The sequence below is a fragment of the Callorhinchus milii genome, unplaced genomic scaffold (assembly GCF_018977255.1).
Source record: "Callorhinchus milii isolate IMCB2004 unplaced genomic scaffold, IMCB_Cmil_1.0 Scaffold3, whole genome shotgun sequence".
NCBI lineage: Eukaryota > Metazoa > Chordata > Chondrichthyes > Chimaeriformes > Callorhinchidae > Callorhinchus > Callorhinchus milii.
The window spans coordinates 84,204,498-84,271,678 of NW_024704744.1; the positions used below are offsets into that span (position 1 = coordinate 84,204,498).

A 67,181-nucleotide genomic window follows, 5' to 3' on the forward strand; every position below is an offset into this window, starting at 1 on the left:
CTAGAAGAGCACTGCATTTTCAAGGTGCTGTCCTTCAGCTGAGATGTTAAACTGAGATGCTGTCAGTATAGCCTCAGAAAGACATTAGAGATCCCAAGGCACTATTTCAAAAGAGAAGGGAGATAGATGCTTCTCATGTCTTGACCATCTTCACTCGAAATTAATTTACTCTTATTTATTGCATGGCTGTTGATGGGATTTTGTGTGCACAAAATAGCCATCAGATTTGCCTTCCACTACACTTGTCCATGATACCAGCAAAATGTTTTGTGATGTTTTGATATTAAATAGTCTTGATATCAAATGGAAGAACTATTATTTTAAGTGAAGAACAGGTTTGCAATAGTCAACAACACTACCTGCTCAATGCACTGCATAAATACAGAGAATAGTCAATGAAAGGGTCAGGTTGGCTCAGGAATCCAGCCTCCAGTGATGTTCTGTTTAATACATGATAAATCCAGTGAAACATCTATTCTCTTGTCCAATCTCACGGTTTCTTATTGGAGTCATTCCCCCTCAGCATCCAGCAGACTCCCATTACACAGTTCTGCAGTCCAGTTCTAGCCCCATTACCCAAACAACAGAACCCTCTACACAGAACAGCACACGGAGTAGCTGCAATTTAGAATGATTAATCCAACCAAGCATTCCTGCTCTATACTCCTCTCACTTGCACCATGTTTTCGTCTAACAGTCCTGAAGCCTGAAATCACATTGTGTCTTAGCCTACAAGGCCATTTTGTCTGAAATTTAAGATCACGAAAATTTGTGGGGAATCGTTGGAAGCACAATATATCATAGCCTTAGCCTTAAATGTTTGCTGGGCAGATTTTTTTTTAATTCTTAAATTGAGTCTAAATTTGGAAACGGATTTCCATGGCTCTTTTTAAGCTTCCTACGGCTAAAATTGTGAGAAATGTTGGCTCTGGGGAGTAAATATCAGTTTACGTCATACAACCAAAGCCCTGCCTCCCTGTTTGATTTTGGAATTTACACAAGGAGATGATCATATCAAGTAATCATACTAATCTTTGCATTTGGTACATGACTGTATCTTGTGAAAACTCTTCATAAAATGTTTTCTTTTTCTGTGAAGTGCAGTGACTGTAGTTCTAGGCAAACATGGCATTCAATTGCTATTGTCCCACCACCAGCCATGAAATGGATGAACAATTTCTTATCTAAGAGGACTGTCGGCAGGATAGCAGGAGACACTCCCTCCTCTTTTTGAGAAGTGCTGTGGGATGTTCAACATCCACTGGAACAAGTAGATTGGACCTCAGTTTTAACCTCTCATCTGAAGGATGGCACCTCTGACAGTGCAGTGTCACTTCCAGCACTTTTCTGGAGTGTCAGCCTATGAGCTCAACCTTCTGACATGGGTCTTGAATCCACAAACTACTAACTCAGAAACTAGAAACTGAGCCAGGCTGACACCTGCCTGCATTTTATCTTCAGATGAGTCTTAACTTAAGCACTGGGCAGATGCAAATAGGATAAACCAGTGCTGAGCTGTACCTTTATGTGAAAGCGAGTATGAATAGTAGTACTCCTATGCATACAAGAAATGTCAGGACACTTCTTGTTAGTTGCAATATAACTGTTGCCAGTGAATGCGGAGACTCTGTTGAGCTGTTAATTATAGATGCTGGGTTCTGTTTGCTTTAAAGTTCCATCAACACTTGCAGAACCTTCCATGGCTGACACCAGATAACATTCCTGGCAGCCTGTGCTGCTGTACATTCTTTGTAAATGTTTGCAACCACTTTCTGGAGAGGAGGGGATATAACTGGAGGAAAAATTGGAGAAGGGGAATAGAAAGATATTGTTTTGCCATCGGCTTTTGTGTAAAGATCAGTATGTCTAATGCTTTGTGCAATCTCTTGCTAGGGCCCACTTTATGTATAGCTTCCAAGGCAAGCATCCGTAAAGCTAAAACTCACCAGATGAAATAGTGTTCAGAAAGCAAAAGAATTGGGATTGGAGCAGTGGGAGTTCACTTGACGTGAACATTTAGTTAATTGAGTTACTTGTATTTTGCACAAGGGAACTTTGCTGCAGTATAAATGTTTCCAGAATTTTAAGAAAAATGATGAATGGATGCAGGGCTGATATGCATTTCTCAATGCATACTGATTTCTGATGCTTTCTAATTTTTGATTCCGTGAAAGGAATGAAGAAGCCAAATAATCCTCTTAATCTTTCAGATGTCACCAAATCTGACTCAGTATACTCCTTATGAATGTTGGAACATCCTCAAAAACGGCATAAGACAAAAATAGGTCAGCCGTACCTCATCAAAATGAGCTTCGATAGACCACACAAATTGGACTATGACCCAGAAGGTTCGAAGTTCAAACCTAGGATTTGACTGAAGTTGAATTTTGCCTTTGCTCATGGGGTGGTTTTATAATTGCAGGCTGAGTTACTACATGATGCACTAGGTAGTAACAAACTCCGGAAAGTAACGTACAGCACTCTGAAATGTTATCCTATCTGAAGGACACTATATAAATACAAGTTACTGTTATTGTTGCAATTGGTTGTCTTTCAAACAAGATCTGGCAAGAAGCATTTTAAATAGTTTTTAATGACATGAGCAAAGGGTTTAAACATATAAATTGTGAGAATGCAATTTTGTTTGCGGAAATGAATAAACATGTAAGACAGACTCTTTTCATGTTCCTGAAGCACTGAGCAAGCCATTTATTTGACCTTTTTTTCGGTAACTTTTCAAATAGAAATTTTCAAATGAGTGGAATAAACTGAACAGAGTTATTGAGACACAATTCCAAGATATAATAATAATATTAATAATAATTCTTAATGGAATCTTGTTGTTGTTGTTGTTCTTGCACTTGTTATATAGTAAGTTATCACATACCCAAACATCTCAAATGCATCACAGGATTCTGCTGTAAAATACATTGACTATGTATTTGTAGACAAACCAAGGCAGCCAATTTATACAGAGCAATCTCCCACAAACAGCCACGCAGTGAATAATCAGTTTTATATGGGGATTGTTAGCCAGAGCACCAGGATAAACTATCCTTTCTTTTCAACAAAAGCTTGTATTTATATACCACCCTTCATGCTCGGCAGTGTCTCAGAGCACTTCAAATAATGCCAAGAGATCTTTAATATCCACCTCAACAGGCAGACAGAATCTCAGTTTAATATCAGTTTTTCTCTCTCAGGAAAGCTGTAACATATGAAGCTGTAAAATTGTAAGAGAAAATGCAGATGTATCAATGGATTAAAATGTAGTTTAAATCAGTATTTAAATGAACTTCTTATTGTGTTGAAAAGTAAAAGTTTATTTGTGAAGGCTTATTTTATTGAGGGAACATTTCCAACTCCAAATGCAATGGAAGCCAATTTTTTTTAATGCAATTTTTCAACTTCCTTTTAGGTCAGCCCAATGTCAGGCACCAATCCCTGGCTTGCAGGCATCTGGTATTACTATTGTGTAGCTACACATTTGGAGCTCTGTGGGAGTGGGTCAGATTGACCTACCCTCTACTTTCTCTCACTCACTGTGCATTCATTACCTAGACATTCCCTTGTCACCTTTTCTTGTGTGATTGAGATCAAGAATTGTAAGGTGTTCATTCTGCCATTCTAATGCCACAACAGGAGGAGATAAGCATTGGGCTTCATGCCTGGCAATTTCAAACTGGATCTTCAACTCAGGTATACAGAAGTACCGTACTGCATGCTAACTTGTGTGAACCGAGCTGTGTACTAAGCCCTAAGCCTCTCGGTCAGTCACTTAAAGTTAATGTATTAACAACAACAAATTACATTTGCATAGCGACTTTCACGTTGGGAGAATGTCCCAAGGCGCTGGACAGTCAGGGATGTGGACCTAAGCTGGGGGTTGGGATCAGGAGGGGTGGAGGGCAGGCAGGATAAAGGAAGGAGGTTGGCTGAAGACGCGGTCGAAGAGGAAGGAGGCGAGGGAGGGAGCAAGGCAAAGGGACTGTGGGATGGAGTTCCAAAGGGTGAGGCAGGGAGGCTGAAAGCTCGACCATCGATGATAGGGGACATGGAGCAGGCAGACCAGAGTAGGCAGGCAGGTTGATATGGAGTTTGCAGGTCACAGAGGCAGGAAGGAGCAAGACTGCTGAGGGCCTTGAAAGCGAGCACGAGGATTTTGAACTCTATCATCTGGGGAATGGGGAGCCAATGGCGCCAGGTGAGCTGCAGAGTTCTGATTGATCTGTAGCTTGTGAAGGGAAGAGTTGGGAAGGCCGATAAGCAGGGAGTTGGTGTAATTGAGCCTGGTTGTAATAAAGGCATGTATGAGGTTTTCTGCAGCTTGAGGGGAGAGGCAGTGGCAGAGCCAGATGATGTTGCGGAAGTGGGGAAAGGCAGAGTGGGTCAGGGTATGGATGTGAGGGAGAAAGGATAGTTGAGGGTCAAAGAAGACCCCAAGGCTCCAGACTGATTCAATGAGATTGAGTGTGCTTCCTTGGATCGTGAAGCTGTCAGTGTCTGAGGTGTGGAGGCGCTGATGGGAGCCATTCATGAGGCCCTTAGTCTTATTGACGTTCAACTGGAGAAAGTTGGCTCTCATCCAGTACTTGATGTCTGGCAGACATTCTGTCAGGACAGCAGTGGCACTGGAGTCCAGGCTGGAGGCAGAGAGATAGAGTTGTGTGTCATGCACATTTATGTGGAAGTTGACCTGATGTCTGCGGATGATGTCACCAAGAGGGAACATATAGATGTTGAAGAGGATTAGTTTCTATAAGATCAGGAATCTAAGGATTTGAATCTTCTTCAACTCTGGGAACGAAAATGACCCTAAAGACTTGCGTAGGTCTTAAAATAAAAGAGTTTGATTCAGGGTCACACATACTGGCCTAGGACCCTGAGAGAAAACTAGTGAAGGTCACCACCTGCTGGTATGTCTTGAGGTGTTCTTTAAATAGGTTCAGGAATACTTTAAGAAATACTGCAAATTTTACCTTATTGTTTCTATATTTCAGTATTTTTTATAGCAGTGAGTTTTCAGCTTTGACCACTGGATTTCATATGTTCCATCAATGCTTTCAATATTGTTTTTCCACCTCAAACTATTTTGTATGTGCTGTTCTGCATTCTGCAGCAGGAAATTGAGAAAGATTTCTGAGATTGGAGCTGGGCTTATTGAAATCAAGCCTCCTGGTCTTCTCACATAACAGCCAAAGCTTTTTATTTTAAACAAAAACAGGATATGGAATGCAAATCTGGCCTTCGTCAGGATTCCCGTTCAGCTTTAGGAGCATTCACAATGCTTGAGATTTACTTCTGTCCCTGTGAGTGAGCCCATGAGACTGCACGAGACTTGTTTATACTTTCAGGTACATTAGGTTCTCTCTGATATCTGTACTGCCAGGGATCAGATGCAGCCCCAACAACACCAATAGGAAAAACAGAAGCTTGCTCCTACTCTAGACATACCCATTTTTCCAAGCATTTAAGCCACTTGTTTGGGCTTTGATATTAGGATTGGCTTTCTTCCCTGAGCTGCATACTCTAAGTAGCTTAGGCACTTTGGTATACTGTGTGTGTGTGTGTGTGTGTCAGTGTGACTTTGAACTAATAGTCTAAGCTGACACTTCAGTGCAGAGTTGGGGTGGGGGGTTGCATTGTCAGATGTGCTGTTCTTCAGATGAGATGTTCAACCAAGGTCCAGCTTGTCTATATAGGTGGACATTATAGATCCCGCGGCGCTATTCGAAAAGAGAAGGGAGTTTCTTATGGGGTCCTGGCCAACAATCCAATAAAATTGATCATTCATTTCATGGCTGTTTGTGGGACATTGCAGTGTGCAGTTGTGCTGCCAAGTTCACCTTCAAATACACATCACTCCATTTCACAGTCAATCTTGTGAAGCGCTGAACTGTTCTTCCAATGTGATAAGGTGCTATACCAAATGCAAGGATTATTAGCATGTAGGTTATACAACTTAGAAGAAAAAGGGTTTTCTCTCTAAATATGGTTTTAGATTAAATACCCACTTTTTCCATGATGGTCCTGATGCGTAACATTCAAAGTACATTCTCCACCAATTCAGAAACACTCATTATCTTTAGCTATTGCTGAGTTTCAGAAATAGCAGATACAGATGGCGATTAAATATATGAGTGGCAGATATTGTATATTGAATATCTGAGTGACAGACAGACTGACTATATGAGTTCGAAGTCCCGAAGAGGGGCTTGAATCCGCAACCTTCTGTCTCAGAACCGAGAGTGCTACCACTGAGCCAGGCTGACACACACACACACACACACACTGTGTACCAAAGTGCTTAAGTTACCAGAGTGTGTTGCTCAGGGAAAGCTGCCTTTGAGAGTTGAAGACTGAGCAGGCAGATTACAAAGCATGCTTGGATTAGCACAAGGCAATCAATGGTGCAATGTAGAAAACATCTGCCCAAGAGATTGCACTCTGCTTTCCCAGCTCAATTTTGTTCTTAGAAAAAAAGGAGACCGGACAAGTGCAAGGAACATTGAGAGTTTGGTAAACTACAGACTTTGTTACAATAACTGGTATTTAGTAAACTGATATTCTGGCTGTCACACACTCTGCCACCACCACCAACACCACCCACCCCCCCACTGAAAATGTACAGTTTGACATTTTCATTTCCAACACCAGTTATCCTAGTGACCTCTCTGAATAAGAGCACCAATTTAGCACTGTAGTGAGACAAATTGCTTCCTGGTTTCATGTCTGCTAGAAATAATGCTAAATAGTACCTCTGACCATACAGTGCTTCTCCACATCCCTGTGCCCCCAGCACTGCACTGAAGGGTCAGCCTAGGCTATAATAATAATAATAATAATCCTTGCATTTGATATAGCGCTTTTCACGTCGGGAGGACGTCCCAAAGCGCTTCACAGAACACACTGTAAAGTGAATTGACTGTTTATTTGTGGGCGAACGCGGCAGCCAATTGCGCACAGCAATGTCCCACAAACATTGAAAATTGAAAATGACCAATTTAATTATTGTTTTTAGTTTTGGAGGGATTATTCTTAAGTCCCACTTTTTGGCTTAAACCCACAACCTTCTGATTTGCACACAAGAGTGCTACCAGCTCAATCATTGCTCTGTGCAAATTGGCTGCTGTGTTTGTCTATAAAATACGCAGTCAATACACTTTGGAGTAAATCCTGTGAAATGCTTTGAGATGTCCTCCTGATGTGAAAGTATTTTATTAAATGCAAGGATTATTGTTATTATTAATAATAAAAATCAAGATTTAATATATAGCGTGATCATGAGGGGTAATAGCATCTTCAAGTTACTCTTCAATTGTTCACCATCCCAACTTGAACATGAGCCACGATTATTTAAGCGACTAAAACCTTGGAACTCCCTACTTCACACCACAAACAGGCAGATTAGCTTCTCAAAAACAACCAGTGAATGGGCAATAAACACTGGCAGTGCCAGCGTCAATCAGCTCCCAAGATATAGCAAAACCAAATGTTAATATTTTGGGGTCTAATATGAATTTTCTCCTGTGGCTTGGTACCATTGATAATGTAATTATGTGTTGCTTGCTGAGGAAGCTCTCTGTTTGAACCTTGAGTGAGCAGCTTGAGAAACAAAATTCTCTTGAGTACCAGAAGATCCCTCAAAGAATGCTACACAATTTTAATAACTTAGCTCCTTGCAGGAAATATGAAATCCTTGTCTCATCGGCTTAGTGATTAAAAATGTATTAATGCCAATCTTCTTCTGAACAAAAACAGAATTACTGCAAAAGGCATCAGTGACCGATTTCAAACTGACCCTAAGTAGCTGTCTGTTGCCCAGCAACAAGAACATGTACCTAATAGTACTGTGCATTCGGATTCAAATACAGCAAATAAAATAATAACATAATAATAATCCTTGGATTTGATAAAATGGTTTTAGAATTATTTTTATACAGCACAGAAGGAGGCCATTCATGTCAATTTACAGTTTGGGTAGCGCTAACAACCTGTGTGCAAAGTTTGTAGGTTGGGTTAACTGTGTACAAATGTATATGGTTGTCCTAGTGCTTTTGGTACAATTTGTTTTATCCCATTTTATCCCAATACTCCCTTAAACTGTGTTTTGAAGCATTAATCTATATCCTTTTTTGAATAATTGATAGACTTCAGGGTTGAAATTTTAATTTTCACATCCTTAAAACACTTGGGGATTCTCCCTCCTGCACAGAAAATCTTTTGTATTATTAAAAGTGCCTATTCTCCAATTGATATCTTCCATTTTATTTTGTTGTTGCTTCAGCTATCTGGTGATCATATACGACTCAAATAAACAATTTCTCCGCTTGCTCCATTTGCGCATAAAATCACAGTCAATCCATTTTACAGCAGTGCTTTGAGATGACTTGACAACGTGATAAAGTGCTATATCAAATGCAAGGATTATTATGATTGTGATTATTTTCATATTCCTCACTCAACTCTAACGGTTGGGTGGTCCTTTCATTATGTTTAGTTAGTTGATTCCTTTTGTGAAACAGGATTGAAAGTTGAAGGAATTGATGGAAAGAGTGGTGATCAAAGTCTCTGTAATGTTTGATTCTTTTGCTGCTGGGCCTCATGGATGAGTCATCCATGATCCATGGTATGTAACTGTGTGGGCTGTGCCTTAAGACCCTGGAATTTTGCCTGATTAGCCTCTAGAGTCAGTCCCAAAAGTTCACAGAGCTTAGCTTCTCAGAAATGTTTATCAGCGATTGGTTGGCTCCCTTACGAGACTGCGTGGGTTTGCAATCCATCCATGATGGGGCAAATTGTATACGGCCTTTGTTTCAATACCTTCTTAATGGTCCCACCCACCAACTGGAAGTAACGTAAGATTTACACTGGATTTGGAGTCATCATCATTCTTGCATTTGATATAGTGCCTTACACGTTGGGTCGTAGTTTAAAAACTCATTCGAAGATCTGCACCTCCCACAATGTAGTCCAGCACAATAGATAGATTATTCGTCATCTTGGACTGTTACCTCAAAGTCCTGAAATAGGACTTGAACCTACAGCTTAGTGGAGTCTTGTCATTTAGTGGTTGGAGCACTCACCTCGAAAGCGAGAGGACCTGGGTTTGATTCCCAGGAAGCGTGAAACATTAGGCAAATTTCCTTACTCCACACACCTCTGTTCACCTAACAGTAAGTAGCTGTTTGGTTATTAATCGATTGGCGGATCGCTTTTCCGTTCAAAAACAAAGAAATAAATAATAGTCTGGTCATTCAATCCATGACTGTTTGTGGGACACTGCTGTGCGTAATTGGCTGCCATGTTTCGCCCACAAAATATATAGTCAATTCACTTTATAGTATATTCTGTGAAACTCTTTGAGACATTTCGAACACGTGGTAAGGCGCAATATCAGATAAGAGCATAAGAATTAGGAGCAGGAGTAGGCCATTCGGCCCCTCGAGCCTGCCCCGCCATTTGATAAGACCATAGCTGATCTTCAGATCTAACTCTAATTACCTGCCCTATCCCCATATCCCCTAATCCCTCTATTTTTAAAAAATCTTTCAGTCTCAGCCTTGAAGATGTTCAAGATGCAAGGATTATTATTTATTATGTATACAATCTTCTGATCAAGAGATGAGTCCTACTAGTTGAGCTAAACTAGCACCTACAGAAAACAAAGATAAAGACAGATTTCAGACAAAAGAAAAAAAAATCTTGCGTTTTTTCCCTTTAAATAGTTTCCCATAAATTTTCAACAGTATTTAAGTATGCCAAGTATTTAAGATTGTCAATCAATCAGTCCAGGGTTGATGTTAGGCTACGAATGCCAAAGAACCACCAACCAGGGAGGAGTAAATTAGCCCATTATTTTTTGGGACAATGAATTAGTTTACATTAGAATTTAAAACTCCAGAAAAATGAGCATCTCATTCCAGCTTGCCTTGAAACGTTCCAGATATTTTTCATTTGTTTATTCAGTAGGAACAAACATAAAATTCATCCCTCTCTAAATTTTAATCTGCACACCAACAGTTTCAAAGATTTAAAGGCTATTATCCTAGCCCAATGTGCTAACTTGGCAGCTGGCAGATAGCCTTTTCATCTGTTTCTTTTGCATAAAGATTTGTAAATTGCAGAAGCGAATTGAGAACGAAAAACATAAAGGGATCTTGTGTATGGAGTGCTGCAATCTTTGGCTGCACATCAACACACTGAAACAGTAATATGGATAACAGCACATTCTTTCGAGGCAAAAGAAAGCCTGTAAAAGTATGGCCAATGCAAAATATCACTCCTGGGATTTGAACTTTAAGCAGCCTGCACTAAAAGCTTTCCAACCTTCTCTTTCTTTAATCTTCTGCTCCCCCTTCCCCTGCACTTGCCGAGTTTTCTGTTGTATTATAATTTTTAATCTGGCTAAAAGAGACAAACACAAGAAAAAGGCAGAAGGAAAGGCACATCTTTCCAAAGATTATCTGAGGGAATGGGAGAGGGGGGGCATTGAGGAGAGAGGGCTGAACTTTCTTCTTCTTTGGCCTGTGCTCTCTGGATTTAATCACATTTTTAAAAATCTGGTTGAAAGCACGGTGTAAATTTTTTTAAAAATGCCATTCCACCCGGGAACAGTCCTTTCATCTACCACCCACCTGCAACCTGGAGTTTCCAACAGAATACTTAATTGAAGTCAAACAGAAAAGAGATCCTATTCTAAGGATGTGAGCCAAACTGAATTCCGAAACACCAAAGGAGCCAAATTGTACCGTTTCAGGTGAAGCTCTTCATTACCAATTGTTTGTGAAATTACTCTCAGTTCAAGTTGGGACTGGCCTCTTTTCCTCCAAAAAACTTTAGACAAAATGCTCACTTGTGCCAATATCATTGAGGAAGGAGACATGATCCCGTAGGTGCATCAAACCAGGGACTTTGATAATAATAACCTTGCATTTGATAGGACCATTCTTGACCTTATCACATTGTCAAGACATCTCAAAATGCTTCACAGCATTTTACTGTGTACTGTATTCACTGTGTATCTGTAGTCGAATGCAGCAGCCAATTTACACACAGCAATGTCACTCAAACAGCCGTGAAATTAGTGGCCAATTTAATCTGGGGGGATTGCTGGCCAGGACACTGGGAGAAATTTCTTTCTCTTTTTGAATAGTGCCATGGAATCTTTAATGTCCACTTGAAAAGACACAGACAAAGCCTTAATTTAAAGTCTCATCCAAAGCTTGGCACCTCCAACAATGCGGCACCCTCCCAGCATCGCGTTGGAATGTCAGCCTAGACTGTGAGTTCAAAATCTTGACATGGGGCTTGATCCCAGAACCTTGTCACTCAGAGGTGAGTGCTTCCAATTAAGTCCGACTGACAGCTGGTTGATAAGGTGAACAGGGAGCTAGAGGGCATAATTTTAAGATGAATATCAAATGAAGTTATGAATTTTTTACACCATAGACGTTGGCTAAAGCAAAATCCATAATTGTGTTCCTAAGGGAATTGGTTAATACTACTAATAATATTAGTAATAATCCTTGCATTTGATATTGCATCATGGTCGAGAAGTCTCAAAGTGCTTCACAGGATTTTACTCTGAAGTGTGGTGACTGTATTTTTAGGTAAACGGCTAGATAACTGTACAAAAAATAAGAAATGATATGGCAAATGTGCAAGAAAATGGGATTAAATGGATAGTTCTTTCAGATAGACACTCCTTGCTGTAAAAATCTCTGATTCTATACATAAGTGAAGCTGAGAAAATACTGAAATACTGAAGGGGTTATATAGTGTGCCTTGTTTTCACAGAACAATAATATAGGCTGCCACGGCAGAAATATGGTACTTCCGATTCTGAGGTGGTGGGGGGGAGCAAATAACAAGACAGGTAATTGCAACTTAAAGGGACTATGGGAAAATGTTTGGTAAATCATTTTCTTCCATTTGCTTTTCTACAGAAATCTCACTTTGGAAATTACATTGCAATGAATACATCCGGCATGAATCCTCGCATTCTTATTTCTCACTCACAAAAAACATTTGGCACACATCAACAAAAAGTGTGCGATGCAGCCAAACAGGCTGAAGGCTGATGTGCTTGGAGTTTACACTTATGATTTCAGTGTCAATACCTGTGTATATATGCCAATAGGTCAACATTCCTTTGGGGCAGCTGAGAAAATACTCAAAATACAACACTAGATGTATAGTGTACCTTGCTTCAATAGAAGAGCAATAGGCTCAAAACAAAATTATAGTACTGGCAAAAGACTGAATTATGAGAGGGATGTGATTGTCAAGCTGGATAATAGCAGATAGGAATCAGGGTATGAGTTCCTTCTATTCCTCCCTCACCTCCACACACACACCTCCGCCACCATAACTACCCTTTATTGGACAATTCTGTTTCTACTTGGGAAATCGAAAAGAATTGAAAAGAAATACGGATGAATCTGAGGAAATGCTGTAGGTGGGAAAAACCACAAAGGCTTCTGTTCCGAGGTTCACTTGAAAGAAAAAGGCTGAATTGCACTAATTTCTACAAAGCCTCCTCTTATAATTTCCCTCGTCACATCCCACACTCTGATGAATAGGACAGAGAGTTCTTACATGGTAAGCCTGCCTTCAATAGATGCCAGGGCACACATTGAGAGCTGATGTGGGCGAGGACGATACTTAAAATCTTAGCAAGCTTACAGCACAGAAAAAAAAATCATTCATTGCATTATGTATGCAAGATACAAAAGCTCCTCAACTGGAGTTATCGATTCTAATCCTATTCCCCTGCTCTTTCTTCATACCCTTTACAGTAATTACTTTTCCTCAAGGAATTATCCAATTTCCTATTAAGTGCTTTTATGGAATCATCTTCAAAAGTCATTGGTGATAAAATATTCCACAATGTAACAACTCTGTGCAAAAAAAAAACCTTCTCCCTCTCTTTTTTTTCTGGTGTTAATTCTCACTTTAAGCCCTTTTTCTGCCGATCCACCGATAAGTGGAAGTAGTCTCTAATATGTGATATTTCTCAGTAAGGAAACCAAGTAACAAACATAGAGACTAGCTTCCTTGTAACTAGATGTACATCATTGCTAATCTACTCTCACATGATCCACTTCCAAAATGGAGTTCTTGGCGTATTGTTGGGTAATTCTAATGTGATCCCTTATTATGGAATCTCATAAGAAATATCATAAGCCAGATCCCATTGGTCACCCTTAGTTGGGGTGAATTGCCTGTTTCCATGCTGTATCGTGGTATGAGCCCATTAAAACCATTCATATGGGCTGCGTCGGCAACAACAACAACAACAACATTATACTTATAGAGCGTCTTTCATGTCGGGAGGACATCCCAAGGTACTGGACAGTCAGGGGTCAAGATCCAAGCTTGGGGGAGGTTTGGGGAAGGGACGAGGGAAGGCAGAGAGGTGGGAGGGCGACTGAAGGCACGATCGAAGAGGAGGGTCTGGAGACTGGCCTTGAAGGAGGCAAGGGAGGAAGCGAGGCGAAGGGACTGTGGGATGGAGTTCCGGGCTGTAGTGGTGGGCTACTATATGGGCTAAGGAAGCTAAACCTGGTTCTATTGGTTGTCATGCAGGAATCCCAACCCTTTTTGAGGCTAGCCTCTAAATGTAGTGTTTCTCACAAACGGAGAGAAGAGAGATTTTGTTTTAGCCTCTTCCCCCCTACCCCCCCACCCACTCACACACACACACACACACACTACAACTAATCCATTCAAGGTAGGAGCCATTACTGATCAGCATTGGGAAAGTACTCTTTCCACTTTGGAATAAAGGAATAATTTACAGAAATATTTCACGTAACTGATCTGCCTCATGCTTTCGAAATGGATTGCTTTTGGGAGATCTGCACATTTCACATGTTTTTGTGCTGGATGTGGCCTCTGGTTTCGCTTTCAACATTTCTGCAGTTCCCCATTCCCATGTGAGCTTTTGCAGTGCAGTGTGTTGCGACTCGAGCTGGTATTCTGCCAAGATAATTTCATCCCCTCAGATATGCGTAACTAATAGATCAGACAGATCGTTCCACTTGAACCAGTACTGGAAAAAAATGGAAGCGTATACTGAGGCAGTAAATGTGTGGGTGAAACAGTAAATGAAGCTACAATACCCCTATGTCTTTTGACCTTCATAAGCGCTCGTTTTATAATCATCAAAATTGTAGCATTCCAATGTGTAAAGGTAAAGAGTTGTAGCGATCCAAAAATAATTTCATTTATTTATATATAAAACAGCCAGAGGGATACCACGAGGGGAAACGACCTAAAGAAATATCTAAGGTGTGAATTTATCCTGTATTTGGGCACCCTGTGGTATAAGGATAGGGGTTACATTATAAAACGTTTAGCGACACTGACTGAGCGCAGCTGCATGACACCCACCTGCGCTGTTTGCCATCTCCACCACAGAATTAATGACAATAGGAAAATATGCCAATAATGCACAAACAACTAATGTTTCACATTCAAATTCCTCCTTGACCTCACCCCTGCCTACTTCTGTGATCTCCTGTGACCTCCTGCCCCAATTCTCACTTCCACCTTAGCAAACACCAGCCTGTTTTATATTCCCTGGCTCAATTGATGTGCACTCCTTCAATCACTTTGTTCCTAGAAGTGCCTCATCCTTCCCCCTTCCTTCTGCCTCTCTGCCTTCAAATTACACGTTTAAGACCTGTCTCTTCAACCATACTTTTAGCCACCTTTCCCCTTCCCGAACAACAACAACAAATTACATTTGTATAGCACCTTTCACGACAGGAGGATATCTCAAGGTTCTGGGATGCCTCTATAGCCCCCGACTCTCTCTATATGTAAATTGATGTTGTAAATACATTGATGGCTTTCAGCCCAACTATTGAGAGTGTGAAGCCATGACCTGGTAGTTAGCGGAAAAGTTTATTCACATTTATACGTTCCCACAAATTACACAAATTACTTCACAGTATATCCTGTGAAACGTCTCGATGACATGATAAGGTGCTATATCAAATGCAAGGATTATTCTTAACATGTTTAATACAAGAACCTATTGATTTACTCAAAACAAATCAGTGTGTCCTCTTCTGAGTCCATTGACTTACAACCCAGGCCGACACATTGCTTTCAAGTATCTGCCCAATCTGAAAGCGCCAAACATTTCTTGGAAAGTGAAGGAATTGTGCTTTAAATTCATGTGAGGCATTTAAATAGGTCAATTCTCTCATTCCTACATATTAATTTGAAAGTTGTAACCACTTAATTTCATATTTGCCTGATCAGACTCAACACGCTGTTATCTGATTGCCCCAATCTAACAGATGACTGAACCACAGAACTTCACCTGCAGATTGAGGTAATCCTACAGAAATAAGAACAGCAGGGATAGCTTGACACCCATGGAGTTATTTACTCTGTTACATGTAACATTTCACCACTGAATTTGACATTAATTGAACATTGAAGTGCTTTGCTGTGGTTGTTTCTGATGGTTATTCAACTCACTGTGAAAACATAAAAGCTATTGCATTTCCATCCATCCATTTAAACGTGCATTATGTGCAGCTTTATTTCAACTCAAGAGGCACAGTGTGCGATTTTACGTGGGTACCTGAAAACCTGTCCTCCCAACAACAGATTAAAAATCAAATCTCCAAATATCATGGAAAACTGACATGTCTTTAAAAATCCAAGACATTCTGAGCTCATGTCGCTGCCGTCTCCTAAGTGTTTTGTTCTGTTAAATCAAACTTGTATTGTATTTTTCCATTTCAGAGTTTAGGAGGTTTTCATTTTCGAGATCAAAGTCAGTTAGTGAGCATTTTTGTGCGAGGAGGGGGGAAGAATTTCTTTTGTTATGTTCCATATTGAGGGAGGAATACAGTAGAGTAGTGGTTACCGCGCTTGCCTTGCAAGCTAGAGGACCCGGATTCTATTCCCGGGCAGGGCAAAACCTAAGGCAAGTTTCCTTACGCTACACTTAGGGTTAGCAGTAAATAGGTACCTGGTTGCTAGTCAATTGGCGGATCACTTTGGGGGGGAATTACAACAACAGCAATAACAACAACAACTTGCATTTATATAGTGGCCTTCATGATGGGTAGTGTCCCTCTGCGCTTAAAATTATCCCTCTCCCTAAAAATTGGTCATTCAATAGCAATTGGCTGCTGCTTTTGGCCCACAAAATATACAGTCGATCCACTCTACAATATAACCTGTGAAGGGGTTTGAGACATCTCAATGACATGATAAGTCCCTATATCAATTGCAAGGATTATTATTATTATTACAGTATTGCAAATGCTTTTGCATATTCCTTAGAGCCAATTCCAGAAGAACATTGATAGAATCCTGGGATCAAGATTTGTTGTCTGCTGCCATAAAGATCAGCACTGGGAAAAGTTAAAACAAAGTGAATTAAATCAAATTAAAATAGGGGGCAACAAGAACACCCTAGAAAACCAAGAAAGGACAATTAGATTATCAATGAGACTGCAGTGCTCCGTGTCATGCTTTCCGGATGTTAATATTGAGGGTGATAATTGCACTGTGTGGTGGCACAATGAAGTACTGAATATTTTACAATCCAATCTGCAATTCAAATCATTTTACTGCTTTGTGTCATGTTGCCTCTCCTTTTGTGCTTCATCTGTCACATGTTCTAAGCAAGCCACAATGATGGGGGAGAAAATAACAAAGAAAGCAACCCTCTTAATGAACAAAGGACTTGAGCCTCAAAAAATTAAATCCAGCGACACAGCATTGCTGTAATTAAATGATAATTATAATCGGTTACTTTAATGCAGAAGAATACAAACTGTGTTAAAATCTCCTCTCTCGTAGAAAAGGTCTTTATTTTACTCCTATGTTTGAACAAATGTGGGGACTGTCCAAAGTAAATGAGAAACACCAGAAAACTTTTGAGAAGAATCTTGGTTTATATCAATCGACATCTGCTAGGCATTGCACTTGTTGTGGCACTGGAGTAATGGAATTACAAAAATCTGTCACATAGTAAAATATTTATTTATAACAGCCAAATCTTGCACTGATTGGAACATTTCTAAGCCATGAATACACTTAAAGGTTAAAGCAACTTGGCGGCTGCAGTGCAGAGTCTACCCATTAGCGCTTTGGCTTGAGGTCAGAGGACAAGCCTGTACCTCCAAATTTTGTCTTGGATTACTGCAGACTTGCCTGGTTTTGTCAGGAATGTCTCCTTAGAACCAGTTCAGACCCTGTTTACCACCTTCCAGTACTACTCTCAACGAAAATAGACACAGAAGGCCAACATTCCACCTAGACTTGCCTTGTCAGACCATCTTGTATTATAATTCAAGTTCACACAGAATTGTGAAACATTGTTAAATTCATTCTTGATTTGGAAGATGGTTTCAATCAATCGTAAAAAGAACTGGCTTCCAACTTGAGACCAAATTTAAAATTTTTCCACAATTTTGTAGGATCTTAAATTTTAAGAACAAATGGTCCTACAGTCTCTGATTAGATAGAAATTTACGTCTTAGAAGCTTCATTTAATGGTTCGCAGAATCATAAGAGAGGTTCGAATGAAGACCCTTCAGCCCATTTAATCTAATCCTTCTAGAATACCAACCTTATATTCTTTCCATTACTGTTTTGAATTGCTGCAAGCTGTTATAATAATAATAATCCTTGCATTTGATATAGCACCTTATCACATCTATAAGACATCTCAAAGCCCTTTACAGCATATACTGGAAAGTGAATTGACTATTCATTTTAATAGGTAAAACACGACAGCCAATTGTGCACAGCAGTGTCCCACAAATAGTCGTGGATTGAGCGACCAAATTATTATTATTATTTATTTATTTATTTAAAAGGATTATTACCCCCGGAAAAGTGATCCGCCAATAGACTAACAACTGGTTACTTCTTACTGCTAGGTAACCAGAGGCATGTGGAGAAGGAAACTTGCCTAACATTTCACCCTGCCAGGAATCTTGCTTATGAGGTGAATGCTCTAACCAATATGCTACAGGACTCCACATTTCACCTTGTAAGATCACTGGGGATCAATCTTCCTGCTATGTGGTACAATGACTCTGGGGCATTTGATATAGTGTCTACGATGCAACGTTGAAACACGTCAACGCCCTTTACAAGGATTTTTTGTCACTAATTGCCAAAGTGCAAGCCACACAAACTGTTGGCTTATGATGGGTGGTGACATGTGGCAGTGTTCCCTAGTCAACTGGTTGCCAAAAGAACACAATGTTAAATGACATATTGGTCCAAAAGTGCTCTGGAGTTGAATCAGTTGGAACTGGATCCATGAACTGGGGTTGGACAAGTGAGGAATTGCATGTTTACGTTCAAAAGTAGGTGCTGCAGTCTGGCTCAGTCAGGAATAGCAATGAGTTACTGCTTGAGGGTGGGTGGGGGAGGACACAGTACTGCAATGTGAATGTTCTGCCAGCACACTCCTAGTTCACGCCCTTGGATGAGAGAGGAATGTTGAAGATCTAGATGAAGTCATCTCAGCCGACAAGCAAAACGGAATTGAAACCAGCTACCAGCTAGGCCTGTGCAAGGTCAAACTAATAGGATCTCCTCTAGTTCATGCAGTACAAGGTTCCTGTTCTGTGCCTAATTTTTCTAAATCAGAACAATTATTGTACTGTGCGAGAAAAAAACGCTAAACAGGATGTTGATCTTAAATGAATCTCTCAAAGCCAGTCAGGAACCTCGGGTTCTGTTCGACCCTGAGCTGTCCTTTCTTCCTCATATCCGCGCCACAACTGGCACCGCCTTCCATCATCTCCGAAACATCGCCAGACTATGGCACTACCTCACCCCTCACGCTGCTGAAACTCTGGTCCATGCCTTTATCACCTCAAGGCTGGATTATGGGAACTCTCTCTTCGCCGGCCTTCCCGGCACCTCCCTCCACAAGCTGCAGGTCATTCAGAACTCTGCAGCTCGTGTACTGTCCCGCACAAGGCTTCGGGACCACATCACTCCCACCCTCGCTCGCCTCCACTGGCTCCCCATCCCCCAGAGGAACGAATTCAAGCCATTCACGGCCTTGCTCCCTCCTACCTCTCCGACCTACTATCCCCCTACCTACCTGCCCGTACCCTCCGTACCTCTGACTCCGGTCTGCTCCACAACCCCCACCCTAACCGCTCTACCATTGGTGGCCGGGCCTTCAGCCTCTCAGCCCATAGGCTCTGGAACTCTATCCCCCAGTGCCTTCGCCGCCTCCTCCCTTTCCTCCTTCAAGGCCGGTCTCAAGACCTGTCTCTTTGACCGTGCCTTCAGCTCCCCTCTCGACTCTCTACCCCCTCCTCGCTCCCTCCCTTCCCTCCCCTCACCCTGACCATTTCCCCCCTGCTCGGGTCCTGACCCAACTGTCCAGCGCCTTGGGACGTCCTCCCAACGTGAAAGGCGCTCTATAAATGAAATCCTGTTGTTGTTGTTGTTGATCGGGTGCTCCTATTCTGTGTTGAACGTTTTTTCGTAATCTGGTAATAATGAATCGTTGCAATAAAATGTTCTAGCAGACAGAATAGAAAAGATCTTTTGCAAAGATACTTTGTTTAGAAAAGTCTCAAGTGGGTGATTTTAGGGGAAGGAACACACAAAAACAATGGATGGAAGGAAGGAAACTCATTTATGAAAAGCCACAAATTTCAAATTGGACACAGGCAAAGCTCAGACTAGCAATTTGCAAGTGGAGAATGATATGGATTAGCCACCAAAGATTCATGAATTTATTGACAAAGTGGAAAATAATCCTCCGTGTGACATCATTTATATATTTGGGTGAAAATTGTGATGTTAATGGGCATCCAATGAAGGCTACTAATAACTAAAGTCATCCATTCGCCTTGTGTGTGAGCTTCCATCCCCATTCAACTCCATCATGGTTGGGCATTCAGCCAGATGATCTAATACTCTCCGGAATTAGATAAGTATGGGACATCCTTCTAAGAAGAGACTGCGCATTCCATTCCAGACATAGGGAAATTTCCATGCTCAGGTAGCATGCAAATGTGAAACTCTCAATCTGGTTTGGATACCCTTTGAGTGTGGTAATGGGTTTCTGCATGTGACAGACACCCAGCTCACCAAAAAGGAATAGCAGAAGCTGAGGACGGCTGGTGTTAATGGAGCCTCATTATCTCTGCAAGCAAAGCCTCAGCTCTCTGTGAAGATGTGATGCAATAATAATAATAAATAATCATTGCATTTGATATAGTGCCTTATCACATCTTCGAGACGTCTCAAAGCACTTCACAGAATATATTGTAAAGTGAATTGACTGTATATTTTGTGCAATGGCATCAAACCTGTGATACCTGGAAGTCTGATGTTTTTCTCACTCAGAGAGTTGATGGGATGTGGAATGCCCTGCATAGTAAGGTCTTAGAGCAAGAGTCCATTGTGAATTTCAAGAGGGAAGTAGATGGGTACATGAAAGTTAGAGGCTTGAAGGCATACGTGGATAAGGCAGGCAGTAAGTTTGCTCTGAGAGCTGGTGCAGACTCAATGGATCAAATGGCCTCCTTTTGTGCTACAAATTTCTATGATTTTAAGATCTCATTCACAGCAGAAGACCTCCCCCTTGTATCACTAGTATTTACAAATCCAGTTAACTAAACAAATAAATTCCTGGGAAATAAAGCATTTTAATAGTTCAAAGCAGTTCATTTTGAATAATTTTATGAAATATTTTGTAGGGAAGATAACAACCACAACAATTTGTATCATTCCTTTAATGTCGGGAGGACATCCCAAGGCGCTAGGCAATCAGTGTTCAAGACCCAAGCTGGGGGTTGGGATCGGGGAGGGTGGAGGACTGGGGTGAAGGAGGGTGACTGAAGGCACGGTTGAAGAGTATGGTCTTGAGACGGGTCTTATATGAGGCAAGGGAGGGGGCGAGGTAGAGGGAGTTCCAGAGGGTGGGGACAGAGTGGCTGCAATTGCGCACAGCAATGTCCCACAAACAGTCAATTTTTGAATGCCCACCCCTCACCAATTGTGGGGAAGGCAAGGCGGAGGTTGTGAAGCAGGCCGGCGTCCGCTGATCGGAAGGAGTGAGCAACAACAACAACAACAACAACAATCCATTTATAGAGCGCCTTTCACATCGGGAGGACGTCCCAAGGCGCTGTACAGTTGGGTCAGGACCCGAGCAGGGGGGAAATGGTCAGGGTGAGGGGAGGGAAGGGAGGGAGCGAGGAGGAGGTAGAGAGTCGAGAGGGGAGCTGAAGGCATGATCAAAGAGAAAGGTCTTGAGACCGGCCTTGAAGTAGGAAAGGGAGGAAGCGGCGAAGGCACTGGGGGATAGAGTTCCAGAGCCTAGGGGCTGAGAGGCTGAAGGCCCGGCCACCGATGGTAGGGCGGTTGGGGCGGGGGATGTGGAGCAGACCGGAGCCAGAGGAACGGAGGGTACGGGCAGGTAGGTAAGGGGATAGTAGGTCAGAGAGGTAGGAGGGAGCAAGGCCGTGAATGACCTTGTAGGTGAGGATGAGGATCTTGAATTCGAGCAGGTTGGTAGGGGGGAAGGAGGTCGCAGAGGTAGGGGGGAGGCAGGCCATGAAGGGTTTTGAAGGTGAGGACCAAAATCTTGAACTGTATCCTTTATGTGATTCGGGCGAGGATGGGGGTGATAGGGTCATGGAGCCTGGTGTGGGAGAGGACACAGGCTGCAGAGTTCTGATGATCTGCAGCCTATGGAGGGAGGAGTTGGGGAGGCCAACAAACAAGGAATTTGCACAGTTAAGCCTGGATGTTACGAATGCGTGTATGAGGGTTTGCGGCCTGCGGTGTGAGACAATGGCGGAGCTGGAGATGTTGCGGAGTTGGGGGAAGGCAGAGCGGGTCATGGCATGAATGTGGGGTAGAAAGGATAGTTGATGGTCAAACAAGTTGCGAAGGTTCTGGACTGGCTTGATAAGGTGGAGTGTGCATCCATGGATGGTGATGCTGTCAGCGTCTGAGGTGTGGAGGCACTGACGGGAGCCAATCAGGAGAGCCTCGGTCTTATCCAGGACTTGATGTCGAACCGACATTCAGTAAACTTTCCATAACAATTCCCCTGCGTTACCCGCCCCACCATTGGCGGGCAGGCCTTCTGCCACTCTGCCCCCACCCTCTGGAACTTTATTCCACAGTCCCTCTGCCTCGCCTCCTCCCTTGCCTCCATCTCAAGACCCTCCTCTTTGATCATGCTTTCGATCACCCTCCTTCCCCCACTTCCCTCCACCCTCCCCAGTCTCGACCCCCAGCTCAGGTCTGAAACACTGATTGTCCAGCGCCTTGGGACATCCTCCTGATGAGAAAGGCGCTGTAAAATGTAATTTTGTTGTTGTTAATGTTGGTCAATGAAATACACAAAATGCTAAAAAAAATTCCAGAAAAATCCAGTCACTAAACGTTACATCTTATTATATCAAAAGCAAGGATTATTATTGCAGTCAAGCTTGTGAAGCGCTTTGAGATATCTTGAAGACATGATGTGGCCCTATATCAAATGCAAGGATTGTTTCTCTTACTAAATTCTGAATAAATCTAAGGCTTGTGAGATTGGGAGGTGCAATGGGTTGGAACCCTCCACCTCTGGGACAAACACAACCCAGATTGATAAGATTAAAGTCACTGTTTTTCTGCTGACTGAAGGTGAAAAGATTATTATCAAATATAAGACTTATTATTATTATTATTAATAATAATGATTTGGTAGCCATTGTATTTTTAGCTTTGGTCTCTGGAGATCATTTTGAAGTCATTTGCAAGGAGTTCGTTCATTTCAAAGATGATAACACTTGGCATTTATCTCATACTGCTTGGCATTTATCTCATACTAAAAGTGCCACCAAGTCTGAGATCTGTGCAATGTCTGCAAATAATAGGTAGGGGAAAAGGTCCCTGCTGTTTCCTGTCTGCTTTGACCAAGGACTATACAGACCCTGTACAAGGCTATTATGGATTAAATCTTTTGAGAGGCATTAACCTAAATCATGTGCATTATCAGTAATGGAAATTCAGCAATTGAAGCTCAGGTTACATTTGTAATGTCAGCAAGTTTTCAAGTTGTCGCCAGACAGTTCACACATGGTTCAGGCCTTACAAATAGAACTGGTCCTTTCGTTAATTGGACACTTCATCAGATACCAGACATCCGTTAATTAACATATCACATTTTGTCAATGGAGCAGTAAGTTCAAAACATGCTTTTCACCGCAGGATTTGTGACCAACTGCAGTAAACTTTTGCATAAAATGTTTCAGAAAGCTCTTTGCAGTAAATCTTTCTAGAGAGGGTGTGCCTTGATCTGGGTTAAGAATTATCACCACGCTGATTACAAGAAGGGACATTCCATTAACAATCCTTTGGAGGCTAGCGTGGATTCTTAAAGACCCGGCAAGGCCGATATTAATATAAAGCAACACAGGCAGTGACAGATGGTAATCACATATCATTTCTAAAAACAGATGAACAAAATGTTCTCTATGAAGCTCCTCCTAGCACAACGTAAATATTTTAATGAACAACTGGGTGGATGCCTGCTCCCTACAAATGAATTCTAGGTGAAAATAAACCGGTGTAGTCTTGTGGTACTGTCAACACGTGAGCCCAAACTCATGAACACACGAGTGACTAATTTATTAATTTCTGTATCTTTTTTCAGTGGAATCATTAATTTAGGGTTGGTCTGGTCTGCCTTGATTCAGGGGGACATTTAGGGTTCTCCCCACTCAATTCTGTTTCAAAACTGGATGGAATGTTTCGTCTAGTTATGCTGGTTTATGTATCCAAGTTCACCTCCCAAAAATTCAAATTGATTTGTGGAATGTTGCTATTGCAAATCAGTTGTGGAGTTTGCCTCCACACCTTCACCTCTAATCTGTCTCATTCTCTAAAGTGTTTCGAGATGTTTCTTTTTCACAAAGGGTACGCTATATCAACATAAGTTGTTGTAGGGCAATTGGCGGCAGTGCAGGCGTCAGATTATATAAAACGCGAGTAACTTTAATAAGTGAACAAACTTTTATTTTAAAACTAACTCAGATCAAGTTAAGAGGAAGCACCCACTTTACAATGACGCATGTCATTGTGTAATGGTACACCAGTTGCGTGCAGACTCGGTTGCTACACTAGCAGCTAGGCGTGCCTCTCAAACTGTGAGGAATGCATTGCAGAGGCTGCTAAGGAGGGCGGGTCTGTAGCTTGCATCCAATTTCTTGGTAGAACAGTAACACTCGGTATTTGGTTCCCTAGCAGTCTGCAAGTCCTTTTCCTAATGGGAGCATTATCTGCTTCCCTGACAGTTTTCCCCATTTAGTTTGCAGACCAGTGCACATTCTTCTCTGGGCAAGGGGCAGCCTGGCATTACATGACAGCTGTTAATGCCACTCCAGAAAGAGGCAGGACGCAGGAGTGGCGGATGGGCAGGGAGGAGGCGGGGGAGAGAGTGATGGTGGAGCCCCTAATTCCTGCAGATGAGCTGTTTCCTCTTGACTTTACAGAACCGGAGGCCCTCCCTTGACTGTAGCTACAACAACAACTTGCAGGATAACGTCCCAGAGCACCTGACAGAGGCTGAGCACTGTGGCTGATAAAATCCGAATGGGAGGAGAGACTGGGGTGACGACATTCAGAAAGATTACACTTACAGAAATGGTATCTTAACGTACTGCTCCCAATTATTAAGTGTAATTGATGTTTCAGCACAGCAGTGTGAAAAATGTCACTGCATTGTTAAACCCGATGTCTCAAAATGCAAACCAGCCAAAGTAGCACTTAAACTGCTTTAACATTAGGACAGTCATTATGTAATTGACTATAAGTCAGCGTGAAAATGACCACCAAGAGGAATGTATTCCTTCAAAATAAGGCAGCTAAACACAAGGCACTTAAGCACTGTCCATACATCAGTGAAAAGTCAGCACCATTCCTCACAGTTAAGTCATGTCGAAAAGTCTTTTTCTTATCCTTGGATAATATTTGCTTAGTGTTGCATTAATAACACGGGGAGATTTCACAGACACATTGTTAAATTATTCCATTGACGTTCTGGGGTAAAACCGATGATTACATTAGCTTTTAAGGTACTTTTGAAGCAATCAAGGAGGTTTTTGGGTGAAAGTAAGTAAAAGCTATCATCATCAAGGTAAAGCACGTGTCCCATGCATAGGGATGGCCAATATACAGCGTGTGGGCCACATCCATGATGCAATATGAAAGTGTAGAATATGTGGCCTGTGGGCCACAAGTTGGCTATCCCTGTTCTAGGACACACTGCCTTTTGATAACATAGACTGAGTTTATTTGGTCTTGCAGAGTATGAGAGTATCTTAATAACTGTGCAATTTAGGAGTCAGGCTAGTCTCAGCATTGCTCCTTTCCTCTAATCCTCCTGCAATCCCCACAAGAAATGATTTGCCTTTGAACACATTTTAAATACTTCTTTCCCCCTCCCAAAGAAAAACATTAACCTAAAACTCGGAGAAACATATTTTTATATTTAATAGCCCTGTTTCTTTTTAAATCTAATGCAGATAACGGCAGGCCCATAAATTATTAGTAAATTCTACTCAAGCTTGGATAACTTTGACAGTCATTGGGGACTCAAGCAAAATTTCAAAGAGACTGATTTCTTTGATTAGTCTCTAGGTGGCTCAACTCACTGGCATTTAAAGGTTTCAGAATGTTTTTTATTGCTGGAAAATGCAAGGACCTATAATTATCCTGAAATGGAACATTGGAGAAAAAACAAACACACAGTCTTGGCTGACACTCCAGTGCCGTTCTTGGGGAGCGCTGCATTGGTGGAGGTTCTGTCCTTTGGGTGAGATGTTAAACCAAGATCCCAAATGCATGTTAGTGTGGATGACAAAGATCCTATTGCTCTATTCATCAAAAGAAGAGAGTTACTCCAAGTCTCCTAGCCAATAATCTTACAGGTAAATTAGTCATTCACCTCATGTCTGCTTGTAGGACAATGCACAAATTGGCTGCAATGTTTGTCAGGAAACACACAATCGCTTAACTTGACTTCAATTCCTTGGGAAGCACTTTGAGATGTTTTGACATTGCAAGCACTATATCAAATATTGGGACGTCCTCCCGACGTGAAAAGCGCTATATCAATGCAAGGATTATTATTATTATTATTATTACATGCAGGTGATGGTTCAACAGGGTTTAACTTGTGCTATTCTCAAAAGAATATGTGAACAGCAGATCCTGTAGGAACTTGGATGTGTCTCAAGCTGAACATCCTGAACTCCACTTGGAAACTTATCTCGCTGCTGGGAGCTTCCCCGCTGGTCAGAACCATAATTTTCAGAAATTTTACAAATGAATATTGCCATTTTATTATAATTGACGGGGTCTGCTTCAACAATTCCCCCATATCTGGATTGTGTAATGTCTCTCTCCCCTATCACAGGTCTGCCTCCTCTCTCCTCAATCACTGGTGGATATGTGAGGGCAGGATTGGCCTTAACTATAATTTCTTCCCTCCCTCCCAAGCCATAAAACTTACTTGACATTCACTGTTTGAGGTTCACACATGATGAATGGTTTGTCAGATAAAATGCTGGGGGGGTGGGGGGATCTAGGCTGGTGGCCAATAGCCACAGAATTGTACCTCAACAAGAGTCAGTAGAGGAGGAGGGGACAAAAAGTGAAAATTGCCAAAAATATACATATACATTTTTTTCAGCAGCAACACTGGCAAACGAACAAATCAACTGTGTGGTGAAATGAACTGGAAGATTTCATGTGTTGCCACTCAGGGATTTTAACTCCTTATTCTCTGGTCCCAACATTTGTGATGCATAAACTATGCATTGTATGGTCTCTATCCTGCATTTTTTCCTCTCTCCCCTTCTCCCCCCTCACATTAGGACTGTGGAGTCCTGTAGCTCAGTGGTTAGAGCACTCGCTTTGCAAGTGAAAGACCTGAGTTCAATTCCAGGCAGGGCTGAAACCTTGGGCAAGTTTCTTTACTCCACACGCCTAATAATAATCCCTTCAAAAACCAAAAACAATAATTAATTGGTCATTTTCAATCTACGACTGTTTGTGGGACATTGCTGTGCGCAATTGGCTGCCGCGTTCGCCCACAAATATACAGTCAATTCACTTTGCAGTATGTTCTGTGAAGCGCTTTGGGACGTCCTCCCGACGTGAAAAGCGCTATATCAAATGCAAGGATTATTATTATTATTATTATTATTAGTACCTCTGGCAAATGATCAAATCCGTACAGCTATGTAGGGGTGCAGACAGTGACAGAATTTGATATATTTTTAGATTGATTCAGTGGTCATTTTCTCACTCTCTATAAAACTCAAATCGTCCAAGACGGAAATATTTTCCCACATCAGGGGAGGTGGGTTCAACACCTCTCATAAATAATCCAAGTAATCACTTGCCTTCTGATAGACGATCTTTCTTTTTTTTTCCAGTGCCAAACCCTCTGTCTCTGTCGCAATCTTTCTTGACTTTATTTTTATCAATAATGTACCAGAAGAAACTCTTCTCTTGGCCCTCCAAAGCTTCAAATAAACCAACACTGTGTGGTCTTCCCTTTCTTTCCATCTCATGTGGAAACAATCACAAAGTCTTCATGAATAACTCATTCTTTCCCAGGACCTCAAGATTTATAAAAACGCCTTAACTCCATCAATCTTCCTTTACTTCAACAATATCCAGTTTATTCCTTAGCCCAGTTTAGCATCATGTAACCAAGTCTTGATGTTTCTGTAATCTTTCCTACTGGTTTTGATCCTTGGTCAAGGGCCGAGAGACAAAAACAGAAGGGACAGATTTGGTGCCCTGCTGATGGGGAGTTGTTAAGCCGAAGACAAATACATTATGCCAGTCGGGGGAATCTCAGCATTCTAGTAATTAACAAAAGATATGAGAACAGGTTGACTGCCTGACTGCCTTCTGAACTGCATAGCTTGGCTTTTTAAGCATTTTACGACATCCTCCCTACGTGAAAGGTGCCATATAAATTTGTATAACACTTCCTTACATATTCTTCTTCACAAACAGATATCAAATACTGTATTCAGTTCAGTTCATTTAGATTTTTTGTACGGTGCGATATTAGATGATTTACTCCCTTTCCATGTGTTATTCTGTTGCAAATGTTTTTTTAAAAATTAAATGAACTGGCTACTTTGAAACTGAGGCTTGCATTTCCAAATAGAACGGACTTTTTCACTGCGGTGCGGAGAATCACAATTTGTCTCAGTGTCTGGCACTAACACAAAGCACATAGAGAAAATATGGGTCCAGATCTAATTCCAGGAAACCAAATACTTGAGATGGCGTTTGGGGTTGCTTGTTTTCACAGAAAATAAGACAAGACCAAAACCTGAGGTAGCGATTCCATATTTCATTAAGTTGAATCGAATAATTTGAACTTCTGAAGTCTTCTACTGCAATGTTTGAGTTTCAAGGACAGTTTCTGGGTCTGTGGTAACTCCATGGCGAGTCCATACCAACAATCTCTTTAGATTAATGAATGTGACAGGTCACTGACTTCAAAAAGGGTTGAGAGAAACCGTTCTACAATGTGTGTGGGGTATAGAAGGGAGAGATGATAGAATGAAAGAGGTGCATTTGTTACACAATAAGCCTATAACAGTGAACTGTCTTACTTTGAATAATCTGTTACAGCTCTACTCTCAGTGTTGCGTTTTGAGACTGGTTTAGCACAAGCTGTTTTGGGTCTCAACCATGTGAGAGAGTCATTCAAGGTTACGTCATCACTGTTCAGTATGCTGTGGGCATTAGAATACAGTAAGTGTCTGTTTCGGTGACATAAAGGTCTTTAAGTGCCATGCTGTAATCCCATAGCTTTGACTAGCTCTTAATAGATTCATTTAATTTTCCTCCATATATAAATTGCATACTTTTAATCATGCACAACATATATTTTAGCATACAAGTGGCATAGATTCCTCTCTACTGGTTATGTTGGGTTGCCGGCTAGATGGAGATCAACTTAGTTGAATATGCCAATAAAAACACTATTGTAGAATTTTACTGTGAAGTGTAGCCACTGTGTATTTATAGCGAACATGGTAGCAGACATACGCCCAGCAATGTCCTACGAACAGTCCTAATGAGTGACCCAATTTTATTTGGGGAATTGTTGCCAGGACATTAAGTCCTGAAGAGCTGTTTCTTCCATTGGCGTTTTAATGCTCAGAATAATTGCTTCTAGAAAAGTACATCTTCATCTTCCCCATCCATTAGTCTGGCTTCAATGAATTCCAGTAGCATTCAAAGTTCTGTTCTGCATCAAGCCTTCCAGCCGAATAGTCACCAGCAGAAATATTGTTTCTATCTGTCTATTAGCAACAGACAGAAACCAGAAGTCCAGAGTCAGTTGCATAAGGGATAAAATTGACCCTTGAGAGCACAGAAAGCCTTAGAAAACTTTTCACCTAGGCACTGTGCAAGCTCTCCGGGACGCTACCCTGAGTGAATGGTGCTATAAATTGTTGTTGTGTTGTTGTTTTTACTTGGTCTGTCGGATGTCAAACAGATGCAGACTGAAACCCAACACCACGCTTAAGACTATCCTTGCATTTTTTTCCTTGCATTTTTTTTTATATAGCACTTTTCACGTCTTCTAGACGTCCCAAAGCGCTTCACAGAATATACTGTAAAGTGAATTGACTGTATATTTGTGGGCGAACGCGGCAGCCAATTGAGCACAGCAATGTCCCACAACAGTCATGCATACCAGATATGCATGCCACCTACGCATGTAAACTTCTCACTGCTTGGAATGGAATACACTATCCTGGTTATCTAATTCTGGAAAGTATGAGGCACGAGTTGGTGAGATCCAAGGATTAGCGACTCCAGAGTGTGCTTTGAGGTACTGCTGGAGTTCAACAAAAAAAACTATCTTCCCATTGAAAGCACCACCTTGCTTGCTGTTTGCCCAGCTAGAACCATCCTTCCTTTAAAGCTTTAAAAGCAGAAAACAAACTGCATGTTAATGTCCCTGTCATACCCGCAGTGGCAGAATAACTAAGAAGTGTATTAACTTGTAGATTGGCTTCTGCTTTTATTTTTAGCTTTTATACAAGTGTTTTTGCTTTAAACTTTTATTGGCCCTGGTGATACTCCATAGAATCAGTAACGGTGAACTGTGAGACGCATCAAATATCATGCAGCGAAAACACCAGCACAAACCTAGATCAACATTGTCGAAAGCACCAACACAGTACATCAGTCACAATTCCCTATACTTGGCTTAAGTTGCAATGGTACATGATCAGTGGAAACATACATTATGCCAGTCCCTTGAAGTAAAAGCTGTAATTATAGAAATAGATGGGAGACACATGTCACGGAAGATCAGATCAAAAGACTATAAAACAACGTTACTACATTTCACAAAGCCAGTTTGAACATGAGAGCCAACTGGATTGGTAATTGTTGGCTTGACTATACACAGACTCCCTTTCACTAATGGAAAAGGGGCTTTTTTTCATTTGACATTGGTATATCTGATATGTGTGTAGTACAGAGGGGGCTGCACATTCCTGTTGAACTCTTGACTTTATAGTCTTTCACTAACAAAACTATTAGCAAGGCAAACCCTAACATTTGTTATTGTCTAGTGGGGGGAGGAGGGGTGGTAGATAAGAAGTGTTAAAAAGATTTGATCTGCAGCTACAGAGAATCTCTTTCAAAAGAATGATTTGCTCTCTATGAGTACTGGTTGTGAGGAGGGAAGGCAGGAAATTGGATCTTAATTGGCTGTAAACATTTTGACTTGAAGTTGCAGAATTTAATTTTAAGTTGAGGGGAATCAAAGAAGTTGCAGAATTGAAATAATTTGTTCTCATTCAGGAATTAAACTTGTCAGAATTGCCCTCAACGTGAACTCCATAGTAATACATCTCATAACTGATGGACATCTTAGCATTTCAAAAGGTATTTTTTCCTAATTCTCTTATTAGACATATTCATATTCTGGGTACAATGAGTATATACCTTGCCAGGCAAACAGCGGGATTGGATTTGCGTTCGATTTTAAGAGATTCCTTGAGTATTGAATATAAATTATATGGTTGTTTAGGATTGTCTGCACCCTCAACGTCATTTTCAATACCAACATCTGACAGCCTGGTTGCACAGTCATCTTCTGGCTTATGACTCTGGAACTCTGCTTCAGTCCCTATACCTTGCCCTCTCCTTGACCATCTTCATTTCACACCTAACGACATTCCTCCTCGACTGTGCCTATGGCCATTTCCTCCCTTTCCCTGGTTCAGCGTCAAGTTCTGCCGCTGATCAGTGCTACGAGACACTACTTGTCCCACCAACTAGGATTCAGAGTCTGTGATCTGTGGGACAAAATGGGTGGCCTGGTACTGTGAATATTTTTCGGTGGTGGGAAGGAAAGGTATGTGTGTGTGGGGGTGAGGTGAGTCCATTTCTCACATATGCTGGTATATTTATATTCTATAAATAACACGATTGCAAGAGAGGTGCAGATGAAAAAAAACCTTCACTTCATTATAAAGCTGTTGGAATTTTGGACCCCAATTACTGTGTTATAATGGGGATCTATTGTATCTTTTTACCCGTATGGCAATTAATAACAACAACAACAAAATTGCATTTGTATAGCGCCTTTCACATCGGTAGGACTTCCCAAGGCGCTGGACAGTCAGAGTCCCTAATGACTGAAACCATTATCAGGAAGGGCATTTGAAATTTGGATTTTGAATAAACCAACACCCTAGTCTCAACCACCCTTCCTGGAACTTATTCCGGCTTTACTTTCTCAATCCTTTTTTAAAATCTAATATACCTCAATAATGCCCAGTGCAAGATCTTTCCTTGCAAGACTGAACAGTTTTAGATTGTTGAATCATTGATCATAACTCATTCCTATAACACTGGGGACCATCCTTGTTGCTCTCCTCTGCACTCCTCCTAGGGGAGTTTTCTTCAAAGGAATTACTTTATTTTGACTGCAAGTTAAATCCCAACACCAATGAAGTCTTGCTTTGCTCTATTCCCAATTGTGAGCCATGTTGAGGAGGAAGGTGCTAGATCCAAGAAATATTGATGTGAAAATCGGCTCCGTAACCACCTTCTCAGCTTCAACCACTGGCTACATTGTTTTATTTATTGTTCAACGTGGAAACATTTGACGTATCTTTCCAATTTACAACTTTGGGGTGTTCTTCATAAGTGCCAGTAACGGTTACACTTACTTAAAGCCAATTGGAAAATACTTGTAGTGCACTTGGCTTAGAAGTGTGTCTAGACACAGCTGACATCAAGTCATATTTTCTGATATGGGTTTAACTGAGAGTTCAACTCAGTAGGTGATTTTGTTGATGATTTCTACCAGGATAGTAAAGGCACGATTTGTGCCAATGTTAAGTTGTTAGATCCAATTTATTTGAGTAATTGTCTATTCTGGACTATTCCGAAAAGCTATGTGCACAATAATAATAATAATAATAATAATAATACCATGTCTATTTGAAGTAGGGTCTTGACAAATATTGACTTGCTGTAGCTTCATTGTTGCATAAATGGAGCTGTGACGGATGAAGGCAGAGAGAAAAAAGGGTGATGTGCCAATGGGAGAAGATGGGATCCCAGATGCAACCCAAGAAATCGTAAATAAATTGCTTGCATATGTCAGCAGAGCAGTACCTCAAGATACAGAAGATTAGCTAGGAGCAGATGGCTGAATTGTACCAGTTAATAGCACCTGCCTTTGAGAGAAGCTTGAGTGACTCCCAACTGTGTTGCCTCTGGCTGCAACTGAAAGCAGCCATAAATTTCCTTGCTACTGGATCAGACATCAAGCTATGATTTCACCCGCATTAGTCAAAGCACCTTGATCACAGCACTTGCATTCGAGAGGTGGTTGATGCACTGTTTCCAGAAGGCTGACAGCTCCCCCTCCAGCAGATACATTTGGTCAGCCAGCAAACATATCACGGCGAGCATTCCAGGTGTTCTCTAAGTGGCACTCATGTGGACATACAGGATCCACCGGTCAAACTCTTGGTAAATGACCCATTCACAATTTGTTCCTTGTGCTGTGCCTTCCCCAGATATTTGAGGATGATCATGGCATGAGAAAATTATGCACACTGAAATCTTCAGCCAGCTCTCAGTGACCATAAAAAATAGTGGCCCAAAATCTTGGTTTAGTCAAACACATTTTAATATCTCAAGGGTTCTGCCATATGAGGCAGAAACAGTAACAGCAGACAAAATACAGTCACTACAACAACAACAATTTTACATTTATATTGTGACTTTCATATTGTGATGACATGCCAAAGTATTTCACAAAGCCAGCTGGAAGCCCAATCTTGTGGGGGCAAGAGGAACAACTATACTTAATAGCAAACCTGTGAAGCTGTTTGTGATACTTTGACATGATAAGTCTTTGAGATCATTTTAAAACCGAGGTTTATTATTTATTGTTAACTTCAAAGAACTGAAATTTCTCAAGACCTTGGCATTAAAAAATAAATTAAAAAATTAAAATTATAAATCATTGTGTGAAAATGAAAAAAAGCATAACATTTTGGGGAAATTGTTATATTCAATCTTAATTTGCAAGCTGGATTTCCACTGTTCAAAATTATGAATTTTCCCAAATTCTGCATTATCTTAAAGTTTACAACAACAACAACAAGATTCCATTTATAGAGCACTTTTCACATCGGGAGGACGTCCCAAGGCGCTGGACAGTTGGATCAGGACCCGAGCAAGTTTAAAGCTAAGATCACAATAGATTTAGGTTGTCTAATCTCTATATCCTTATGTACTACAAAGAAAGTTAATACTGTAGATGGATCAAGCACACAAATACAATATGTTGTATGTATGTCAGATGCCCCCTTCCACTTCGTCAATCACCTTTTCTTGTTAGTCATTAAAACTCAGGCTTCAGCTAAGCCCGAGCTGATGATAGTACTTTCACATTTGGCTCAGAATGTTGTGGGTTCAAGCCTCACATCAGGACTTCAGTTTACAGTGCAGGCTGACACTCCAACCTACTACCAGATGAGACTTTTAACGGTAATTTTTAAATAACCTTATGATGTGATTCAAAAGAAAAGGGACTTTCTCCCAGTATCCTGGCCAACAATCTCACTGATTAAATTAATGATGCATCTCATCGCATCACAGACTTTGCTGGCTCCCATGTTTGCTATAGTCCCTACACTTGAAAGCAATGAAACCTGTGAAGTTCTTTGAGACTATTCAATATTATAAGCAGTATATTAAGTGTAATAATTATCATCATTAAATTCCTTTTGGGGAGGTGGGTCATTGAAAAAAATCTTGACTGATGCTCTAACTGGAGGAAAGAATTGATGAAAAGAGATGGGGTGGAAATGGGATATGATGATAAGAGACTTATTAGTGGCACCCTCTCTGACACCAGGACGCAAGTGGCTTGGGTCACTTCAAGGGCAGGCTTACTGTGTTGGAGAAAACCTTGCAACGAGGTGGTGCCCAGGCTCCTTGCCAGCATCTTATCTAAAGTGTTGGTGAGTTGGCTCACTATGGATTCACTGAAACTGAATGGTGTCATTAATCTGGCTGAAATGGAATCGAAGGACTGTTCACCTCTAGCAAGGCTTCCTTTACTGAGGGATGAAATCCCTGTCCAAGATCTGCAAGCCTTATCCCTGTTGCTACTTGGGAGAGTTGAGCCTATGTCAAGATTAAAAGACACAAATACATTCTGTACTATCAGTATCAAGTGCTATAAATTTTCATGTTCACAATCTGATGCTAACATTGCATTGAGAGATCAAAGCAATCTCTGGGGAGAACCTCTGATTTGCAAGTTGGTTTCTGAGTATAATTTTCCAAACCTTTCTGCACTCCCCGTAATCACCAGAAGCAAATATGTAAGAGCTTGTCCTCATTACATGCTTTCCACTGTACCTCAAAAAACTCTTACTCTCAACCAAGTTCCTTTGCCCATATGCTGTAGGAATGTTTTGAAGTGAAATCATTCTGTCAGAAGACTCACAATCTGGGTCATGGGTGTTTGCCAATGTGCATTCGCTATCAGTGTGCCATTGACAATTGGGTATATTCCTGTTAAATCAATGAGGATGAGAACTGGGAAGTTTCCTCACTGTTTCAATGTGATAATTGGCACGCTGAATGTGTTGTAAAACATTGTAATTTTTATCCCTATTTCTGTTTTACTGCCAAGTTACACACCAGTCATAATTATTCACTTAAGAACAATGGCTGTGAATTATCAGGTAAAAATAATAATAATAATAATAATAATCCTTGCATTTGGTAGCACAAAACATTATTTTTGGAGAGTCACTGACATATACAGTATTTATAATAATAGGTTTCCATGACACTGCACAGTGCCTAGAAGACATACAACAAGAAAAACATCTGTATTTGCCATGCTAACCTACAAATTTAATAAAATATTAGTTTTATATTTATCTGTAGAATAATTGCATTTGCTTTTAACATCCCCAAAGTCAAAGAAACCCATAGGTTTTGGGGCTAGATATTTCACCCAGTTTTAGATCATAAGATTGTATTTTTCATCCAGAATATCCATCTTACCACTACCATTATAGCGTCAAGCAGTTTCTTAAATAAGCCTAGCCTTTTAGATTCAACCACTCTTCCTGGTAACCCAGTCATGAACTATCATCTGTATAACTAAATACTTCCCATTGTTTGCACTGAAATTGCGCTTTGCAAACCTAAATTCTTGACCCTCTTAATCAGCCACCTTTGTGTATCTGAAAATATTGTTCTAGGTTTACTTTCTCAATTCCATTTAGAATTTCAGAGGTTCCATCTAAGATGCCTTTTTCAAGGGTGAAGAGCCCTGATTTATAATAATAATAATAATGATAATAATAATCCTTGCATTTGATATAGCGCTTTTCACATTTTCTAGATATTTCAAAGCACTTCACAGAATATACTCTAAAGTGAATTGACTGTATATTTGTGGGCGAAACACGGCAGCCAATTGTGCACAGCAGTGTCCCACAAACAGTCGTAGAGTCAGTGATCAAATTATTATTGTTTTTTTCTTGAGAGATTATTATCCCCAGAAAAGCGATCCACCAATCAACTAACGGTCAGGTTCCTACTTGGGTAAACAGAGGTGTGTGGAGTAAGGAAACTTGCCCAACATTTCGCCCTGCCGGGAATAGAACCCAGGTCTCTCGCTTGCAAGGCAAGTGCTCTAACCACTGAGCTATCTCATTGATTCTCACTGCTATGAGAATCAGAATCTGCCATCTGAGATCTGCCATCATATTCATGGAGGAGGAGGAGGAGGAAGCAGAAGAAGAAGAATCTCCTTTTTTCGGGCCTGTTCTTAGCTTGTATTTATTATGAGGACAATGGAAACACTTTGGCACGGTAATTAAAGACTGGTAGGATAAGTGGTGAATACTGGAGGTTTGTTTTGTTTTTCTGGCTGGGAACCATATATAGAGGGATCTTTCATCAAAGTGCCTGAAAGAACTAACAATCTGCTCATTCATTGCAAGCATCATAAAAGTCCAGTGTGGTCAGTCTTGAATTATGGACTTTGATCCTCCCAGCACTGGCAGCTTTCATCTGTATTCTGATCTTACAAGCGCTTATAGCGCATTGAGAAACGGTTTTTGAAACAGCGATGCATTGTGCTTGGTAACTAAATCCCTCAGTAAAAGTAATCCAGCATTTCAATAGTGTCATCAGTCGAAAGCCAGACTTTAATCTTTACCCCCAAGTTTTCATCTGTAGACGGGACGCATGGAACTTTCAGTTTGGTTTGGAAACTCTTAAACATGATGATGGGTTTCAGCAAGTGTCGGCTGACGACTCCCACCTCCCTGATGATACAGCATTTAAAAGCGGGCAGAATTTTCACGAGGCGAGTGCAGTGCATCAACAACAGTGGGTCAGCTGGCTCCAACACTTTCACAGTCAGGCCTCCAGCACAGGGACACAATAGATCTGACTCAAAGCCGGAGACAGGAAAAAAGAACGATTTTACAATACTAGTTGCCTCTAGAGACAGGCTTGACTCTGGAGACAAACTACAAGTATAATAGTGGCATATGAGTCATACTGTGACATTCTCCGCCACAGTCAGAGGCTACTCCAGGCACTGGTGACTCAGCAAGCAGGAAATGCACTAGACCTTTGGTTAATATGTGTCCTTAGTGATTGGTTGCAAACGCCCATTGATTTCTTTTTTCTTTGCTAAATTGTTTTCCTCTGATTTTTCTCCTCTGAGAGCATTTGACTCCTTTTTACCCAGAGAATAAAGTGGAAAAAGAACATGAACAAAAGTTGTTGGAATATATTACTGATGATGTGCTGTATGGACACTGGAGGGGGGCGGCGGTGGGTCTTGCCAGGTCTGGAGCCTGCCTTGTACAGCACAAGTTTTGTCTGGATGCAAACTCATGTAAAAGGGATATTAGTGGATGAAGTCAAGATTTCAGTAGTGGTCTCACCACTAGGTTATTGAGGGGGAAGAGAGCGAATGTACTTGTCATTGAGTGAGAACACAATCAATTTTATTGCAAATTCTTCCCTCCCTCCCCTCACCCAACTACCCACAATCAACTAGCCGGTCCACACTCACTGTTCAAAACTCACACACAAATAATATCCACTTGGGCAAGATACCCCAACAAAACATACTTAAATGCCTTCAGAAGATGGGAGAAAATTGGTGAGAGAGAAATTAAAATGTGTCCTTTCTCCTACTTAATAGAACTGCAAACATGAAGAGTGACGGGCGTGACATTACCATCAGGAAATTTGGCAATTCAGTCTCGGATTCAATGGTTTAACCCTTTTTTTAAACAAACACCTTGGCTGACTTTTTAATCTGCACTAGAACACTGAGGAGAGATTAGTGCTGGTGCACAGCTCATGCTATTTTGTCAGGCTGAGATTCTTATTATTTACAGTATTATACAGTGTGTTCAAGTGTTTCCCATAACACTTCAACTCCCAAATTGACAAATTCACGCTTTCCTTTGCTGATCCAACTTTATGACTGCTTTGTGACTATTCTGCTAACTTGTGAAGCCACGAAAGTTTGCAGTTTATTGAACATATAGCCTTCTTATTCAGTAGATTAAAAGGGTTAAAATCATTTGTTCATACGTCACCTACTGTTCATTAATAGAAGCCTTTTTCGCAGCAGATGAGAGATTTTACTCCAGTCAAACAAAGCTGTGCAAGTGAAACAAACAATTTGTCCAGAAACAAATCTTTCAAGTATTAGTGCTGTGTTAATTGTGCAGTGATTCATTGCAGCACCAGGATGCCTCTACTCTGCTTCATACACCTGATTATACAGCTGTATCCTCATCCAAAATTCCATCACCCGAATTCCCTCACTCCAAACTCCTTACTCACATTACTCTAGTCCTGGGCAAGCTCCATTCACTCCCTATCTTTCAGCGGAACTCACCCTCACCTATAAATCCGTCCTTGCATTAGAGCCTCCTTATCTCTACAGTCTTTTCCTAACCCATTCTTCTCCTTGACCCTAGACTCTGCAAATTCAGGTTGCTGCATGTTGCCCGCCCTCTTCGCACCAACGTCAGAGGTCAAGCTTTCAGATCATATGCCTTTAACCTGGAAATTCCTACCTCTACTCCTCTGTCTAACCTCCTTTCTATCTATCTTTAAATCCCGCCTTAAAATCCACCTCTTCAAATGAACCTACAGCCACCTACTTGTTCTCCCTCCCTCACCCCCCCTCACTGCCTCAGTGGCCAAACCTGTCCTCGGAAAGCTCTTTGAGACATTATCCTATGTGAAGGCCACTGTATAAATGCAACTTGTTGTTGCCTGTTAGTACAGCCATCTATATGCACCTCATCTGTTGGCACAGTGGTCATTATGTGCCCCAAATTCTGCTCCCCAGTCGTTTGGACCCAATGGAGGCTACTCCTGAGCACAAACAAACCTACATTCTTGGCAGATGACCCCATGCGGATCTAACAGTTGTGAAATAAATCATGCAGCATTAGTCTGGGCTATTTTTCTGTAAACATATGTATCTGCAGCCTTTGGAAAATTACAAATGGAATAAAGTAATCTTCTTGTCAGCTAGAATAGACACACTTCAGAATACTTTTTTTTAAATGAGCAATTTTTCTTCCTTGACTTTCACCTGAAGTCTTAGATTTGCCAAGGTTTCTCCTTAGAACATAACTTGCTACTGAACATCGTTATGGTTCAATGCGGAAATGAACCCTTGATACGAGCAGGAAAGAATTTGCCACAGAAGGGTATTTTTGTATAATTTCTGATGAGGGAAGTGTAATTGAAATAAAAATTTGTAAGACTTTCAAAGTAGTCAGTCGAGCTTCATACAGTCTAGCTGGGGAACAATGCATTGTTGCAGTTGCTGTCCGTTGGATGAGACATTGAACTAAGACTCTGCTCTTCTATTAAGATGGATGTTAAATATCCCATGATCATAAAGAATCCCAGCCAATGATCCATCAGAATAAATAGGTACTTCACTTCATGGCTATTTGTGGGACCAAGCAGTGCAGAAAATTGTCACCTTGTTTGTCAACAAAATAAAGTCACTACATTTCATAATAATAATAATCCTTGCATTTAATATGGCACTTTTCACGTCTTCTAGACATCTCAAAGCGCTTCACAGAATATACTGTAAAGTGAATTGATTGTATATTTGTAGGTGAAATGTTGATAATTTACAGCAATTATCCGAGGCATTTCGATGTAAAAGGTGATTGACATATTAAAGTTATTGTCAGATATCGATCACTAGCAATCTTTCATTACAACATGATTTCCTGTTAATATTTGTCATGAGGCACCCCAATGCATATATATGGATGTCAGCCTAGTTCAATTGGTAGCACACTTGTCTCTGAGTCAGAAAGAAGGTTGTGGGCTCAAGCCTCACAAGATTATGATAAGATGTTATATTAAATACAGGGATTATTAATACCAAGTAAGGATAATTATTACCATGTAAGGATAAAACATTTTAAAAAGGACACCATTGTAAAAAAACAAAATGCATTAATTTGAGAATTGACCCAGCAAATTCAAGAGCGGATTGGATAGCGCTTTGACAAAAATCAATATAAGAGTCTATAGCTCAGTGTAGCTCAGTGGTTAGAGCACTCGCTTTGCAAGCGAGTGACCTGAGTTCAATTCCAGGCAGGGCGAAACCTTGGGCAAGTTTCCTTACTCCACACAGAGCCTAATAATAATCCCTCCAAAACCAAAAAAAAAAAAAATTGGTCATTTTCAATCTACGACTGTTTGTGGGACATTGCTGTGTGCAATTGGCTGCCACGTTCCCCCCCAAATATATAGTCAATTCACTTTACAGTGTGTTCTGTGAAGCGCTTTGAGACGTCCTCCCGACGTGAAAAGCGCTATATCAAATGCAAGGATTATTATTATTTTTTTTAGCAAATGTTGGGACCAGCCAGCTACTGTTTTCTAGGCCTGCACATTTGTGTGGAAAAAGTCAGAAGAAAAGTTGCTGTATGCAGATTTGCTCCTTGCATTTGTGATTTGGCCTCAATAATTCCCCATGTCTCCCTGAATCAGTAAATGCAGAAAGACACATGAGCTCACAGTAGGCTCAGACTATAATGCAGCCTGGAAGGAACTTTGCATCATCATGTTGTCCTTCAGATGAGACATTATACCGAGTTTCTGTCCACCTCTTCAGGTGGATTTGAAAAAAACAAAGGGAGTTTTTCTCTGGGACTTTGTCAAACATTCTCCAGATTGATTCATTTCATGGAAGCTTGTGGGAGCTCTCTATGCACAATTAAGCAAAGGAATAAGGATGTGATGCATGTTTGTATCTGTGCACCTGTTAATGTACAGTTTCTACACTTGACATTAATAATCTGTAAAGCTTTGAAATACATTGACATTATATGTACTAAATCAAATGAAAGGATTACTTTATGTACAAACATACATTAACTCTAAATATAGTTCAATTTGTGGTTCCGCTGGTTGCTGTAACATTTTTAGCACTGCATTTCCCCCTTCAGGATTACTTGTGTCAGTTCACGTTGAGGTCCCTAAGAAAAGTAAGAGTAGGAACAACATCAAAAATGAATCTCAGGCTGTTCAGCAGGTTCCGTTGGCTTAGCTGACAACAGTAAGATCAGCTAAAGATTTTACTGCTCGTTCTGCCAGTGAGAGCAAGTCAGGCTACCAAGGCAGAAAATTAAATTAATTAAATTAATTAAAATGATTTGCCCACAAGAAAAGTGCCTGCTAAGCAATCAGCCTGAAGATTAGTTAATGCCAGCTCTAACATTTCTTCCCCACGCAAGAAAGGACTAAAGATATCTCATGTAATACAATATTTGTAATGTCATTATACAGCAAGCAAGAGAACCAAGAGATTTTACCTAATCTACCAGTATATACACAACTGCTCTTAATCTGGACATTGATGCTGTACAATATTACCATGAATACTAAATTGTGATCGGAGCCGGCTTGGATCAACACAAAGCTCATACTGAGCTTTTTTTCACATGTTTTACTTTGCACCAGCAGCACTATCACTGTTTTTCATTTAATACTAATGTTTTCTGGCCTCCTGCATTGTTCTCTTGTATACTGCCAACTCAAAACAGTTCACAACAGAGGCATAGCTGAAGAAAGCTCTCTGCTTTGTTATAATAATAATAAAAATATTAATCATACTTGCATTTGATATAGTACCTTATCATGTCATCGGGATGTCTCAAAGTGCTTCACAGGATTTTACTGGCCTGGCATCCTGATAACCTATTACAATTGTAATTACTCTCTATGTAAATAAATACAGTAGAACCTCACTGATCCAGTCACTCAAGTAACTGGGCAATAGTGACCTACTTTGTGAGGTGACCTGATTACTGAAACAGGTCAGGTGATTCAGGTCACTGAAGTAGTGTTTAGGGCATTGGTAATGGGTAGGGGGAGTGATGAGTATTCAACAACCATATAATATATAATAATTCTTGCATTTGTTATAGCGCTTTTCATGTCTTCTAGATGTCTAACACGCTTCACAGAATATACTGTAAAGTGAATTGACTGTATATTTGTGGGTGAAACGCGGCAGCCAATTGTGCACAGCAGTGTCCCACAAACAGTCGTGGATTGAGTGACCAAATTTTGATTTTTTTTGGTATGGTCCCTGATAGAAACTCCTCCACTGGATGCTCCTCCCGTCCCTCATTCAAGTCCTCAGTGGAGGGCACATCACTGTCGATGGCTGCGTACTCCTCAGCACTGAGGATAGAGATGTCCAGTGACAGGCACTGACTGGCCTGAGACAACAACTGGGCAAGTGGCACATCATCATCAGGGATTACGCGGTAGTATTGCTCTGTTAGTGAATTGATTGATTGTGCTTAATTGCCCACGCCCATTGGGAACTTGGACAGATCCTGGAGTTTAATACACACCACTCTGGTTGCAAACAGTGGCTGTGTTTGATTGGAACTCGAAAAGATTTTTTTTTCTTAACAGATTGGCTTAGTCGGCAGGATTCCCCAGTAAACAGACAAGGGAGGTACAATTAAGCCTTGCACCAGGTGTCTTAAGTGCACTGGTGCGTGTGAACGACATTCGAATATTTTGATATATTGTGTGTCGATGTGGAAATTGCGTAAGTGATGGAGTACCTTTCGGGCGTTCGAACAGTCAGTGGGAAATCCGCTATTACCTCTGAGTAAGGAGAGGGACCGGGACCGATAGTAATTGAATGTTGTTGTATTTCAATTGTGACTGTGGTCGCTGGAAATAACCTGTTGGTTATGACTGAGCTATGAAACTCGAGAGAAAGCTCATTAAGAGAGTTTGCCTCCTGGAAGTACCATCCTCCCTCCCAGGTTGTGTGACCTTGTACTATTATTCTGACTTTGTATTATCTGTCTTCTTGTACCATCAGGTTGTGTAACCTTGTATTATTTTTCTGATTTTGTATTATATTCTTCTTGTAGTTTTGTGATACCTCATGTTCATTCGGTATCAAGGTGGGGACTGTTAGAATTTACACTTTTTGTATAATGTTAGAATCATAATAGATGTTGCGAACGGGTTAACTTTTAAGTTAAGTGTGGGGGGCAACTGGACTGACACTCATGATTAACACTCAAGAGCAACAAAAGGCAACCCTCAAGAATAGCAGCTACCGAGCAAATTACTTAAACTAGAGGACCTTGGTACTATCCCGGAATACTGATAAGAAATAACCAGTCACTTAAAAGGAATGTACTAATGATCCAACCTAACAAAATAACAAGCATCAGATAACAGGACAATGGGCTTAAGGACAATGTGTATGTGTGCTGAGGCACGTACACCCCATGAGGTGTTCACGTGAACCCAGCTTGATTTCGACCAGGTAATCTAATGTCCGCACCATGATTGGACAAACATCAGTATAAGAGTTCCGCTAACTTTGTGTACGGGGCCGTCCCAGGTCGCGGAGACAAGGGTACGGGAGATGGGGCCGTCCTGGGTCGCGGAGACAAGTGTACGGGAGATGGGGCCATCCCGGGCTGCGGAGACAAGGGTACGGGAGATGGAAGACTGAGAGCTAGAAACACTAAGACTGAGGATATCAGATGGAAGATTGAAAGCTGTAAGCAAGAAGACTGAAAGCATGAAGAATCAAGCTTGTGTGCTGTAAAGGCACAGTATTGAACTTAAGATATCTACTGTGGTATTGTTCTGTTATAAGATCTGTTGATTGTACCGGCCTTTGGTCTGACCCATCGGGATATTGGGGAATAACGAATGAATAACAATAAAACTGTCAGATATCTGGTTGCAAATGGATTATGGCTGATTTTATTTTCTAACATCAGGGTCCTCCTCCACAAGTTCATCCACACTAAAGCCAGCCTTGGCAAAGCACTTCTGCACTGTTGATCTATGCACTATTTTGACTGCTGAATGAATCCAGGTGACTGCAAGAAGAACATTGATGGATTTGGTGACTTGTGAATCCTGCACACCTTCAGCCATCTCTCCAAGAACCATGAAGACTCAAGGTAGACGACTCCTCCTGTAGTGTATGTTGACATCTTGATGATGCCTTGGTCAAGTGGTCGGAGAATGGATGTGGTGCTAGCTGTGAAAAATACCAACTTGACATTGGTTAAGAGTAGAAATGCTGTGAAGGTGAGCTGGGCATTGTCCAGAGACAGTAGCATATGCTTGCTCTGTGCCCACATCTTTCTATTGAAGGTCTGAAGCCACTCTGTGAAAATGGCACAGGTCATCCATGCTCTTTTGTTGCTGTACCACAAGACGGGAAGCTGATTCTTGATGTTCAAATTCCTAAGGGCATGGAGCTTGTCAGCCTTCCCTTTCGCAACTGGCCGTACAAAATTTCCCTCCATGTTGACTGTCAAAGACATGGTGATGCGGTCTTTGGATTTCTTCCCACCTGTACGACCATCACCACGAACTGAAAGGCTCCTGTCAGGGAGTGGCCTAAAAACAACCAGATTCATCCACGTTAAAGATGTCCCTGCATGCATAGCCAGCTGTAATCTCAGGGAGTTTCTCCTTGCAGTTGTCAACAATAGTAGGCTCAACGTCACCCTTTTCACAAGACACAATTGCAGACCCAATGTTGTGTCTAGACTTGAAACAGCCAAGCGAGCCATTTGATACCTTGAAACCAGTCTTGCCAAGTGAAGCTGCAAAGCTGAGTGCTCCCTTTTGAGAATGCATCCAACCTGTGTTCTGCCAATACCATAGATCACAGCTAACTGTCTATAACGTTTGCTCTCACTGTTCTTGATCAAGTCCCCACTCTCACGTAAGGACAACTCCTTCCATGGTAGCATGTTTACAACACTTGTCAACAGTCACTAAATCAAAACAAACAATGTACACACAAACCATGTGTTCTGAATGCAGCACTTAACAAAAAATTGGCCGCAGGAGCCAATGTCCTAAATAGTGAAGTGCCCGGTTTACTGAAGTCTATCTTTTATTAGACAATGAAAGAGACTGTGAAAATGTGCCCGCAATTGTGAGCTGGCTGGATTAACCAGACCGCAAACTGGATTTCTACTGTACTTACTGGTGTCTGTTTTAAATTGGTCTTCGCAACATTGAACCCTCTTGTACTGCTGTCTTGCATACTTGAACGCATTGTTCTTGGTTTACTTTCTCAATCCCATTTGGGATCTTATATGCTACTATAAACCTCTCTGTGAGACTTATCTTTTCAAGGTTAAAGAGTGCTTGCTTATCTCGTCATGCCTCCAAGCTCATCCTTCTAGCACTAGGGATTATCCTCATTACTCTCTGTACTGCTTCTATAGGATCTGGACAACACCTTCATATTCTAGTAACCAAAACTCTATGCCCAGCCAAACTAGTGCATTGTGCAGCTTGAACATGACTCCTGTGGATCTGAACTAAACCCATTTAATAATACAGCCCAACAATCCTGAACCTGTTTGTCTTGTTTATTGCTGCCTCATCCTCTTTTCAACACTGGGAGCAACAAGTCAACTAATATCCTTAAGTCTCTTTCAAATTCCTCCTTGATAAGTCATATCACAGTAAGCTGTGCAATTTCCTCTTTTATCTTCTGACACAATCTGCCTTGAACCAATGCCCTGGGCAGTCCTTTGCATACCTTCACCACTCGCGATGGAAAGAAGTCAAATCTAATGGTATTTCACCTTCCCTGATAGGTTTCCATGATCTTACAAAGGAACTGGCTTCATGGTCCAAATGACTTGTTCTTGTTCCATTCTTTCTTATGTTCTTATTGGGAAGGCAGGAGAATGGGTTTGGCTCCCATGCTTTCTCCACTTCCTTTTGTACCTGTAAAAAGTTTATGAGAAAGTGTATGCGATTTACACAATAGAGAGCAATTTGTTTTCACCCCAGGCAGAACCAGCAGCTGTGAAATCCTATTTTCTATGCAAGACTGAACTCTTCATTTCTTGACGTGAAATTTGCAAGGCATCAATGAGAGTTACTTATTTCACTTCATGGGGAGAATCGATGACTGGAATCAAGGCTGGTAGCATGAAAAGAAAGGAAGATAATGTTGAAAGCGATCCTAATTTAAAAGCTGCAACTTATGAAGGCAAAATGCACATAAAACTTTTGGTAATAATTCTTATGAGACTTTAAGATTCCCAAACTAACCTAGCTACTGAAAACAATCAATTCATTCAGGAGAATGCATGTAAAGACTGATTTTCACCCAGAACTGAATGTGCAATTTATTGAATCCTTTAAAAACAATTTCAAGCTAAATTCATATTTTATGTTACCTTCAACATCTTAAAATTGCATCCGAATTATGTAATTATGTAATTATGGTGTGTAGGATTATAACAGAATCTATCTGTTTTTTAATTCTGCTTCACAGAATATACTGTAAAGTTAATTGAATGTACATTTTGTGGGTGAAATGCAGCAGCCAAATGCGCACAGCAGTGTCCCACAAGCAGTTGTGGATTGAGTGACTGAATTAATATTTTTTTTGATGGGGAATATTACCCCCGGAAAAGTGATCGACTACAACCACGTTCCTACTTACAGCTAGATACAAAGAGGCGTGTGGAGTAAGGAAACTTGGCCAATGCTTTGCCCTGCCCAGGAATCAAACCCAGGTCCTCTTTCTTGCGAGGAAAATGCTCTATCCGCTAAGCTACAGAACGCCACAATAATTTGTAGTGAGAAAGATTTCATTTTCCGTTCCTGATTAAGGCAACATTCAATCAGTTTTCTATAGAAATTCCCCCAAATGTTGCTTATGCACGTTTACTGGTTGGGGGGGATGCAGAATTAATAATGCAGTCCACTAACATCTTGCTTAAAGGGGAATTGTCATGTTAATCTCTCTTAGGAGAATGGACAGACAATTGCTCAAGTAAATTGATTGAACTGTTGGTCAGACTAGCTACTAAGGCACAAAACAAAACAAAAAATCCACCGTTTTACTTATGAGGGCAATGGTCCATCTGGCGATTTTCCTACCTATTCTACTCACTCTTCACCATTCTTGATGGTAGGAAATCTGCCTCTGAATATGGCTGTGAGAATAAGGTAAATCAGTGACCCAGGAAAGACTTTCCTCCTTTTAGCAGTGAGCTTGCTCTGCTTATTTTTTTCTTGTTTCTAAAAATTCAACGCAAACATGAGGAATATATCGTTGTTATATGGGCGTGATTGAAGATTGTGAAGATGACAGTTCCTAGACTTACCTGCTGCGAGCACATTGTCCATAACTTCCGCACGTGTGTAGTTACCTCCTTTCTATCTGTCTTTAAATCCCACCTAAAACTTCCTTAATTTGTGCCTGTGATCATCTCCCACTTTACCCTTCACCTTCACTTGATGGTGTCTGAACCCATCTTTGCGAAGTACTTCAAGGCATTATCCTATGTGAAGTACGGTGTTTAACAATAACAACAAATTACATTTGTACAGAGCCTTTCACATTGGGGGGATGTCCCAAGGTGTCGGACAATCAGGAATTTGATCCCGAGCTGGGGATGGGATCAGGAGGGATGGAGAGCAGGGAGGGGAGGGGCAGAAAGGAGAAGGTAGGTGCAGTCGAAGAGGAGGGGCTTGAGACGTGCCTTGAAGGAGGCAAGGGATGGAGCAAGGGGGAGACGCTGTGGGATGGAGTTCCAAAGGGTGGGGGTAGATATACTGAAGGCCCGACTGCTGATGGTGGGGTGAGCCGTGTGGGAGACATGGAGCAGGCCGCGACTTCTGCATGGAGGGAATGGACAGGTTGATGTGGAGTGAGCTTGCTCTGCTTTTTTTTTTCTTATTTATAAAAAATTCAACGCAAAACATACACATAACTGTACATTTGCTCTTGTCCTGGTAGCCCCAGGAGTGATAGCGATAGATATTTTGCAATACCTGCATCACTTTAATAAATAAATGTTTTTAAGAACAGCGGGAAAAACGGTTTCCAAATTGAGACTGAATTTAAGTATTTTCCAAAATTTTGCACAATCATAACATTTTAAGATAATGGTCTTTAGGGTAATTATCTGGAATTTCAGGACTCTGATTGCCAGTCAATCTACAGTCGATCCTAGCGGAAGAGCATATAATGGATAGAATGGACTAAAAGGGGAAAATGCTGGAGGGGAAGACAACATGCTGACTGGCTGGTTCCTGAGTCAATTCCCAAGTCAAATAGCATTGATTCCGTATAACTGTGTTTTAAAGAGAAAATGGTTTCATTGGCTTGTCAGATCATCCATTTTTATATAGAAGGTGATTCTGTACAATATTTTTCTCAGTTCTCCTGGGTTCTTGAGTATCACACTTCAATACCTGATAACTGGTATTTCATGTAGAAAGCTCCTCTGCAGTGACAGATCAATGTTCCAGTGGAAGTCATCCAAGTCCAAAATGTCACTGAAGTCAAAATTAATGATATTACTACTGGGTAACTTTCTACACAAAATATTTCCATGCTCACCCCTCTCCCAAACTGTGATGCAAGCCCCTTTCAAATGCACATTTTGTTGCTTTGAATCCAAATGTATTAATCTTTAAAATATGTTTTATTCACTTTACAGTATTTTAAACTGGTTTAGCTTCATCGGTTAATTCAGGGACTGAGAAATAATCTCTTAAAAATTACAGATATGAGGAGTGAAATGTTCCTCAAATTTTAAGTGTGATTTTTAACATTGTCTTCAGCTGTAGCCATCTTCCTGGGGGAGGAGGGAGGTAAGTGGGGGTCTCCTTAGAACTGAATTGGCTCCAAGGTTACATGTTTGACAACAGAATGTTGGAATTCAATTAATCTTCTGTGGCAGTCTCAGTAATAATAATGATGATCATCCTTACATTTCATATAGTCCTTTATCACTTCATTGAGACGTCTCAGAGCATTTCACAGAATATACTGTAAAGTGTAGTGACTGTGTATTTTGTGGGCGAAACACGACAGCCAATTGTGCACAGGAGTGTTCTACAAAGAATCATGGATCAAGTGACTAAATTATTTTGGGGATTATCCAATTCCTGAGCCAGGAGGGTCCACAGTACTCCAGGGCACTGCTGATGACAGAATAGCCAGCCCGCCTCATCTGTAAGACTTAAAAAGTCACTAGGGGCAGGGATTCTTCCCTTTCAGCTTCCGTTAACCCTGAAAGCTAATGGGTATGGTGGTCCTAGATGAACAAGCAGGAGGGAGCTTGCCAAGCAGTGATATCAACGGCAAGCTATGCTGTTTCAGCTGGTTAGACACCAGCAGTACCTCAACACAGACTCTGGGGTCCCTAAGCCCTGTGCCTAATGAATTTTGCCCACAAAAAACATAGTCAATCCTCTTGTAAGTATATCCTGCGAAGCGTCTTGAGATATCTTGATGATATGATAAGGCGCTATATCAAATGCAAGGATTATTATTAATTATTATTAATACACTTACAGTAGGTAAGCAGGAATGTGTCCCTCCAGCGAGAGAGTACACATTCTCCAGTCCAACAAATATCTGAGGAATTTCCATGAATAGGTGGGATGCATAGAACTCTTGGTCTTCTTTGGATACTCTGAAGCATAACGATAGTTTCCGCAAGTGTCAGACACCCGTTTGGCAAAAACAATCTCCTGTAGAATAAACAGAAGAGGATATAACATCACGGGCTGTGTAATCATGAGTTCTTGCACTGCTGTAAATTGTCTCCACAACTATACAATGTTAGGGCTGAAAGAAAGTTTAAAGCCAGGATGCAATCTGCCTACGGATTTCCTATAAAAATACAAATCTGAACATATGTGTGTGTAAACACTCACATATACACAAATCTATGCCTAGAAACACAATGCAGAAAGATATGTGTACAACAGGCATATTTACATAAACAAATAAGGAAAGACACACTTACAAGGAAAGTGTATAAACAGCAAACATTTAGCTGAACACTATCTCTTAATATCAAGCTCTTTGACACTCATCTCACCCCACTTATATAGATCACATGTTTTGAGATTAGTTTAGAATTAATTCATAACACTTCATGTTAATCTAGCGACTAAATAACATTTTTTTCCTAAATGTTCTGATCTGTGAAAAGCCCAGCTGACAAATAAAGATGCAGGTTCTTCAAAGTCAATCAGTGAGTCAATCCGTTATAGATTTTGTCTTTCAGATCAATAAATGTATGAATGTTAACACTATTGAGCAGGCAGCACAAGTGAGAGAAGCCAGAGGCTTCCTCTTCACCCTGCTGTGCTTTTTTTCTACTGTCTTATTTGCAAGGCTAAGAATTTAAATCCCCATCTGGTCATCTGTCATTGCTACACAGGAACAGAGCTTTCAGGTTACTCTTTACATAGTAGAAATGACATGATTGTCTGGTTTTCACAGTGCAACTGAATAATCTGCTGCTCATGAACAGTCACTGCTGCTTTTTTAGTTTAACATTGGATCAGCCCTATTTACCTCCCAATCCTGTTCCCCGTATAAAATGTTGTGTGATAATAGAGGGCTACCATAAAATTGTAACATGTGAGAATTATGAAGTGTTTGGGGTGTCCTCCTGACATGAAAGGTGCTTCAATAGTGTAAATTTTATTGTGTATTGTATTGGAACATGTTGAAGAACTATTGACCACTGGTGGAGCAGTGGTGGTGAGCAGTTTAGCAGCTCAGTAAACATAAGAGTGCACAGTTATAGGGCTGTTGCTGCACCATTCATTTGTTGGAGATGTCGTCTTTCAGATGAGTCCTGAACCTGAAGTGGACATTTGAGTAGGGAAGTTTTCCCGTGTCCTGTCCAACAATTGTCTAGGTTAATTGGTCATTCATGGCTATTTGTGGAACCTTGCTTGTTCAACTAGTTGACACCTCCATCTCCAAAACACAGTCGCTATGTTTGACAATAATCACTCGTAAAGCCCTTTAAGATATTTTAATAATAATAATCCCTGCATTTGATATAGCATCTTATCATGTCATCGAGATGGCTCAAAGTGCTTTACAGGATATACGGTAAAGTGGATTGATTGTATATTTTGTGGGCAAAATGCAACAGCCAGTTTGCGCATAGCTATGTTCCACAAACAGCCATGGAGTAGGTGACCAATATTTTATTTGGGGTTTGTTGGCCAGGACACTGGGAAAAACTCCCTTTTCTTTTTCAAATAGTGCCATGGGATCTTTAACGTCCACCTGTAGTGGAAGATAGGAAGATAGGACTTGGGTTTCACGCTTGATCCAAAGAATGGGATAAATATAATAAAAGCAGGGAAAGGCTTTAAAATGGTTTAACAAAGCCTTTTATTACTTGGAGGAAAAGTACTGAAGAGCCACAACCCAGTTAGCTCAGTCATTAGGCTTGGGACCAAAAGGCTATGAGTTTAAATCCAGGCAGATCCTCTCAACCCTTTAAGGATTTATAACATAAGTAATATGTCTAAAAGTACCTTCCTTGAGGAAAGGGAAAGGAGGAAAGTTGAGCCTTGCAGATCAGCAGTATTCAAGCCATCAGCCTGGCTGGCTCATCAATGAGATCCTCAGGCCCTGTGAACCTATTGCTCTATTGGTTACACCCAGATCCACTCTAGCTATAGGCATACTAGGCAGCTGCCTAGGGTGGAAGATTGTCCTCTCAAACCAGTAGCTATAGTTGGCTGGAGGGGTCAGGGGATAAATTGCTCTGGTTTGATTTGGGATTGGGCCAGGTCACCATCAATCAGATCAGATCTTGGGCAGTGCCTGGATTAAAGGGGGGGAGGGGGGAGAAAAGGTGTCAGAGGAGTGAAAGTGGCAACAAAGTGAAGGAGTGGGTCAGGCAAGCCATCCCTGATAATGACACCACGACCAAAGTTTGTGAGGACGTGGCCATAGGCGGCAGAAGGTTTTAAGTAGGGGGTGTAAACATACTTCTGGGAGATGGAAAGAGGGCAGGAGGGCCAGCTGCACACAGAGGTTTTGCCAAGGGTGACACGTTGCCTTGAGTGGTAAGGCAAAAAAGCCGTCCAATAGCTTGAAGTCTTAGTTGAGGAAGGGCAGGAGGAGACTCATATGGAGCATAAACATTGGCACAGACCAGTTGTTCCGAATGGCCTGTTTCTGTGCTGCATATTCTAATGTATTCTAATACCAATCTGGGGACATCTGAGGTGAAATACATTTTCAAGATTTTCAAGTTTTTCCCCTGTTTGATCATTTACAATCATTTATAAAATCTCTCAAGTAAATGAAAAAAAGCAAAACTTTATGTTCTTTGTATTGCCGTTTAATATCTAAGCAAGCCACCCTGTGATTGACCAGCTACAGGCACTTTTTGACTGAAGTTACCTAAAAGAATTCAATTCTTGGCATCTTTTTAAATTCAATTTTGTTTTAACTCAATTTATGTTTAAAGATTTTTTCCTTCTTTTTAAATTAAAAAACGCCTTAATCATCAGTTTAGGTAAAGAAGCAATTAGTTCTATTTTCCCACCATTAGTTCCTTTATAATTGGAGTCATAATGTGATTATTGTCCTGTCCAGGAGCAATCTGAATTCTAAATGAAACCATTTTCAATCTATTCCCCTTGTGGAATTCAAAGCTGGCATTAGTGCACAGAGACATTGCCTTGATCTACTTTTCACTAACATTTTATCTATTTTAATAGTTTATCTAAACTTTGTACCTATTTTAATATTTCCCTGATTTTTAAATCTATTTCAATTTTCCACCTATTTTTGTTATTTCTTTTCATACTTTCCGTAACATTTTATCTATTTCCGCAAACTTTAATCTATTTTACATTGTTTGTGATAAGTCAACAGTGTATAAGAATGTGATTTAGCAAGTTATCTGTACATCTTTGTGTGTTATGAATGTTTCTGCAAGATGTATTATTCAAATATAGGTATCTATTAAACATTTTAAACCTGCAGAGGTTTTAAAGTTCAGTTCCAACCATGAGGTAAATGATTGAATCTCATAAAATGCAATATACCTGAGTAATGAAATTAACACAAATACATTTTCTTCTTTAAAAAAACATTTACTTTCAGTTTACAATTACAATATCAAAACATCCAAACAATACACAAGAATGGGAAGGTTCGTGTCTAGGAGTACAATATGGTTTTGATCCAAACTAAAGGATAATGTGTACAGGTGGACTCTTTGCACCTCTGTTAAGATATTTAATGCAATTTCAAAAACAGTAAATATGTTTCCAGACCCACAAAAAACTCAGCTTGTTAAATTGATATCCCCCCTCCCCATAAAAAAAATAGGAAATTGCATGTTTGATTACAAACCCACAAGTTCTTGTTCTTGTGATTATAGTATAAGTTGAAGGCTTTGAGGAAAGCTCATTGAGTGAACTCAAACCTGCACCGTGCAATCTACTTACACAAAAATCTACCATTGTCCTTAAAGGAATTGTTCAACCTCCACTGACATATCTCGTTTTGTATCCGCCATCGGGTGAAGGCATGTCATCTGGGTTATTAGAGACGAATTAGCCTTTTACAAAAGGGAACATTTAGTTTAAACCTCACGCCCGTTCATCTGAGTGCTGACATAAAGCCACCCACTGAGTTTTGCCTGACTTTCTCTTCCATCTATTTCACTTGAGCGCACTTTAATTAGTCGAATTAAAGCACAAGACCATTCATTTGTCCTTCCATCACGCCATTGCTTGTCTGCAATAAAGAGGTCATCGTATTCATTACCATCACAGCCACTTTCATTAACTTGGCGTGGTTGATGATTGGCTGCCCAAGCCCAATGGAGGGGGGGAGGACAACAAACATCGTGATGTGATGGTGCCACCAAGTAAAGTTGTCAAACTCCCACCAGACGCAAAAAGGACTCTCTCCTCTGAGTTGGACTCCCAAGGTTGGCAGGATTTGGGTTCTCTTCCATAAAATGAAAATGGCTGAAGAAGTACAGCCAGCCAGCGGACAGGGAGGTAAAAGAAAATGTGATGAATATTTAGATCTTTATCCACATCATATCAATTCTGTCAGTTCAATGTCAGGTAGGTTGTTCTGGTGGTTCAATCATACATTCGCACAGTAATGCAAGGTCAGAGCTTTAAGCCCATTCAGTCATTTACAGCAACATGTTCACATGGTAATACAAAGTCATGATTAGATGTCTATGCAATAATTCACAGATAACACGCAACATAGTAATAGTTACTTATGGTCATGCACTCAGGACCCAGTGCTCCTGAAGTGAATGTAATTTTATTGTTTGTTTGTTTGTTGTAAAATAGTTACACAGTTACATAGTAGCACAATAACACATTTGGTAATACTGTCTACACTAATACATTCAAAGAGCACTACAGCTATGATCATACATCCAATTGGCAGTAATACAACAACAAGTTGTATTTGTACAATGTCCTCCATGTGGGATAGTGTCTCAGAGGGCTTAATACATGTAAAATCAGAAATCCATTTGTTAATTTGTAATATAATGTTACAGCTATACATTCATATAGCAAAGTATTCATATAGAACTGGATTCAGCCTATATATTCACTAATTTATATTAATTATGTTCACTGTACAGTCACTAATTTACTGCATTGCATACACGTACAATGATATTCATTTTTACATCCTGTTCTGTTTCATTTGTTTCCATACTTTTTTGATTGTATCATTAATTTTGGCTTTATCTGTCTTAGTGGATGTCAAGCGACACTCTGCTGTTCAAAAAAAATGTGGAGGTTTTTTNCCCCTGTTTTTTCTGGTTTATAGTCCGTACCTTATCTAAATTTTACGACCAAATTCAAATTAATTTGCTACTTATCTCATTGTTTGTTGCGCATTATTGATACAAATTAGCTGCCACATTAGCCTATATCACAATCGCTTAATTTCATCATTGTAAAGCACCTTGAGATTTTTTAGTGAAAGGCACTACATAAATGCAAGTTATCGTATATGTATAATCTGTTGTGTGAAGATGAAATCAGATTTAATTGGATTCAAAACAAACTCCATCTGAATGCTGATTTACCAGAGGTGAATGGAGTCTGCATGAAAGACCAGTCTGAAAAATTCCAACTCGTTTTATATTTAAGATTGTGCAGATTGTGGCAAATTCTTATATTACACTTTGGATTTGGTTCTCTGCAGTTCTCTAAATGTTTATAGCTTGGCTTCCATGTTAAGGCTGAATGAAAGAATTTTCCACAATTCTGTGTAATCTTAAATTTTAAGACAAGATGGTCTCAGAGGCTAAGCTTGAGTGTTTCTTCAAGCCTCGAAGGAAGCAATTAATAAGGTTGATCAATGATTTTATTTCATCAGAGTGTTTCTAAATTTTATAATAAATAATCTATCTTGGATACAGTTAATAATTCTGCCGATACCACTTTTTATGTATTATTCTATGCTTATTAAATACTTAATATTTTATGTTGATCTAAGACGTAGACTTTAATGAACTAAATTAGAACCATAAAATAATTAATTCAATAAATCAAGGCCGGTGAAGAAGTATCTGGCTATTGGAATAGTGCATTGAGAAAGCAAAAAACACCTCCGAGGATAAGTTTCTCATTCAATGGTTACTCAATGAAGTGCCAAGAAGCACTTTTCCTCATGAGTGTGATTTTTGAGATCCTGTTGTCTGAGCGTTTACATGTTTTTTTTTGTCTTAAATACTGTGAAGTCCAGTGTTGATGGTTTGCTGCCAATTCAAGGAGAAAAGGTTTAATATCGGCTCCAAACAGGAGAATTCGCTTTCTCTCCCCTCCCACTCTATTCTTAAGTCAACGGCGGAGACAATAACTGCTTGGGGGTTCATCCAGATGGTTACATTGAAATCCATTAGAACTATTGTGAAATGTAATTTACTTTATGGATTAACGGCATAAATATCTGATACCTGTTAAGCTAATTTAAAACAAGAATTTACTTGAAAAAAATGGCTGATTAGGATTAACTCACAAATGTTGTTAGACATTTTGAAACCAATATTTTAAACAAAATGTAAGCTTTATTTTCACATGCTAACCGCAATGTATTACATTTGTCATTATCTCTCAAGATTATCTCCCTATTGAAGATAATCGAGATTTACATTAAGAAAAATGTAATGCCCTTAAATCTTCTCCAATAAATTGAACAACATTTGTGAAGTGCTGACTCAAATACTGATTTTGGCTGACTTTTACTGTAGAGTTGATTTAGCCCATTTTGTGTTCTTTGGGCATTATTAGGGATTTATGGATTTGGACAAGTCAGATATTCAGGCGTTTTAAGCTTCAAGCGTGTTCACCAAATTACTTAAAAACAGCTTGCATTTATATAACGCTCTTCGTACTGGGTACTTTCTTACCGTGCTGAATCATCAGCCACCGACCGCCGTGGAAGAAACCTGTGTCTGGATATTGTGGGTGAGAACAGTCGAATAATCTTCTGGCATTCCATTTTGAGACTCATACATGAAGCATGATCACTCGAGTGAAGTGAGGTCCAGGACAGCAGAAAGTAGTGTCTTGAGGAGAAAATTGAAAGGATGAAATCGCCCTTCTCTAAACCTTCCTCTAAATGGCCCCCAGGATTCAACAATAACAAGTGGCTCTGTGGAAGTATCTAAGGCCAACAAGACCTCAGGTTTCATCATTGTGCTGAATAATCTGATCATAACTCAGGTGCCAGTTTGAGTGCCTATATTTAACTAAATTGGTGAATAGTTTAAATCCTTCTACTACCAGTGACTTAAATAATGTGTGAAACTGGCTTCAAAGTTACTGAATTTGATTTTTGTTCCAAAATTATGCATTATTCTAAATTTTAAGATAACTATCTTAAAACTAAGATCATGAGAAATGCTGGCCTCGGACGGCTGAAGGTGCTGTACAATATAGTTGGCACCCTTGTCAAGATTTATGTCAACACTGTACAGTAACCAACTATAAAGGAACCCTGTTATAATAAGGTTACATACACTGACAATAACAACAACAAGATTCCATTTATAGAGCGCCTTTCAAGTCGGGAGGACGTCCCAAGGTGCTGGACAGTTGGGTCAGGACTGACATTTACAGGGTAATTAATTATTAATTTTGGACTACCAGCTAGCTTCCAATGCTATAAAATGTCTAACTTCCAGGTCATCCGGGTTTGATCTGACAACCTCGAAGTTGGCCATTTGTTTTGCACAACAGCTTTCTGGCTCTTCTGTGGAAACAGCGACAGCATTGAACAACTTTAGGAATATGATTCATGTAACATTGTCATTCTGTACACGTGTATTGTTTATAACGAAGAAATCCTAATACAAAGAATTATCAACAACTTTGCAGCTTTTTTTATATAAAGGCATCAGCAATGTACTTAGCTACAAATGTCTTTTCAAAGTCACTAGTTTCTAACAAATTGACTTGGTGCTGCCTATGACCTTACTGCACTCAACGTAAAGACTGGTGTCTGGTGTGCACCTAGGTCAGAGGACTCATTAATGAGTCTGCACAAAGCTTGAGGTACACTATTACATTCTCCTTCTAAAGGCAGTCACTTAGTCACTCTCAATTGACTGCCTCGCTAATCAGTAGCACCAGTTAAGCTCATTGCCCTTTCCAGACAAATCAGACTCTTTTGTGTTTTTTAGCTTACATAGACTAGCCTTGGCTTTCTTGCACTTTCTCACGATATTAAATTATATGAACTAAAACCAAGCGCTTATCAAATTCCAAATTCCCAGTGAAGTTGGTATAGTGGGTATAGGAGAATTTAATCCCTGGATCCAGTGAGTGAATGAGTGTTTCCACTGGCATCTTCACGTCTGGGTGGGCAATCAGGACCTGGCCCAACGCCGTTCTGCCTCCTGTGGCCAGGGCTTGACCTATTGTAAAATGTGAAGCTTATACCTCTTTATACCAATGACAAAAGAAAGTGAACACTAGAAATAAATCTCTGTCCATTAGCCTTTCTTTGCAATCACAATTTCGTTGCAGCACTAAACCCCTAATTTTTTTTAAAAGATTGAAGCAGGTGACAATATAAGTCCATTTATAAATGTCCTGAAATGCCTTGCTTTAATTAATTCTGTTTTGCTTCCAACCTGGGATTTCAAAGTGTTCTTTTTAAACTCAAAAAAGAAATTGGATCACTTTTGGACTTATTGGGCTCTAACAGAGACCATTTGTTATCAGGAGCCATTGTTGTCTGTGACTGCAGGGATTGAAGCCTGCAGGTATCAGATGTGTCAGATGCTGACTTGCTGTAAATACACTTTCAGTTTCAACATCCATGAAGCTGGATTGTGGCCAAAGGAAATGAGGATCCTGCAGCTAAGCAGAACATGGGACCAGACAATTGAAAGCAGATTGGCCTCTGACATAAAAAAGATGTAATAAAGAAAGGTGACAACATGCTTTTTAAAAGAGAATTGGATATGTATTTGAAGAGGCAAAATCTCAAAGTGTACGGGAAACCAGCAAGGAATTGGGATTGGAGTAGATAGTTTCAATGGGGAGCTATGCAACATCCAATTAATATCCATGTAAAATGCAGCTGATGCTATACATCTTTTTAGACTTTACATGGCCCACTCAAATTAAAGCCACTCTCTGGAACTCTATTCTGGTCTCAAGATTTATCTCTTTCACTATGCTTTTGGTCATCTTTCCCCTCCCCACCCTCTTCAGCTCCCGCCTTCAACCAAGAACAGTGTGAGGCTCCTTGAGGCCTCCTTCCAAAGTGAAATTGATATGTCAATTGTATTGCAATATATAGAGCAGAGCTGATGCTGACTGTTTGCTAACATTAAAAATTAACCAGCAGTTAAGCTACAAGTTCTCGGGAGCCGAACTCGATGTCCTTCAACCTTGGCTCGGTTTGAGTACAATGCTGAGCAGGGAGTATAGTTCCAGATTTCTGGCTCGCATCCTGTTCAGGCACCTTAGATGTTACTGCAGCTGCAGTATAAAGGAATCTTGCCTGAAATTTCTCATGTCGTTAGAATTGAAGACCGTTGTTCTGAAATTTAAGGTTGCGCATAATTTTGGATACATTTTAACTTCAGTCTTATATTAATTTGGAACCTCTAAAGAAGCACAGCCTTTCAAATTTAAACTGTATTTAAGAATTTTCCAAACTTCTGCATGATCATAAATTTCCAGACGTTGATCATAAGGCTAAGTCCCTATGGATTTGGGGTCTCAATATACAATACCAATGTAGATTGATATATCACCTTTCATGTTGGGAGTACGCCCCAGTGCATTGTAATTTTGATGAGAATGCATTTTGGTCTGTTTCTTATAGATTCTTTTGTAATGTACTAAATACAACGAATCTGATGCTTCATTTCAGTTAATGAGGGTGTCTACAAGAAATTTTCTGGAGGCTCAGGCAATGCCCATGGACAATCTCACTACCCAACCCCTGCACGCAGACGTCACCGGACTACCTTCAGCCAAGAGCAGCTGGAACACCTGGAAGCCACTTTCAGCAAAAACCATTATCCAGACATCTATTGCAGGGAGGAGCTGGCCAAGATCATCAAACTTAATGAGGCACGCATCCAGGTCAGCAGATATAATAGGGGCACTCCACTTGCCTACATATAGAATGGGGGGTTATGCAAACTCCAATAGGTGTAAAGATGATAATAATCCTTACATTTGATATAGCGCCTAATCACGTCGTTGATACATCAAGGCACTTCACAGAATATACTGTAAAGTGGAGTGACTGTATTTTGTGGGCGAAACGCGGCAGCCAATTGGGCACAGCAGTGTCCCACAGTCACGGATTGAGTGATCACATTTGTTTTTTGAGGGATTATTATCCCCAGAAAGTGATCCGCCAATCAACTAATAACCGGATTCCTACTTACTGCTAGGTTAAACAGGTGTGTGGAGTAAGGAAACTTGCCTAAGGTTTCACCCCGCTTGGGAAAGATAACAGTCCTGTATTATTTTTCAGTACAGATCTTTCCATCACAGATAAGATACAGCTCTTTAGCATTGAAAAGAAACATCTCAGAGGCAACCTTGTGGAAGTATCTAAAATGCTAAACGGGATTAAGAAAGTGATACTGAATGACACTGTCAGATGTCAAAATAGCAGTAAAGAACACAAGAACAAGAGCTAACTGTATCAGGGCTATAACAGCAGCAAGTGACAGTGAGTTATTAACTACTGCACCAGGCAATGTCTGGCTTCTTGACCTGGTTATGTGCCTTTGGCTAATTCAATATCTGTATTTTCAGGTATGGTTTCAAAACAGACGAGCAAAGCATCGAAAACAAGAACGAGCCATTCAGAAATCAATCCCGCCCACTGTGATCTCAGCCTGCAGCAGCCTAATACCTAGTGTTTGTCCTGTTTCTACCTCCGCCCGCTCATACCAGTACCCGCATGCCATTAATCATATACCACGCTTCTCATCCATGGGAACAGGTGGCTACTCTTCTCCATCAGCTGTCGGCCAGTTTACCTGCACCAGCACACACGCACACTTAGCCTCTGCCCCACCTCCACCTCGGCAGCATGATGATTGGTACAGTACCCTGAGATCAATCAATTCCCCCCCTGCGGGCCTACCCTCATCAATACTTTCCCTGGGCCCCATGCCAGGGCTGGATCCACCAGTTCACTGGAATTAACCAATCTTTGTTAACCTCCCAGAAAGAAATCAAGACTTGTTATGTAATGTTGCCTCCCAAACTCACTGACGTGCATGGCTCTAGAAAATTGCATTTAAACCAAATAGTGCAAATGAATTCTTGCTTTTCATTTCAATCATCGATAAACACATGTGCGATATGTGCAGTTCATACACTTGGGGGGGGGGAAGACACTGTATGATTCTGTTTTTTTAAAAACAAAATTACTTGTTCATTACTGCTCAATTAAAAATAATGTGCTTCAAGGAACTGTATTTTGGTTCTCTTCCACATTAGATATGATTTAAGCTATTTGGCAATGTTACATGGGATCCACTGCCAATAGGAGGTAATTAATTGCATGTTAAAAATGTAGATCATTTGAGAAGTTCTGAAAGATTTTTCAAAGAAAAATTCATGGTGACCAAGAAGTCTTTATACCATTACAATATCTAATCAGTCTTAAAGAAATTATATATTTTTTTAGATAATCACCCCGTAGTTATGTTTTTGATCATAACTACACTTTTTCCCTTACTACTTTACTTGCCAGAGACAACTTTGCTTTTAAAAAATGCTGCTACATACAAAATAAATTTCAAAATAATTTTATTTCATTCTCTTCTCCCCACTTAATAAGTAGTGACTGCACACCCGGTACAATCTTCAATAAGCTTCTAAACTGTGTTAACTATTCTGTGGAGAGGGTAAACTACACTTACACACACCCAGAAGTAGAATGAATAATTTTGCAAGGTTGTTTTACAATTAGAATGATTACTTGCTGCTTCTACCCAATCTACTTCCTACTAAACAATAATTGATTAATTATTAATTTTAATAATAATTAATTTTTTTCCACCCTGAAGAAAAGGTTATGTGACCTGTTTCAATGCAAATTTATTTGAAACACATTCAAATGATCAAGACCCTTCTCAAAGAGTCAAGCTATGTTTAGGTTTCATTCACCATTAAATTGTGGATTGTGAAAATAACTTATTAATGGAGAGAAATCCAGAAACAAGAATTCTTCATCTAAACATTAAAATTGCTTTTGTCAGTAATAGTCAGTGCCCCCACGGGCTTGTTTTATTACCAGTTTAGCCTGCACTTGAAGTATGAAGTGTCTTTACTCCCTGTTCAGTCAACCATATTATTGGAATGAAAATCACAGGCTACATCTCAAATTTACAATCACCATTTGATATTATTTTCCACCTTATTTGTGTGTTATATTCTTTTCTGCAAACCCATAATGGCAGGAGAGTAATTTGTTGCTTGGCCTCCACAGGTGACTTGTTAACCAAACTTGTAGAAGTTGTATGAAGCTTATCTGCAACTACTTGAGTTGGTCTTTCTGCCATTAGTTGCAGCACTTCACCTCCACCCAGATAAGAGAGGAAAAATAGCTCTACATTTTCATTACTATACCAATGCACATTGTTAAAGACTCATAGCAATAAGTATGAAGTAATTAGCATCAGAATTATGTAGGGCTGTTTGCTCACGAGTTTGCACTTCTGAATTTAACGATAATAATCCTTGCATTTAACAAGTCTTAATGCTGCAGTTTTAAGGTTTATTTTACATTTGCTACTTCATACAACTGGTTATGTAGATGTATATGTACAGTCACACAGAAAAATAAATAGAACATTTTTTGATTACCTGGCTTCAAATTGCTGTGTGTTGAAACCAGATACCAAAGATACACTCATTTTTAAAATTACAAAACAGGCATTTTCTATTCAGTTTTACCATGATGATTCAAAGTGATATGTGGACATTGCAAAGTTTTAGTACTGCTTTATTTACTGTATAAATGTTTCATTGACTGCAAAATTTCACAAAATATGTAAATATTAAATGGACAGCAACTTTAATACTATCCTGCTACAAGTTAAGAATTGCACAAAAATATTCATGTTTCAAAGTACCCACTGAAAAGTCTTGAGTTTACAATTCTGTACAGAAAAGAATTAAAACCTTACGGTTGATATATAGGGTAATAAACAATGATTGGCTCATTTGCTTTAGGAAAATAAAGTTGACCGAACCTTGAGTACTAAAAAATATAATTGCTTCCACTCAATGACCATCAGAAAAAGGGAATATAACCACTGTTACACTGTTTTATTCTAATGATTTTGCAAACTCAGCATAGTCAATATATCCATCGTTATTTTTGTCGTCATCTCTTAACACATCATCGATTAAATCCACAATATCTTTCTCACTCAATGGGTTTCCATGGCCTCCTTCCTGCAGAAACACACACAATAGGTCACAGAATTAGAAACCAAGGGAGCATAAGTATGTAACCAGAAATGGCAAAATTTACCCTATGAATAACACATTTTCCAGGGTGGACAATTAACATTAAAAAATATTAAACTTCATTGTAGTTGTATCAATTAGCAGGTTTATCATTATAGTAGAATATTACTTTGACTGACACAAGGGTGGAGGGGGCACAGGCACTCAATTAAACAAGTTGTAGCTAAGTGCTGAATCACCTTAACACTCTCCTAGTTTAGACAAGTCAGAATATTCATTAGCAGAAAAGTATGACTTGTACTTTTCAGAATTGAATGGCTCATTGGCTAGCAGAACCTCATACACATGTACATTTGCTGAATTGCTACACATTTTAGAACAGTCAAAAATGCCAAAAATACTAAATTAAAATACTACTAAAGATGGGCAATAGAGAGGAAGACTTATCTGGGAATGAAGATTGTAAGAGGCCACCATTAGTAACTGGTGTAACTGTACTTTGTCTCTGTCATACTGCCCTCACTTCACGTCTCTGTTCGATCTATGCCTCTCCTGTCTCTCTGTAGGTTTGTTCTGTCCGTGCCCCTCACTCTGTTTTTCTGGCTATCACTGACTCTCTCTCTTCGGTCTAACAAATTGTCTCACACTCACTTGCTCTTTTCCCATCTTTTTTCCCCTCTCACTCTTCTGTTCCATATTTAGTTGCTCACACTCTGCATACGGTATCTGTTTATTCTCTAAATCGTCTAGATGTGGCCTCTACCAAAATTATTATATCTCAGTATAGGATGGACAGCATATTTGCAGGTGAGCATTATTATTAGATGGATAACATCTAAATTGCAGGAACTAGTAATACACTGCAACAATCAGTAATGCTAAGAACTGATTAACAATCAATCATACTGACTTACAGCAATGACAGTGGCTGATACCAGCTCACCTCTCAAAGTGATGATTCAGTTCATTCAAGCTGCTTCACCCCAGTTGCATTTTGAACCCTCTAACACACCAAGGTTTCCGCACACACACACATCCATGGATATCATCACCCTTCACCTGCACAATTTGTCAGAAAACAAACCAAAGATGACAGATGGTAAAGCAGTAACAAAGCATTTACCTCTTTGTATACGTGTGCAATGGCTGATATCAACTCCAGTCCATCAAGAAGGTTATTCCCATCGTAATCATGCATTTTGAAGTAATGAAGTTGAAGTTCCTGTGGCGTCATCTCCGATTCAGTTTTATCTATCACACCATCTAAATGCTCCATTATATGGCTGTAAGGTAAAACATTTTGATTACAACCGAATTCCCACATTCAATAATTGGACATGTTAATGTAATTAGCCAATCATCAACTTAGTAAATAAGTGCCTGCACTGAAACAGCGGTAATAATCCTTCCCTAGAATGCCAATCATTCTCTAAACTGCATCAGCCAAACATACAGCAATACGGCCTGTGTGGAGCTGGAGATTGCTGAATTAGCACGTGAGCCCAGGAACCAATGACACAATAATGGCTTGAAGATTGGAAACTCTAAACTCTAAATATTGCAGATGGTGATTTCAGTTTCTGTTTTCAGATTTATAAGTGTTGTCTTATCCCCTTTCCACAAATTAATAGGAACAAGTGGAGGTCAATCAGCAGATTGATCCTGTTCCACTAATTAAATAGATGTTGGCAGATCTTTTAATTCCACTACTCTGCCTTTTCACCATACCCCTGATCTCTTGATTCATGAGTCGCAGGCATTCCAACTGTACAGAAATTGCACATCACAAGGAAGTGATAATATAATATCATAGCAATATCAAAGTCCCAATGCTCTACGTTATGGAATGTTAGGTCACAAGAAAATATCCATAATATTCCACATCCTGAGCTAAACAGTAAAATCTCCCACAACAGGTTTCAACAAGGATAAAATGTGGTTCTCAGAGTCTGAAGGAGACAATACTTTAAACTGTAGTATTACCCTCACAAAAATTGAAAGCACTTGTACTAATTAGCTGATGTGAAAGAAACTTGAAACAAGATCAAATCACAATGTGAAAATGAAAAATACCTGGTGTTCAAATATTAACAAATGGATTTTATTATTCCTTATCAGCAAAGAGATGCTTTGCTTATTCTCTCTACAGAACAGAGTTGCTTACTCTTTGTCTTGAACAATATTCCTATCAAGACGAATGTTGGGTCGATGGCCCTCAGTGATTTGAGCGTCAACAGGTAGGTGATCTTGAGCGATGACTGAAAACTGCTGCTGCCTGCCCCATAACACAAGAAACAAGGAACCTAAGATGCAGCTCTTCACAATGCTACTCCAGTGTGGCATGATCCAGACCCTGCAGAATAATGCATCAGACGTTTATACCAAAAATGTAATTACTGTCAAACTCTGAGACTTTTCACAAGACTTCAAATTAATTTCATATTTACTATATTCAAGTTCGGTGACTTTTATTTCTCAATAATTCTCCAATATTTCTCAACAGACAGTAGGAACAATCAAACACTTTGGTGGATAAAGAAATCTGAATAGCAGAAGACAAATGTTTTTGCAAAAGATATAGGCAGCTTAAGGATGGACATGCTATCAAATTAATCAGCACATAATCAGTTACATATTGGCACAATACACATTGTACAAATGTAGACTGTTCTGTACTAAGGCAAACTGCAACAATTATATAACATGTCATTCATTCCAAAACAAGCCTTAAACTAAAAAATCTGTTAGAAGAGCAAATGTTGAAATAGATTATCTGCAGTAACAGAGGCCTTTGATGTAAAACTGGGTCAAACGTATTCATGTCAAACAATAGTCAGGTTTGTATGGTTTAATCTTTTAATCAGTGATTTATTCAGTGCATATAGCAATAGTACTGTAAGGAATCCCCCTGTCGGGCATCCTCTTTTATACCAATACCACAAACCCTTCATATCGAGGGGGGGGGTGGGGAAGAAGAGGTAAGTGGGGGACTCCTTGGACTGAGCTGAGCTGGCTCCGAAGTCAAGCGCCTGGCAATAGAATATCGTAATTGTCTATCCTCTCTCTGAATATCAATCAAGGCAGATATCCAGCCCTGGATATATGAGCATGTGGTCACAAATATAGACTCCGGGTATTATCTTTCAGCAGCTGTTGACCCAAGCCTCAGTGTCCTCATCAGCTATTGAACACAGTTTGTGCTATCCATCTTGATGATCCAGAGATCTAAATTCAGTGCTGGTACTAGGCTTACTAATACTGTTTAATCCAGGTCCTCATGTGAGAAGCATTGACAAGTAGACATGCCTGCCACGGAGGCGACTCCACCTCCACGATACTCAGCAACAAGGCAATATAGGCTGAAGCTCTCCATCCCTACAACTGCTTCATCTTCAAGTCCAGCCATTATGCTCAGTGCTTTACTTTTCAAATAAGCCAAAGGAAACCTTTCCATTGTTGTATATTTTGTGGACGAAACACTGCAGCCAATTTCGAACAGCAGTATCCCACAAACGGTTGTGGATTGAATGACCAATTTATTATATTTTTTTGAAGGAATTATTACCCCCGGAAAAGCGATCCTACTTACTGCTAGGTAAACACAGGCGTGCGGTGTAAGGAAACTTGCCCAGCGTTTCACCCTGCCGGGAATCGAACTCAGGTCTCTCACTTGTGAGGCGAATGCTTTAATCACTGAGGTACAGGACATCACAATGTGATGTGACTCCATCACACCCAATGTCAGGGAGGGGGAGCTACCCTCTCACCAATGCTACAAACCATCCCCATGAATCAGTATAACCTCCATCCAGCCCTGAGATTGTGTACTCAACCCCTCGCCGCTGGAGGATTAGATGGAGTTGGGGCCTACACCTCAGATTGGTTGGCCAGAGTGTCAGTCACCAACCTGAGGCAGCAGCTGGAGACAAAGCAGCAGAGGAACAGTCAGTGACTCCGCTGTGAGTGAGTGAGTGAGTGAGCGAGTGAGTCAGTCCTCAGTGAGCGAGTGCTTTCATCACAGGCAACCGTGACTATGCCAACTCCCTGCCTGCTGCGCTTCACAACTTTTCACAACCCTCCACAAGATGCAGATTACTTAAAAACTCTGCAACTCGTGTCCTCTCCCACACTGGGCTCCATGACCCTATCGAGTTCAAGATCCTCGTCCTCACTTTCGAAACCCATCCACGGTCCTACCCCTCCCTCCCTCTGTGACCTTCTAAAACCATACCAGCCCACCCTGG

General features: G+C 40.4%; 2 protein-coding genes across 3 annotated transcripts in view; one reads left to right on the forward strand and one right to left on the reverse strand.

Moving 5' to 3' along the window:
• Positions 1–24,605: 24,605 nt before the first annotated feature.
• prop1 (PROP paired-like homeobox 1) lies at positions 24,606–60,738 on the forward strand (the record flags this gene model as incomplete). Its single annotated transcript, XM_007892505.2, has 3 exons — positions 24,606–24,666; positions 59,363–59,577; positions 60,265–60,738. Coding segments are annotated over 3 exons (672 nt in total), but the record flags the coding sequence as incomplete, so codon positions are not given.
• A 1,487-nt stretch (positions 60,739–62,225) lies between these two features.
• The window catches only part of mcfd2 (multiple coagulation factor deficiency 2, ER cargo receptor complex subunit), a 5,899-nt gene continuing 943 nt past the window's right edge, over positions 62,226–67,181 (reverse strand). Inside the window, exons 3-5 of one of the 2 annotated variants that reach the window (XM_042332654.1) lie at positions 65,102–65,290; positions 64,061–64,220; positions 62,226–62,922 (exon numbers count right to left, since the gene is read on the reverse strand). In XM_042332654.1, the coding sequence (XP_042188588.1) occupies positions 62,794–62,922; positions 64,061–64,220; positions 65,102–65,290 (478 nt within the window). In that variant the 3' untranslated portion in view covers positions 62,226–62,793. 2 annotated transcript variants of the gene reach the window in all.